Source organism: Eptesicus fuscus, chromosome 1 (genome assembly GCF_027574615.1).
Source record: "Eptesicus fuscus isolate TK198812 chromosome 1, DD_ASM_mEF_20220401, whole genome shotgun sequence".
Lineage (NCBI taxonomy): Eukaryota > Metazoa > Chordata > Mammalia > Chiroptera > Vespertilionidae > Eptesicus > Eptesicus fuscus.
Window position 1 is genome coordinate 61255809 of NC_072473.1, and position 72089 is coordinate 61327897.

General features: G+C 41.7%; 2 pseudogenes; both read right to left on the bottom strand.

The window, feature by feature from the left end:
* Nucleotides 1-26250: 26250 nt before the first annotated feature.
* LOC103300428 (monocyte to macrophage differentiation factor-like) lies at nucleotides 26251-27087 on the bottom strand (annotated as a pseudogene).
* Nucleotides 27088-55953: 28866 nt separating this feature from the next.
* On the bottom strand, nucleotides 55954-58079 carry LOC103300430 (tastin-like; annotated as a pseudogene).
* Nucleotides 58080-72089: the final 14010 nt, after the last annotated feature.

Consider the following 72089-nt stretch of genomic DNA (forward strand, 5'->3'; position numbering starts at 1 on the left):
AAGGGGCCCATGAGTGGACTTACTCGGACTTACACCCTCTGAGCTCCAGCACTGGGGTAGTAGATTGAAAGAACCCAGGGACATATAAAGAGGAACTAAATTTTCTGGCATCTAGATAAGAACTCATGAGCAGCTTTCTCCCAGACAAAAGTGCTGGGATCACCCCCCCACCCCCCCCCCCCACCACACACACACAGAGCTGACTGGCAGGCACCATATCTGAGTCTCCATCAACCTGACCCATACAGTTCATCCTGACCTGGTGATTCTCTAAGATCCAGCCCCAAACAATTTATAGCCCCATCCAAGCTGTTTGCAGTGTCTTTTCCTTATGAATGGCCTGACTCAGGTTTCAACTTTCCTAAAATCTCTAGAACAAGCAGCAGCTGGACTCAGTGAGCCCCATACAACTCAATAAGTGGCCCCAGGCCCAGCACTAGCAGTGGCTTGCAAAGGTTCACAGCTTGTCCTCTCCTGGACACCTCTAAGCCCAACACAAGTAGCAGCCATCTACAAATTGCTCTGTAGCTTGTGCTAGGTAGCTCCAGGTAGAGCGCAGTCAGTGGCCAATTTTGCATCTCCTGGGAGTCCCCAGAGCCAGTGCACCCAGTGGACAGCTTCAGATAATCCATATTACAACTCTACCATATCCATGAGTGACACACTCAAAGGGCAGACTTAGCAAGTAACAAAGCCCCAATGAAGCAAATCCTGCTCAAGTGGGGTATCTCCTGCACAGTAGCCCTTCCACTGTAGTTGCAGCTGGTCCTTACAATTGCCCTGGGGGTCAATTCCTCCCAGTGGTGCCAACAGCAATCAAGGCTCTGCTACAGTAGGACAGTGTACACAGTTTACACAGGGGTGCATCTAGAGTGCCCAACTTAGGTGACTGGGGAGGCTGTGCCTCCAGGCCCTACAGGACACCTGCTACACAAGGCCACTCTACCAATTCCAGGAGACATAGCAGCTCTACCTAATACATAGAAACAAACACAGGGAAGCAGCCAAAATGCAGAGACAAACAAACATGTCACAAATAAAAGAATATAGGAAATGTCCAGAAAAAAGAACTAAATGAAATGGAAGCAAACAACCAAGTAGATACAGAGTTCAAAACAATTGTTATAAGGATGCTTAAGAAACTTAATGAGAACTTCAAGGAACTTAGAAATAATTTCAAGGAAATTAGTGAGAACATCAAAGACATGCAAAAGGACCAGTCATAAATGAAGGATACACTAACTGAAATGAAGAATAATTTACAGGGAATCAACAGTAGAGCAGAGAATGCCAAGAATCAAACCAAAAATTTGGAATATAAGGCAGCAAAAAACACTAAATTAGAAGAGCAAAAAGAAAAAGTAATAAAAAATGTGAAGATAGTGTAAGGAGCCTCTGGGACAAGTTCAAGTGTGCCAACATTCACATCATGGGGTGCCAGAAGAAGAGAGCAAGCAAGATATTGGAAGCCTATTTGAATAAATAATGACAGGAAACTTCCCCTACCTGGTGAAAGAATTAGACTTACAAATCCAGGAAGCACAGAGTCTCAAGTAAGATGATCCCAAAGAGGCCCACACCAAGACACATTATAATTAAAAGCCAAAGGTTAAAGATGGAAAGAGAAGCTTAAAAGCAACAAGAAAAAAACAATTAGTTCACCCAAGGGAGTGGTCATACTACTGTCAGCTGATTTCTCAACAGAAACTTTGCAGGCCAGAAGGGAGTGGCAAGAACTATTCAAAGTGATGAAAAGCAAGGACCTACAGCCAAGATTACTCTACCCAGCCAAGATATCATTTAGAATTAAAGATCAGATAGCTTCACAGACAAGAAAAACTTAAAGGAGTTCATCACCAGCAAATCAGTATCACATGAAATGTTGAAAGATCAAGAAGAAGAAGAAGGAGGAGGAGGAGGAGGAAGAGGAGGAGGAGGAGGAGGAGGAGGAGGAGGAGGAGGAGGAGGAGGAGGAGGAGGAGAAGGAGGAGGAGGAGGAGAAGGAGGAGAAAAAGATTATGAACAATAAAATTGCAATAAATACATAACTATCAACAATTGAATATAAAAATCAAAATAAATGAGCAAGGAATCTAATGAACAAAATAAACTGGTGAATAAAACAGAACCAGAGGCATGGAAACATGGAGCAACTGACGAATCTCAGAGGAAAGTGGGGGCATGGGAAGAGATTAACCAAAGAACTTATATGTATATATGTGTTATCCATGGACACAGACAATAAAGAGGTGAAGGCCTGGGGCTAGATGGGATCCAGGTGGAGAAGGAAAATGGGGCAGGAGGGGAGACATCAGTAATACTGTCAACAATAAAGATAAAAAATAAGATAAAATAAAATACCTATTATGAATGTGTTTGAGAGTTAAAGGAAAATTTAAAGATAATGAGAGCCCAATAGGAAATCTCAATGGAGAAATTAAAATTATAAATAGTAACAAATGAAAATTCCAGGGCTAAAATATTCAATATCTGACTAGACAAAATAACTGGGTAAACTTAATAATAGATTTTATGTAACAGAAGAAACATAAATAAGACAATAGAAACTATCTAAACTAATGACTAATAAAATTTTATCTGCAAAATACCCAAGCACTTAGATATTAAGCCACAAACTACTAAATATGGCATAGTTCAATGAAGATATTAAAAGAATTTGGAAACTAATTCAGGAATGAGAAGAAACAATCCACCAATATCTTCTCCCTAAAACACAATAATCTTTTCTCAATCCTCCTAGCCAATCTCATTTATGATATCCAGTATCCCCCAATTACATTTATTAATTGCACTCAATAAATAAAGCATCAAAAGGAGCTCATTCTATGTGCAGGTGCTCTTACAGTAGTGGTAGAGAAGTTTTCTTGACTAAAATTTAAGTATACCTAAGAATAGACCATTAGTATCAGAAGCCTAGAAAAGAGTTATCAGCTACTTATTCCCTTTTGTTACAGTGTCAGATTTAAAGGTCCAAGAGTGAGATTTAGTCTACAAAGAGCTATATGTTCCCATCACATAGATATCCAGCATGTTTGTCCTATATTATTTCTGTCAACTTTCATTTTTCCTCAACTGGTTGCAGCATAGTGCTAAGAAGACCAAAGTTGCAATTCAGAACTCTTAAATTCTAATTGGTTTCCAACAGGAAAACCTTTCTTCATGAAAACATTTTACATTCTTAAGCCAAGCCAAGTATTTTATGTTGATCCCACAGGCAACTTGGAAAAGCACATGAGAAAGGCTTAACATAAACCCATCATCTTTTTAAAAACAAAAGTTCAAGTTAATTTTACTTGTTTTGTATTTAGATGAAGCATCTATCCGGTGTTTGTACTTCTGATTGACTAGAATTACATCTTGGATTCATTTTATGTGTGTCACTTGCACAGGGAAGTCTAAGGGTAGAAGCTTTTCTCAGCAGCAACAGCTTGTGAGAGATAAATAGGTAGACTAGTTAATTTAACTTTGAAGTGTGCTTAATTATGGCCCTTACTATTTAGATACATTTGCTCATATAATTTTCTCGCTACCTTGTGAAGAAGCTACTGTTATCTCTTTTCTTCACAGCTGAGCAAACAGTGACCCGGAAATGCTAAATGACTTCCCCTAATGTTATTGGCAGCAAGTGTTACAGCCTGCTGTTGAGCCAAAGTCTGCTACCATTAAGTTTATTGCTCTTTTCTACTGCATTTCACATATTTTATTTTTTGTCTCAATAAAATAAAAAAATCTAGTGTCTAGCCCACCTGGCATGGTCCAGTGGTTGAGCATTGAGCTATGAACCAGGAGGTTATGGTTCCATTTCCAGTCAGGGCACAAGCCCAGGTTACGGGTTCAATCCTCAGTGGGAGTTGTGCAGGATGCAGCCAATCAACGATTCTCTCGTCACTTATGTTTCTTGCTCTCTCTCCTTCTCCCTTCCCCTCTGAAATAAATAAAATAAAAACAGTGTCTATTTTGAAATTCTTTATATTCTAGAAAAATGTGGATCCTAAAAATGAAATTTATGTGCCATGTTCAACATTAAACAAAGTATTAACCAGTTATTTGAAGCCTACCTTCACATTCCAAAAACTCTTTTATCTAACCTCTCAACCTATTTATACCCAACTTCTCTTTTAAGACTTCATCTTTATTAACTATCTTTCTGTAACAACTTAGGTCCACAATGAGCTCTTCTTTTTAAGTCCTAGATTATATGCACGTTTTATTTTTCAGTTAGCATTTACTCATAAATTATCTTGTAATGTTTTGTAACCTTTTCATGCACATGTTTTATACCCCAAGACTGTAAGCTCCCTGAGGATGGTGGGACCAGTCCTTCTCCAATAAAGGTGATAAGGAAGTGCATTTTCTATAAAAAGTTAAAAATTACATGACAATGAAGTCAATTAATTCTTTTCATTGATCCCAAAAGATGAATTTCTCTGTGCATATCATGTCATACCAATTATGCCTATATTCTGAGGCATATCTATACTAATAAAAGGGTAACGTGCTAATTAGAGTGTATGTCTTCCAGACGACCGTCCAGATGTTCTTCCTGACAAAGCCGGGCCTGGGCACCTGTGGCTGTGGCTGGGCCCAGGAGAAGCCACCCGTGGTCCTGGAGCGAAGAGGCCACCCCGCCCATGGTCCCAAGGTGAAGTGTCTGCCCTGCCCACAGTCCAGGGCACCAGCTTAGCAAAATATTAAAGGAGGAGAAATCTGTCTGGGTTTCCCTAAATTCCCTCAGCCTCTACTCACCCCTCTGTAAAGGCGCAGAACAAGTGAGGCCCCTTAAATAAAAATCAGAGGTCTCCAGCAACGGTGGGCCTCTCTCATCACAGTCATTTGGACTGGATGGCATTTGAATATTTATCTAGGCACCATGACAGAGAAACACAAGCTCAAGTCATGATCTCTGCCCTTAAATAATTCACAATCTTATTACAGCGAATGGATGATAAAAGCTCAGTAATGACATCAGAATGTAAGGCAACAATACAGAGAGGAACAGAGGCAATTGCTAGGGTGATTTTCCAACAATTAATACAAAGAGTATGTGCTATGAATTAAATTAAAAATATATGTGTGGAAGTAGCTGCTTCATGAGTATGGCATCCCTTCCTATTTTAAAGGAAACTGAGTTCCATGTGAACTGTGTACTATGCCATGATATTTGCAGCACAGAACAAGGGAGGCCCTAAGTGTACTATGCTTTGATATTTGAGACATTCTTTATTGTTCAATGTGATTTATTTCCGTATGTCTCAGTTTTGTAATAGTTAAATTACTAGAATAATACATCTTGCTATAAAATATTACTAGAAGATCAAATGATCTGGTGACATTTATTGTTATTTTCTATAAATGAACACAGTCTCTGGTATGCTAAATTGATAGGTATTATAGAAATATTCAGATAGGGAGACTTACAGGCTTGATTACAAGTGAGGTTTACTATCACAACCCAAATTTATTGCTTTAAAAAAAAGCAGGGAGTCAACTAGAAACTGAACCAAATATAAGCCTTTGAAGGACAAATGTAAATTGGATAAGCTTTGCTATTACAAGAGCAACAAGAAAGAATTCAGAGGCAAGAATGAGAAGCAGATTGCATCCACTCCAAGTTGCTGCTAAAGAAAAAGAATGGTATACTATGAAAATACTTAATACAGATTTTAAAGATACTTGTTCAAAGAAGATTTCCTAGAGTAGGTGGTATTTCAGTTAATTTTTTTTTTTTTTAATGTGAAGAGGTTAGCTAGATTAAAAAAAGGTTTAGAGGTCCCGGATTGGAGAGGGTGCAGGCTGGGCTGAGGGACTCCCCAACCCCCATGCACAAATTTTGTGCACTAGGCCTCTAGTATCACTTATAACAGATCACTGTTCAGGAAGAAGGTAGAGTTTGATCCAGGCCAAAATAATGAATTTTTTCAAACATAGTGGTCAATTTACATTATAATGTTCACTTCCTAGTCATATTATTGGTTATATGTTTTCTTAAATTTAATTTTTAATAAGACTGGGTATCACCCTCACCCCTTTTCTCACACACTTACTACTTAGGGTTGCTCAAGCTAACATAATAATGAATTAATGTTATTATTATTGTTGTCATCATTATACTTATTACTAGAGGCCCAGTGCACAAAATTCTTGCATGGGGAGCAGAGGTCCCTCAGCCTGGCCTGCACCCTCTTGCAATCTTGGAGCCCTCAGGGGATATCCGCCTGCTGGCAGTCAGACATCCTTCTTGCAGTCTGGGGATCCCACACGGGGAGTGCACTGACCACCAGGGGGCAGCTCTTGCATTGAGCATCTGTCTCCTGGTGGTCAGTGCTTGTCATAGCAACCTGTCATTCACTGTTCGGTCAATTTGCATATTAGGGTTTTATTATATAGGACTAGAGGCCCAGTGCTCTAAATTGGCAGTCAGACATCCCTCTTGCAATCCAGGACGCAGCATTCACCAGTGATCATACTTTTCATACATGTGAAAGGCATCTTGTTGTTGTATGGGCAGCTACATTATTTTGCTCTTATTATAAAAAGTAGTACATAATATGATCCTTCTGAGACAGTAGTACCATTTTCCCCATCATATGGGTGGAAAAACTGAAGCAGAGAGAAGTTAAGTAATTGGCTTTGTCACACAGCTATGTGTCAGAATCAGGGCTGATCACAAAATGTGCAAGCCAGAGTCTATGCATGTCATCGCTACATCATCCTGTTTTTTCAGTGTTAGAGTAGCCTTGCCAGGTTTTAATTTTTAAATCTAAGAGACTGTTCCCAATATATAGGGTAGGGTCCCTAAGCCTGGCCAGTGATCAGGGCAGAACTGTGGGGTGACCAGCAGGGCGATTGGGGGGCCCCCACTGGCACTGGCCTTGACTAGTGGCCTGGAACCGCCTGCTCGCCAGCCCCGATCAGGGGCAGCTCCTGCTTTGAGCGTCTGTCCCCTGGTGGTCAGTGCACATCATAGTGACCAGTCGTTCCGCTGTTTGGTCTATTTGTATATTAGGGTTTTATTATGTAGGATAGCTAGCATTATTGAGTTCTTTTTCTGTGTCATGCAATTTATCTGATACTAGAGGCCTGGTGCACAAATTCGTGCATGGGTGGGGTCCCTTGGGGTGGCCTGCAAGGATTGGGCTGAAACCAGCAGTCCAATGCTGCCTGCCAATCCTGCCTGTCACTCCCACTCATCACGGCCACTACACCTGCCATAGGCTTGTGCCCAGTCAGTCCCAATCTGGAGAGGCTGGTGCTGCCGCAGCGGCACTTGCCAGCCATAAGCCCTGCACCTGGTGGCTGTCCTGAGGGGAATGGGGAGGGCTGGGATGTAATTGGCCCTCTGGACAGATGGTGGGATGCCCTTGCCAGAACGGGATCAGGATCCATCCTGCCGATATTCACACTGGTTGTCAGTAGCCACCTGGCAGCCCCTTTTATATTATTTCTTCCTTGTGGAGCATCTAGGGAGGGGAAGCGGCTGTGGTGCTGTCGGAATTGTGTCAGTGGTGCCGGTCCATTGGTGTCTGGCCTGTTCTCTGGAGATCGGACCTGCAGGACTACTGAGGGAGTAAGTGGCTGCCACCGGGCTGGTGGGCCGGCAGACCATGTTGTCACCTTAGCGGTGCTCCCACTATGGGAGTGCACTGACCACCAGGGGGCAGCTCCCGTGCTGAGGGTCTTCCCCTGCTTGTCAGTGCGCATCATAGCAACCGGTTGTTCGGTCATTCAGTGCTTAGGCTTTTATATATGTAGATAAGCTTTGCAATAATCCAATGAAGAGCTACTACCATTATTCCTATATTAAAAATTAGAAAACTAAGGCTCAAGAGAGGTTAAGTAATATATCCAAGACAACAGCCAGTAAAGTTTGGAGCCAGAATTTGAGCCCAAGAAATCTGAGGCAAGGACCTATGAGTTAGCCTCTACATTATACTGCTTCCCTTTCATTGCACCTGCTCTTTCACCATTGAGTTCATCTACTATTTTTACTTCAAACATTTGTAGTTCAGGCCAGTGCGCTTTATGCTCTTGCAATAATAAATAGGTTTATTATGTCTTTTTTCATTCTTATATTTATCACTGTCTTACACTCTCATATTTTCCAGTTTAAGACAGCCTATGCAACATCTACTCTTGTTTTACTTGCACTTGTAATTACAATGATCTTAAGATTAAAGTTATGTTGTATGAGTCAGGATTTGATCAGAGAAACTAAACTACCACCAGGTAGTGACTATATAGATATACTTTATATTTATACATATATTTATATATATGTTTGACCCTTTGCAAAATGTTTGGTCATGTCCAAAACATTCATGGAGATATTTAGTCCACACCTAAAGGTCCTTGAAACTTGATCTGTCTAAAACATCTGTGGACACATTTGATCCTCATTGACCTATCTACCTAACCACATGTGTCATTGCCAGCTAGAATACCAAGACAAGAAAGGTTCCTTTTGGCAATACAGTCACAAAAGAATTATTGGACCAAAAGCATAATAGCTTTTTTAATGTATTAATTGTATAACCCAAAAGTAGAAATAAAAGTTATGGGCTGTTTGAAATCAGAAATGTTTTCTAAGTATGGACTTTTGAAAAGGACCAAGTATCTAGGACCATTTGGCACGGACCAAATATACACATGGATATCTGGGACAAAACTAAATGTCTACTAATTGTTCACTAATTATGTAGACAAAACTAAATGTCTACTAATTATGCATATGCATTTGTGGAACCTTATTAGATAGTCCATTTATATCTTTTGATTTTGCATCTGATGCTGGAGTTTGAAATCTGCAATGAAGTCACCTGGAAAGGGAATAAATGTGAAGTGGGAGACAGCAAGGTCACACTGAAATCTATGAAGATGAACTGGATTTCATGTTGGCCTCTCACTGTTTCTAATTTCAATGATGTGGGTATTACACAGAAGAAGCTGGTGCCCTTCATCAAAGAGCAAAAAACTCATCTGACCCAACAGTCAGAGAACCTTGAGGACCCAAGGGGAGGAGAAACAACTGAAGGCCCATCCCTGCCCTCTGCCAAAATGATTAGTCAATAGATAAATGACAACATGTGTTAATTGCAACAGCACCCATTGCCCTGGCATCAATCTTCCAAGTATAAAAGTAATTTGGCTGCTACTTTATTTCTACCTTCCAAATGACTTGTGACCCTTGCTAACTCAGACCTACACAGGGAAGGAAATTCTGGGAAGCACCCTTCTAGATTAGCTAAATTGACACAATATAATACCTTACAACTGCTATCCATAACACAACAAAAAACGAGAGAGAAACTAGGTTTCGGATGCCAACACTGAGCATGTCCTGAAATACTTCTTAACTGAAACTCTGGTTATGAGAGTCAGAAAGTTACCCTATTATTTAAGTTGGATTATATTTTTTTGTTATTAAATGCATCCTGATACACTAATCATCATGTCATCAGAGAATAACATCCAATGTCACATAGTAGAATGTAAGACAAATGAACATAGAGAAAGGAGCTTTTCATAAAAGATAATGGAACACAGAAAAAAATAATTAGGGGAAAGTCCAGAAAATGGAGACTTTTTGAAAGCTCTAAAATATTAATAGATATCCTCGGAAGGCATTAAGGATAAGTTACCTACTTCCTGCTTTGGCAGGAGGTCAGCCCAGATGGCAAAGAAGAAATGTTTTTGTTTCCCTCATATGCATTTGTTTCAGAGCAAATATTCTTTGCAATATACTGTTTTTGATTTTACAAACTTATTTCATTCACTAGCTCACACTGGAGAACTAGAAAAGCAACACCAAAAATGCCTTTTATGAATGGCTCCCAAGGGAAGAGTACATACAACACTGGAATCCACTTTAGTGCAGTCACACAAGCTGAAATGTTTTACTGAATTAAAAGAAAAATGAGGGTCTTTGTTTTTCCCTAAATGTACCAGAGTACAAGACAATCTTCTTTACTACATAAACTTGTCTCTAATATCCAGTCTCCCTTTGGGCTCCCAGTGACCTAATTATTCAAATCTGTACAATAGCACATTCTGTGAGATGAGTTTAGAATATAGCAAAGAAAATATATGCACCAAATTATATTTTGGAGATTGTAAGCCTAGAGGAACTGTTTGTATAACTTAATTGTGTTTTTGAAACCATAGTCATAGTATTATCTTATTTTCCTATTATCTAAATGTATAATTACAACATTTTCATTCTAGATATATGGGTATATTTTGAAAAGAATACCAAGATGAATACTAATCCCACAAATACATAGTTGATAAGATTTTAAACTATCAGAAGAGCTCATTTAAGCTCTTTTCCACAAACTAATGGCAATAATTCTGGATAAATGGCTTTTTTTTTCTGTTGTTAAAGTGGCTATGAGAGTGGTACTTGTCTTCTAAGGCACATCCAATAGTCTTCAAGGCAAAGAAAGAATTTTAGATTCATTTTTCCATAAATTGGTTCAAAACCACTTACTCTAAAGAAAAATTTTGATCTGAAACTTTTTAAAAAAAGAAATATATGAAAGTTTGTGTTATGAATTCACCTCTGGTTCTTTATAGCCAGCAATTTTTAAGTCCCATGGGTTGATTGTAAAGTGACAAGCAGCACTGTATTGGAGGGTAGTTTGTATTGAGCAATCATGAATGATGACTGACTGCCTCTAAATGCTGTTACTTAACTTCTTTAGGTACCTTTGAGCATTACATTTATTAAAAGTTTTATAAGTTTAGAAGTATGTGGAAATTGGGTAAGGTGTAAATGTGGGGAAGTGGGGGATCAGTAAATGGGAGTCTTTAATAAAAGATGAAGGAAGGTTAAGTTTGAACCTACAGTCCACATATGGTCACTATATATCCCTGGGTTATGCTTCAAGATATATTTGTAATTTTAGAGTAAAATGAAAATATAAAAGCAACTCCAGTCCTGAATTGCTTGCCTGGACATTCAATAAGCCATAGGTATTTCATATTCTTTAAATTATTCATTTAAAACATTGAATAAGCCTTAGTAAACAGTCACTTTTGAATATGAGTCTGCTTTTCTGTCACTGCTAGAGCCACCTTCAGGTTTGAAACTCAACTTGCTATGCCCAAGAGCAAATCAATACTTTAACCAAAACAACAGAATCTTGGCTGCACTTTGAAGGAAAAACATAAGAGTGTTACACTCTGTAAAAGCCTCACTGTAAAATCAGGTACACTGAAGTATTAAAATGAAAATATGGAGTATTCCTTTGTCTATTTAGTTCCACAACTAGTCAAACTATTTTTCTGTTTTGTTTAAAAACTAAACTCCAAAATCCCTAACAAGACTTTCTGAAACGTGACCCAGACTCTCTCTTTTTTTATTGTTGACACTATTACAGACATCCCTCATTCCCCCCACAGACTCCCTTTTAAGTATCTCTCAAACTCACCTTTTTTCATCATTCTATTCCCCTTGAAGACTGGAACATGGCCTTCGGCAGAGGATATATATCCCTTCTTCACATAGGAATGACCAGCCTAGATACTGCCTTCTCTATGAAGAGGTTCTGTCTTATTACCACCTCTCCCCCAAAAATCAATCCTAATCTCTCCTTCATCTATAATTTCATAGCACTTTGGACCTACCTTTGTTTTAGCACTTAAATTTTAATTGGTTGTTTATGTGTTTCTCTTGTTAAACTATGATCTAATCTATTTGAAATTAATCTTCTTGACAAGTATTTACTGAACTCTCAAGATTCAAAAATAAATATAATAATGTATAAGAAGGCATAAGGTCTCATGGAAATCCTAAAGATATAAACATTATCATTGGTTTTCATCTAGAAGAATGAGAACAGTCTAAAATATACACAGATTTTAAAGAATAAATGGGCATTCCTCACTCAGACAGAGAAAAGGAGGCAAAAGAAATAGAACTGGCAAACCATAATATTCACCCTTATTTTCCTAACATCTTACACAATAACTGGCACAAGTTAGCATCTCAATAGATTTCTTTTAAATAAATGAACAAAGCAACAAAGAAAATCCCACTAAATCCCCAAAAGTAAAATTTCTTACAGATCACATTCTCTGAACAACACCCAGTAAAACTAGAAGATACACAAAATTATAGCATCTGGGAGGAGACAAAATGGCGGCAGAATAGACGGACATGTCCTGAGCCTTGTCCTGGAGCAAATAGAGGGAGCAGCTGAAGTGAGTGAAATCCAGCCCGAATTGGCGAAGGAGACGCAGCTGGTGAGACAGTTTTCAGCCAGGAAGGGCAGAGATCCCCCAGATAAAGGTAAAATCAAAGATCTAGGCAGTAGAACTTGCTGGACCTCTGTGCCCAGAAGGTCAGGAAGAAACTACACAGTGCCAAGCTGCTTCCCTGAGGACAGGCAAAGCATCTGAATGAAAAAAAAAAAAAGGGGGTCCACGGGACTGCTGGAGGTAGTGGATTTTAGACCTTGGAGTCTGGATTTGGGATCTAAGCTCAAAGGAAGCCCTCAAGAGCTGCTGGACCGTGCAGTGCCAGCAAGAGTGGAGCTTGCAGAGTCGCATTCCCTCATCGAACTGGGGCCTGCGCCTTTCTCCACTAAACCTAGTGCATAGGACTTTTCAGATACAGACACTTACCTGTAGCTGAGGTGAAGGAGAAGGGGTGGAGTTGTGGAATCTGGGGAGAGTAGGTAGTGGACGGTCCCGGAGAAATGGTAGCGAGCCTGGTGCTGAGTCATATCTAAGCCCCGGTCGACATTTTCTCCTGAGAGATAGCCTCTCCCACCAGTCTCTAGTCAACCAATATAGCCACACCCAGATTCCACCCTGATTAACACCATGGAATCTGAATAATCCCTGAGGCCATAGGAACTGCAAAATTGGGATACTCCCCTCCACAGCTGCTAACACCTAGACACCACAGTTGTACTTCACAAGCTCGCAGGCCTACATCAAGAGAACCCAAATAGGTCAAGTATGGAGCTACACTAGATTACCAAGCCCAGGAGAACTGAAAGATTACACCAGTAGCACCATAACCATAAGAACCTGGGTAGCAAAGCAATTGGATCTACAATTAAAACACACAGGAAAACATGGGGAGACAAAAAAGCAATCCCCAAAGGAAATAAAAAGAGGAATCACCAGAAAGGGAGTTAAATGAAATTGAGGCTAGCAGCTTAACAGAAAAAGAAATCAGAGTAATGGTTATAAGGACGTTTAAATGGCTGGATGACAAATACACACAACTCAATGAGAACTATAAGGAGCTGAATGAAAATGTCACCAACATGAAAAGAAACCAAGAGGAGATAAAGAATGACATAGCTACAATAAAGAACATATCGGAAGGCTTAAACAGTAGACTAGAAGAGGCTGAGGACCACATCAGCGAATTAGAAGACAAGAGAGGAAAAACACTCAAACACAGCAAAAACTGGAAAGAAGACTTAAAAAGCAGGAGGAAAGCCTAAGGGAGCTTTGGAACAACACAAAAGGAAAAAACATTTACATAATACGGGTACCAGAAGGAGAGGAAGAGAAGCTAGGAATAGAAAACATGTTTGAAGAAATAATGACAGAAAACTTCCCTGATAATTGGCAAGAAAAAAACTATGCAAGTCCAAGAAGTACATAGAGTTCCAAACAAGTTGAACCCCAAAGGAATGACACCAAGACACATCATAATTAAACTGGGGAACACCAACGACAAAGTGAGAATCTTAAAGGCTGCCAGAGAGAGACAGAAAGGTACCTACAAGGGATCTCCTATTAGAATATCAACTGGTTTCTCAACAGAAACACACCAGGCCAGAAGGGAATGGAATGAAATATACAAAGTGATGCAAACCAAGGGACTGAATCCAAGAATACTATACCCAGCAAGGCTATCATTCAAAATTGAAGGTGGAATCAGGAGCTTCACAGACAAAAATGGGCTAAGAGAGTTTATCACTACCAAGCCAGCAATGTAAGAAATGCTAAAGGGACTGTTGTAACAAGAAGAAAGAGAAAGGCAAAAAGAAACACAAACACTAAGGAAAAATATGACAACAAACATGTACTTGTCAATAATAACATTAAACGTAAATGGATTAAATGCACCAATCAAAAGACATAGGGTAGCTGAATGGATAAGAAAACATGACCCATATATTTGCTGTCTACAAGAGACCCACCTCAGAGCAAAGGATTCACAGGAACTGAGAGTAAAGGGATGGAAAAACATTTTTCAGGCAAATGGAAATGAGAAAAAAGCTGGGGTTGTGATACTTATATCTGATAAATTAGACCTCAAAGTGAAGGCCATAACAAGAGATAAGGAAGGCCACTACATAATACTAAAGGGAGTAATTCAACAAGAAGTTATAACTCTGGTAAACATATATGCACCCAATGCAGGAGCACCCAATACATAAAAAACATCCTGCAAGATATCAAGGGAGAGATCAATAACAATACAATAATAGTACAGACTTTAATACACCACTGACAACACTGGATAAATCCTCTAGACAAAAAATCAGCAAGGAAGCAGCAATTCTAAATGACTCACTAGATCAAATGGACCTAATTGACATCTTCAGAGCATTTCACCCCAAAGCCATGGGATATATGTTCTTCTCAAGTGCACATGGGACATTTTCAAAAATAGACCACATATTGGGTCACAAGCAAAGTCTCCCCAAATTCAAAAAGATTGAAATCATATCAAGCATTTTCTCAGACCACAATGACATAATATTAGAAATAAACTACAATAAAAACATTCCAAAAAATGAAAATACTTGGAAACTGAATAGCATGATATTAAACAATGATTGGGTGATCAATGAGATCAAAGAAGAAATTAAAAACATCCTGGAGACTAATGACAATAAAAACACAACAATGCAAAATGCTATACAACACAATGAAAACAGTCCTGAGAGAGAAGTTTATAGCTATACAGGCCTACATCAAAAAAAAAAATAAATAAATAAAGAAAGAAAGAAAGAAAAAAGAAAAAATGGTAATAAATCATCTAACTCAACAACTCAAAGAATTAGAAAGAGAGCAACAAGAAAAGCCCACAGTGAGCAGAAGGAAGGAGATTATAAAGATCAGAGCAGAAATGAATGGCATAGAGACCAAAAAAAAAAAAAAAATACAAAAGATCAACAAAACCAAGAGCTGGTTCTTCGAAAGGATAAACAATTTTTGAAACTCTAGCCAAACTCACCAAGAAGCAAAGAGAGAGGACCCAAGTAAACAAAATAAAAAATGAAAGTGGTGAAATACCAACAGACCCACAGAAATGCAAAGGATTGTTTAAAAATACTATGAACAACTCTATTCTATCACACTACACAACCTGGAGGAAATGGAAACATTCCTAGAAAAATACAACGTTCCACTTTCCACAACTCACTCAGGAAGATTCTAAAAATCTCAATAGCCTTATAACTAGGGAAGAAATTGAAGCAGTCATCAAAAAGCTTCCAGCAAACAAAAGCCCGGGGCCAGGCGGCTTCACAGGGGAGTTTTACCAAACATTCAAGGAAGAACTAAAACCTATCCTCCTCAGACTATTCCAGAAAATTCAAGAGGAAGGAACACTTCCAAGCTTCTTCTATGAAGCCAACATCACCCTAATACCAAAACCAGATAAAGATAACACAATGAAAGAGAATTACAGGACAATAGCCCTCATGAACATAGATGCAAAAATCCTCCACAAAATTCTAGCAAATCAGATCCAGCAGTACCTCAGAAAGATCATACACCATGACCAAGTACGATTTATCCTGGGGATGCAAGGATGGTACAATATTCGCAAATCAATAAATGTGATACATCACATAAACAATTTGAGAGATAAAAACCACATAGTCATATCAATTGATGCAGAAAAAAACATTTGACAAAATCCAACACCCTTTCCTGATAAAAACTCTCAGCAAGGTGGGAATAGAAGGATCATACCTCAACATAATAAAAGCCATATATCACAAACCCACAGCCAACATCATACTCAATGGGTAAAAACTAAATCCATTTCCCCTAAGAACAGGAACAAGACAGGGATGCCCACTCTCACCACTCCTGTTCAATATAGTGCTGGAAGTACTAGCCATTGCAATCAGACAAGAAGAAGAAATAAAAGGCATCCAAATTGGAAAAGAAGTAAAGCTGTCTTTATTCACAGATGACATGATACTGTACATAGAAAACCCTAAAGACTGCATCAAAAAATTGCTAGACTTAATAAATGAATTCGGCAATGTAGCAGGATACAAAATTAACACCAAGAAATCTATGGCATTTCTATACACCAATAATGAAGTTACAGAAAGAGAGACTAAAAATGCAATCCCATTTACCATTGCATCAAAAAATATTAAGATACCTGGGAATAAACTTAACTAAGGAGGTAAAAGACCTATATGTGGAAAACTACACAACACTGAAAAAAGAGATAGAGAAAGACGTAAACAGATGGAAGAACATACCATGTTCATGGATTGGTAGAATCAACATCATCAAAATGTCCATACTACACAAAGCAATCTATAAATTCAATGCACTTCCCATTAAAATGCCAATGACATATTTCACAGACCTAGAACGAACTTTCCAAAAATTCATCTGGAATGAAAAAAGACCCCGAATAACCACAGCAATCCTGAGAAAGAAGAACAAAATAGGTGGGATTTCAATACCAGATATCAAGCTTTATTACAAAGTCACTCTCCTTAAAACAACCTGGTACTGGCACAAGAACAGACATATAGATCAATGGAATAGAATAGAGAACCCAGAAATTGACCCAAATCACTATGCTCAATTAATATTTGATAAAGGAGGCACGAACATACAATGTTGTCAAGACAGTCTCTTCAACAAATGGTGTTGGGAAAATTGGACAGATACAGGAAAAAAAATGAAGCTAGATCACCAACTTACACCATACACAAAAATAAACTCAAATCGGATAAAGGACTTAAACATAAGACGGGAAACCATGAAAATACTAGAGGAATCCACAGGCAGCAAAATCTCAGACATATTCCAAAAGAACTTATTCACTGATACTACTCCTAGGGCAAGGGAAGCTAAAGAGAAAATAAACAAATGGGACTACATCAAAATAAAAAGCTTTTGCACATCAATGAAAACCATCAATAAAACAACAAGAAAGCCCACTGCATGGGAGAACATATTTGCAAATGATATCAATGATAAGGGTTTAATCTCCAACATATACAGAGAACTCATACAACTTTACAAAAGAAAGATAAACAACCCAATCAAAAAATGGGCAACTGATCTAAATAGATACTTTTCGAAAGAAGACAAAAGGCAGGCCAAGAGACACATGAAAACCTGCTCAAAGTCACTAATTATCAGAGAGATGCAAATCAAAACACCAATGCGGTACCATCTCACACCTGTCAGAATGGCTATCATCAACAAACGACAAGTGTTGGTGAGGATGTGGAGAAAAAGGAACTCTTTTGCACTGCTGGTGGGAATGCAGACTGGTGCAGCCACTGCGGAGAATAGTATGGAGTTTCCTCAAAAAACTAAAACTGGAACTCCCATTTGACCCAGTGATCCCACTTATAGGAATATATCCCAATAAACTAGAAACACGAATCAGAAAGGATATATGCACCCCTATGTTCATAGCAGCACAATTAACCATAGCTAATATTTGGAAACAGCCTAAGTGCTCATCAGCAGATGAATGGATTAAAAAACTGTGGTACATCTACACAATGGAATACTACCCTGCGGTAAAAAAGAAAGAGTTCCTACCATTTGCAACAACATGGATGGAGATAGAGAGCATTATGCTAAGTGAAATAAGCCAGGCAGAGAAAGATAAATAACATATGATCTCACTCATTTGTGGAATATTAAACAGCATAGATTGATGAACAAGAACAGATATGGAGACTGAGAAACGTTGATCAGAATGTCATACCTCAGGGAAGGTAGGGGAGGGTGGGGGTAAGGTGGAGAGATCAACCAAGGGACTTGTGTGCATGCATATGAGCCTAATCAATAGACACAGACAACAAGGTGGTGGGGCATAAGTGAGGGGTGGGGGGTTATGGGAGAATAAGGACACATATGTAAAAAAATAATTTAAAAAATTATAAAAAAATAATAATAAAATATTAAATCGAATCCATACTAGTGGTCACCATAACCTTAAGAGAAATTGTTGCATGTGACAAAGATTTTTAAATGAAACTCTCTGAAGCCTGAAAATTATTTTGGAAGGAAACAAAGAGAAGTTTCCTTCAAAAGTCTTAAGGATTGTAATTGAAAGTCAATATATTTGGCCTCTCAAACTAAAGTAAGTAATTTGTGTTTTTGCCTCCCTGACAAAGTCTATATAAAGTTACAAAAAGAAATTGACAGCCAGTTTTAAATTGAATTGCCATGGCCTAGAGCAAAGAATATCCTTGCATGATATTTTTCTACAATGTCATTAAAATTTTAGATATTTTACAACAGCATATTGTACAATTATCCCAAACAAACTTACAAACTAATTCTTTGAATGTTAGGAAGCAATTTAAAAAAGGACATGAAAGGATTTAATCCCTTTCAGAAGGAATTAAGGCACTGGGAAGGCACTTGAGCATTCAGAGGGACCCTCTTCTCACAATCCAATTGCCCTCAGTTGTTGCCTGAGCTTTCTGTTCATACTAAGCTTGAAGCCTCATGGTGGCTGGTACCATGGATCTGTCTCTTGCCCAATCATGTGAGCAGGGCCCTCCCTGGAGAAGAAACCTGAGTTCACCGAGATATGTGATCAGTACTGGGGCCCTGCCAGCAGGCGAGGGGATCCCAAGGCAGGTGCTGGGCGTGGAGGCCACGGGGACATAGGCTACCAAGGAGACAGAACTGAACCTCACATCACCCTGCTTGGCCCCAGAGGATGACTGGTTAGCCAGAGATGGGTAAGATTCCTCAGGGAAGGAACAAACTAAGACAGGCACAGTCTCAGAGGGGCCATCAGGAGAGAACTCGGGGGTCAACAGAGGTGGGGCACAGGCCCTCACCCCCCCTACCTTGCAGGGGCCTGAACCCTCACCCCTTCTGAGGAAGGTCTCCTGCCCCCATGGCTGCTTTGCTTCCCATGCCCAGCTCAGATTAGGACACAGGTATAACAGACAGAGATTTGGCCGACAACAGCTGCCCTATATCTAAATCCAGCCTAGCACCAGGAATGCTCAGGGCCTACTCACGAATGCAAATAATCCTTTCCACTAATATTTACAGGGTAAATTAAGAGTGTTGGTAGAGTATTAAATTTGACAGTAAAATAGTAATCAACTTTTCAGATTAATTTAAATAGGCTAATTGAAATAAGTGAATATTCAAGAAAATTTAATTGTACTGGACAAAAAGCTGTTCCTAAAGTGGTAACTAAAATTTCTATTGGTAGTTAATCTCATGGTAAAATTCCTGAACATGCAATGAACCTAAATCAGTCATACTTTTGTGCAAAAAATTAAAATTTAAAGTTATCAAGACTGCATTATAAAATTTACAAAAGCTTCCATTAATAAAAAAAAAAGGGAGGATAGTAGGGTAATATCATGTAAGGAAAAATATCCTATAAGTAAATTACATCTAGAAAATTTTTAATTTAAAAAATTAATTTTCATTTGTAATGTTAACAGCAAGACACCCATGATAAACACACATGGTGTCTAAATAAGACAAAGGAAAATCATTTGGGCAAAAATAAAAAGGATCCCAAATCAATTATATAGAAAAGATTCTATTCACTTTTGGTCTAGAATATGTTTGTATAGTTTCAGAAAACAACTCCAAGACCATGTGGATTCCTGCAACAGAGAGGTATTGACAGGTCTGCTCCAACCACGAAGACTAGAGGAGAAACAGTCCAGAGATGGAAGACGCTGACAGTAAGCAGCTGTGCGTCGCTGCAGGTTGCCTAGGACCAAACCAGAGAGGGTCGGACCTGCATTGCCACCATGTGCCCACCATCCAGATATCATTGCTGACATGTACACATAAGGAACTGTATGACATTGAAACGGGGACTCAGAACTGTTGGACATTGAAATTGGGACTCAAACATTTTTTATTATTATATGTTTATTTCTAGTCTGCAGAGGCAAGATTTTTTAAAGGAAAGAAATGGGGAAAAAATAGATACAGAGGCAAAGAAGCATTGAACAGACTGTCAAACTACAGCGGGAAGGCAGGAGAGTTTGGGGCGGGGGGCTGTAAAAGATCAACTGAAGGACTTGTACGCATGCATATAAGCATAACCAATGGATACAAGACACTGGGGGGGGCGGGGGGAGCAGGTGAGGTCATGTACTGGGGGGTAGGGGAGGCTGGGGGGAGGTCAATGGGGGAAAAAAGGAGACATATGTACTACTATTTGTAATACTTCAAACAATAAAAAAATATATAGCATCTGAATGACTAAAAAATTACATTTCACACACACACAGGAAATTAAAAATAATTATTTTAAATTGTTCTTGGTTAAATAAGCAACCAAAGAGGATATTGAAGACAACAAGAAGAAAGAGAAAAAAAATGAGTTGGCTCAATACAATGTTAACATCAGAAAATAGCAATAAACCAATTAAAAATCAGTGCAACAGAAGATACTATTTGCATAGAAATAAAACTTATTCTGATAATTGCTGCTGGACTTATTTCCACTTTCTACCAGAGAACACTTAACAGAAGTGCCTTTTTAAGTGGTTTAGTGCCTCAACCTTAACTCCTGCTAAGCCTGCTGTATTGCAACCACCATTTTGAAACTCAATTTGTGGTACAGACACAATTGGCTTTTTCAACCATTCACAATTTCAAATCCTAAGACTCTTTGGAAACTTCCATCATGCACTTCAGCAAGAGTTCCCTCTTTAGCAGAGATTCTCTCTCAACAGAAATACTAGGGTGGCTAGCTCTAGTGTAAGTTTAACTTTAAACAGTAGAGGGCTTTGCTGAAAGTGATAAGAAAGAGCCTGAAATATTCAAATCACAAGTTTTTGTTTGTTTGTTTGTTTTTGTTTTTTACTAGTGCTATCTCTTCTAATCCTACAGTCTCAACTGGCACTCAGTCTACTTCCCAAAGAAAAGCAGGCAACTGATTAACCAAATGCTTTGTCATTGCCTTACAGGGCTTTCCAGTTTATCATCCTGCTATATCTAATTTTTTTAATAGACAGCTCCACATTTCTTTTATTGAATAAATTCTATACTTAGGATCTGCTACTTGCAGCATTCCACTTACAAATGCTGAAATCTGTATTAGATAGATTTTGTTCATGTATATAAAACAAAAATCTAAAGTAACAGAGACTTAAATAAAATGATTATCTCTCAATTAAGAGTTCATACATAGGCTACCTTTGGCTGATATGAAGGCTTTAAAATTAATTATCTGGGAATCACATTCCTGCTATCATTATATTCTACTCGCCATAACTCTAGCATTGATTCTTAAGAATGTTTCATATTCCCAGAGGGCTCTGGGAAATACAGCCTTCATATGGGCATTTAAGGCAGGAAGAAGGAAGTATAAGAGGAAGGCAAACCATGCACATGTAAGCTAAATCAACACCCTTTAAGGAGCTTTAAAGGAAGCCCCATCCAACAACTTTCACTTATATACCATTTGCATTCCTAGCTGCAAGGGAGACTAGATAAGACATTCCTTTACTACAACATTTTATTCTCATATATAATCAAATTTCTACATATTTAGAAGGAAACAATGGATATTTGGTAGCCCCAATCTAGTGGTCCCTGACACAATCATCCAGAACAAATAAATATTAATTGCAGATAGAATAAAGATCAAAACTTTATTTAAAAACCTACAAAGTTTTTAAAACTATATTTAGAAAAAAATCTTTGTAATCTTCTGATAGGAATGGAATTCTTAAGCAAAATTCAAAACAAAGGATATATAAAAGGGGTGAGGGGCAAGGTTGACTACATAAAATTAAAGGAAAACAAAATAATCTGTATGTCAAAATAAATTAAAAGTTAAGTATGAGACTGAAAGAAAATATTTGCAACATATATAACAGATACAAGATTTGTATTAAAAATACACTGAGTGGCCAGATTATTATGATCTTTGAATGCATAATAATCTGGCCACTCAGTATATATACACACACATACATATTAGAGGCCCGGTGCATGAATTTGTGCATGGGTGGGGTCCAACCAGCCTGGTCAGGGGGAGGGGACATGGGCGGTTGGCCGGCCTGCCTGCTGGTCGAACTCCTGGTTGAGGGGACAATTTGCATATTAGCCTTTTATTATATAGGATATACACTGAGTGGCCATATTATTATGCATTCAGAGATCATAATAATCTGGCCACTCAGTGTACATAGGAATTCTAACAAAACACCCTTAAAATTATCTAAAAGTCAACAGGTATTTTAGAGAAAATAAATTATAAATGGCCACTGAACTTGAACAATGCTTAACCATATAGGATGAGGGAAATGCAAATAAAGACAGATCCATTCTTTAGTAACAATTAAGGTTTTTAATATCAAATTTCAGTATAGTGTGTACAAATATGCAACCTTTTTTTCAAATTTAATTTTCCTTTTTATTAAATGTTTTAGTGACCCAGTGCGTGAAATCACGTGAGACCTGAGACCCCAAACCCCAGACCCCGCCGTGCTGCGGGACTCCCCCGAGTCCTGAGTTGCCATGAGACCCAGAGTCAAGTCCCGCAGCACTGCAGGACCCGGAGTCTAGTCCTGCCACCCCATGGGACCCAGAGTCAAGTCCCCGCCCACCCACTCGGGCCTTGCTGCACATGCAGCCTCCTGATGACCGGTCTTTGGTCATTACGGCTTTATGACCACTGGGTTTTTATTGTATAGATTGGGGTAACATTAGTTAATAGAATTATGTAGCTTTTGAGTGCATAATTTTTGGTTTTTAATTTTTCAATTGCAGTTTACATTCAATATTATTTTGTCTTAGTTTCAGGTGTATAGCATAGTGGTTAAACTATCATACTTTACAAAATGTTTCCCCTGGTATCCAACTGGCACCACACATAGTAAATATAATATTATAGACTATATTTTCTATTCTGTACTTTACATCTCCATGCCTACTATGTAACTACCAATCTATTATTCTAATTCCCTTCACCTTTTCTACCCAGTTTCCCAACCTCCCTCCTCTCTGACAACCATCGTTCTATTCTATGTATCCATGAGTCAAGTGCACAATTCTATTATATATGACCTGTAAGTTGTGTTGTGTGTCCACTACCCAAAGTTAAATATCCTTTGTCACCATATATTTGACCAATTTTACCCTTTACTACCAGCACTCCACAAATATGCACACTTTTTTGGAGGACAATTTGGCAGTATCAATTAGAAATTTAAGTGCACACACTCTTTTGGCAAGCAATTTCAATCCTGGTTAATCTTTGGCAGAGATATACTTGGGTATATATGAAAATGTATCCATATAAGGAGGGGTCAAAACAACATTTTTATTCCAATGAAAGTGTGAAAACTCCATATTGTTTTCCATAGTGGCTGTACCAGTTTATATTCCCACAATTAAATAAGGCTTCCTTTTTCTCCACAACCTCTATCAGGTTGATAATAGTCATCCGAACAAGTGCAAGGTGGTATCTCATTGAAGATTTGATTTGAATTTCCCTAATAGCCAATGAAGTTGAGCATCTTTTCATATATCTGTTGGCCATTTGTGTATCTTCTTGGGAAAAGTGTCTGTTCAGATCCTCTGCCTATTTTTTAAATTAGATTATTTGTTTGTTTGGTGTTGAGTTGTATGTATTCTTTATATATTTTGGATATTAACTCTATGTCAAAGATGCTGTGTGCAAAAAAAAAAAAAGATGTTGTGTGCAAATATCTTCTCTGATTCAGTTGGTTGCCTTTTTGGTTCATTGGCATTTTTTTCTGTTGTTGTGAAGAACCTTTTTAATTTGATATAGTTTCATTCATTTATTTTGCTTTTACTTCCCTTGCTTTTGGTGTCAAATTCATGAAATCTTCTCTAGGACCAAGGTCCATAAGTTTATTATCTATGTTTTCTTCCATGTAATGTATTGGTTCAGGTATTATATTTAGGTCTTTGATCCATTTTGAATTAATTTTTGTTTATAGGGACAAACAGTAGTCAAACAGCAGTCTCATTTTATTCTTTTGCATGTGGGTTTCCAATTTACCAGAAGCATTTATTAAAGAAGTTTTCTTTTCCCTGTTGTGTGTTTTTGGCTCTAATATTAAAAATTATTTGTCCATATACATTTGAGTTTATTTCTTGGCTCTCAATTCTCTTCTATTAGTGTGTGTGTCTGTTTTTCTGTCAATACTATGATGTTTTGATTATTATAGCTTTGTAGCATAATTTGAAGTCTAGGAGTGTGATGCCTCTGTCTTCATTCTTTTTTCTCAGGATTGTTTTGGCTATATGGGGTCTTTTGTGGTTCCATACAAATCTGATGGGATGCTTTTTTCTCTATTTCTTTTACAAATGTCATTGCAATTTTGATGGGGATTTCATTAAATCTGTATACTGCTTGAGTAACATGGACATTTTAACTATGTTGATTCTTCTAATCCATGAACACAGAATATCTTTCCAGTTTTTGGAGTCATTTTTTTTCCCCAAGTAACAATTTTATTCTGGTCTACAGCACACATTTTTACATACATTTTAGTGGTTTTGACAGTGTTACAGTTGGGCAAACTTTAAATGAATCCACAGAAGTTAATATGATAAAAATAAAATATACACATAAAACAGTAGGCATCCGGATGTTGAGACTCATGCAGGTTGTGTGATGACGGAGGACCTCACCTATTTAAGAGTCGCCAGCGAATATCAGTTCTTCTGTCCCTCACCCCCCTATAATTCACCGAAATCGGATAATTCTTAACACACACACACACACACACACACATACACACACACACACACACACACACACACACACACACAACTCTCTTTGAAAGCCATGTCAGTACAAAAATTCAATAGAAGCCTAAATGTCTCATCCAACCAACAGTTCCACTGATCAAACCTGTTACTAGGAAACAGCCACTGTCGGCACCTGATCTAAAGGCAAGGTTGTCTCATTCATTAAAACACCAAAAGGAGATTAATCAACGAAGCAGCTAATGTGTTAATCTTAATATAAGACACTGAGGGAAAACCAAAGGTAATATATTAAATACCACTCCACTAAGGCAGTACATAACCCATGGACTACAGATCCATGATTTCAATATTTTTCTACCTGAAAGGGAAAAAAGTGTATGGGGAGATAGAGAAGAAAGGTAGAAACGTGAATTTATGCATCTAATTCCACAGTTTAAAAATGAGCATCAAACTGATAACATAGAGCTAGGTGACAATGACTTAACCATCGGGCACCAAAGAGGCAACGCCACTGTGGATGGTAATGCCTAGCTCTTTGGGAGTTTGGCGGATGGCCAACCACTAACATGAGAGCACAGGCTGAGGAGGACCCTGAAGAGAACAGGACAAAGGCGCAGAGAAAAAGGTGCCTCTTTTGGAAAAGTTAATGGATATCAAAATACTTCTTCATCATTAATAAATCAAACTAGGTCAAGGATGTGGCAAAGCAGCCCGGAACTCGGGAGTCAGCGGTTGGCAGAAAATGTCTGGAAAAGTGCGGTTTTTAAAAGTTGGCAATTCCTCAGGCCCCGTGAAACCATCAGAAAAGGTACAATGTTGGTTCTCCTGTGGAATGTGGACAGCTTGCTTCCAGAATACACATGGATGAGGACCCGCAGAGATGAGTGTCCATGGAACGTTTTTTAAAAAATGTACACAAAAACAAAGTTACTGTTTAAAAAAGAACCATGCTGTGTCAGGATGAAACATGGTGAAAGTAGTGTAAGTTCTGCCCATGATTCTGTACACAGCTGATGGGAAAGGGATAGAAACACGTTTCTCTTCAAAAGGAAGCTTTGCTGTTGCACTGCCTTCGACAACCTGACCTAGTGATTTAGAAAAACCCATGTAGTAAAGTCTGTAAAATCAAAATACAAAATTCTGGTTTGTAAACATCAGTTGGCCAAGTCTATCCAGAGTCTTGCATGACAGTGGAATGGAATGAATAATTAATTCACTACCTTAACGGATTCATTCTGGAACATTCCAGAACACAGCATTGATACTTTCACAGTAATTATAGTCAGACTACATAAAGAAAATCAATGCAGTTGTCTTTTTCCTCCTCTTGTGCAATATGCAGCTCTTGCGCCTCTCCCAAGTGCCATCGCTGAAATAATAGCAGTGCGGACACCTGGTGCAGACCAGTTGTAAATGGCGCACGAAGTCTGTGGGGTTTTGGTAAAGATACTTCCTGATGGCATAGTAATGCACGGCGGCTGCCGTGGCCACAAACAGGTGCCAAATGGCATGGGCGAACGGGATGATGCTGTCGCTCTTGAAGGAGACCACTCCCAGGCAGTAAATCAGGCCCCCACAGGCGAGTTTGTGAAGTCCCTAGGTGTTGTTCATTGATGTCACCACCAAGGCTAGAGAGAAGCCCATTGTGAGATAGAAAAAGAGCTCAACCACCTTCTAGTTTTCACGGTAGAGAAATACATAAATGGTTCCTCCAGCTGCCATGAGCCAGATAAACCAATGCATATGAGATGCCAGGGGTCCAAGTTCACGGAGATTTAACCATGGCGCATAAGACGCAACAATGAAGAAATAGATAACCATTCTATCACACATGTGGAAACATTGCTCCACTGTCCTTAGGTGGCTCTTTTTCCATGACACCATGTGAAATAATGTGGAGACGATGAAGAGGACACAGAGGCCCATGCCATAAATCCACGCTGTTATTTTCTCCCAGCAGTCTTCAGACAACCGATGAAGGAGGGCGCTGCCCACGATGGCCGGGACAGTGAGGAATGCATGTGTGTAACAGTTAGCAGCATGTTCATAGCAAGTTGGTTTGTAGCGGCCATTGGCTGGGGCCTGGTGGTTCATGAACCACTGGAATCGATTCTGGAACCGCATTGATCCTCCCCTCCTCTTCGCGGGCTGGGAGCTCTGTCAGATCAGCGGCAGCGGCCCAGCGTGGGGCACTCATGGGCTTGGGTTGTTCCAGAGGCCACCCGGGTACACCATGGACCACTCTGCGGGGCAGGGCCGGAGTGGGTCAGGCCGGGGGTCGGGACAGAACCTGGGCCAGACCGGGCCGCTGGGGGCGGGAGGGAGGACGCTTAAACTGGCCAGGCACCTCCTGCCTCCTGCCTCTCAGCTTCTCCGCCCCTGAGCCTCTGCGCCCCGCCCCGGAGTCCTCATTTTTAATCTCTTTTAATAATGTGTTGTATTTCCCAATACATAGGTCATTCACATCCTTTGTTAAATTTATTCCTAGGTATTTTCTTCTTTTTTATTTTTTGCAATTTGCAAAATAATTTTTTTCCACTTCTTTTTCTGAAATGTCAATTAGGATATAGGAATGCAGTGGATTTTTGTACATTGATTTTGTATCCTGCAACTTTACTGTATTTGATAATTGTTTCTAATGTTTTTTTTGGTGGAGTCTTTAGGGTTTTCTATATAAAAAATCAAGTCATCTGCAAAAAGTGACAAATTTACTTCTTCATTCCCAATTTAGATGCATTTTATTTATTTATCTTGCCTGATTGCTCTGGCTAGGACTTCCAGTACTATGTTGAATAAGAGTAGTGAGAGTGGGCATCCTTGTCTTGTTCCTGATTTTAGAGGAAAAGCTTTCAGTTTCCACCACTGAGTATGATATTATCTGAGGTTTTGTCATATATGGACTTTATTATGTTGAGGTACTTTCCTTCTATACTCATTTTATTGAGTACTTTAATCATAAATGGATGTTGTACCTTATCAAATGCTTTTTCTAAATTTATTAATATGATCATATGTTTTCTCTTTTATTATTTTAATGTGGTGTATTACATTTATTGATTTGTGTATATTGAACCATCCTTGTGCCCCTGGAATGAACCCCAGTTGGTCAGCACAGAGTACCTCAAAAAATTAACAACAGAGTTACCATGTAACTCAGCAACTCCTCTTCTGAGTAAGAAAGAAATTGAAAATTTTTATTCACAAATATATATGCACTCCTATGTTTATTGCAGCATTATTCATGATGGTCAAGACAGGAAAACAACAAAACTGTCCTTCGGTAGAAGATTGGATAAAGAAGATGTGAAATACTACTTAGCCATAAGAAAAGTGAAATCCTGCCATTTGCAAAAACATGGATGGATCTTGAGAATCATACTAAGTGAAATAAATCAGACATAAAAAAAAGTCAATAAGCATACAATTTCACTCATATATGGGATAAAAAGCTGAAAGCAATAAATGAACAAACAAGAAACACAACAAACAAATTCATATAGACTACAGTATGGTGGTTACAAGAGGGACAGGCGGTGGAAGGCTAGTAAATGCTAACAGGAGTCAAATATATGGTGACAGATTTGACTTTGGGTGGTGGGCACATAATGCAATATACAGATGATGTGTCATTGAGTTGTACACTTGAAACTTATATAATTTTATGAACCAATGTTACCCCAATAAATTTAATTTTTTAAAAATCTAAAAACTCATATGTTTATCAATAGAAAAGAAAATGCTCTGTAAATGATAGTAACTAGTACTAAAGAATACTATACAATTCTTAAAACAATCGAAATAATTTATATATAGCAAGTGGCTATAATTTGTAGAGAAAGTTTATCTTTACTTATGTAAGTTCTCTTATTCATAAACAGAGCATGTTTCTTCATATATTTAGATCTTATTTAATTTTATTAATCACAATTTTATAATTTTTACCATGCAGATCCTTTACATTTTATTCAGTGTATACCCAAGTATTTATTCTTTGGAGAGATTGTAAATGGCATTATGTTTTAAGTTTCAGCTTGCTCAAGTTTATTGTTACTATATAAGTATAGAATTTATTTTTTTTGTGTTGATCTTGTATCCTATAAATTTGAGGAACTCCCATTAGTTCTGGAGGATATTTCATATTTTTTTTGTTGTGGTTTATTGGGGTTTGCTAGTAAATAATCATTTTCTCAGCAAATATAAACAATTTTATCTCTCTCTTTTGATCCATATAAATTTTCTATATTTTTCTTGCATTTTTGTAGTAGCTAAAACTTCTAGTACTATGCTAAATAAGAGTAGTGAGATGGACATCCTTGCTTTCTTTCTGATTTTTAAGGGGAAAGCATTTAATATGGCACCATAAGCATGATTTTAGCCTTAGTTAAACATATGTGTGTGTGTGTATACATATATATATGTGTATATATATATATATATATATATATATATATATATCCTACCTAATAATAGACAAATATACAAATTGACCATACCTCCGACACACCCACAAGCCACGCCCACAAGCCAAGCCCACCATCCAGAGTGAGCATGCAAATTAACCCAAACCAAGATCGCTACAGCCACAGAGAGCAAGGTTTCCTAGGTAACAGAGGAAGCCAAGCTTTCCGCCTGCCCTTGCCAGGCCTAAGCCTCCACTCAAGCTACAAAGTTTCAATTATAGAAAGTAAACAAATTCAAAGAAATGGCGGCAGAATGGAGCTTGAGAGAGCAGGCCAGGGTTGCCGCCGGCAACAGGGGAAGCAAAGTTTTCCACACACCCTGGCTGGGCCCACCCGCTTAAGGCAACAAAGTTTCAATTATAACCCCAACAGAAATGGCTGCTGGCCTCGGAGGGAGTCGCAGGCTTGGCTCCGCTCCAGGCTACAAAGTTTCAATTGTAGAAGGAAAATAAATACCAGATACCAGGGCCTCCGCTTGGGTTGCCAGGGGCCATGGTCAGCCTGCAAACCACCACAGGCCCCTCCCTCAGGCCACCCCATGCCCCAAGGGAACCCCCACCCGATCTGGGACACCCTTTAGGGAAAACCAGCTGACCCCCACCCCTGTACCAGGCCTCTATCCTATCTAATAAAAGAGTAATATACAGATTGATCATCACTGCAACACACAAAATAGCTGCCCCCATGTGGTCAAAGATCCCGCCCCCATGAGGACACAAGATGGCCACCACAAGATGGCCAGCAGGAAAGGGCAGTTGGGAGGCACCTGGCCTGCAAGGGAGGGCAGTTGAGAAGGACCAGGCCTGCAAGTGAGGGCAGTTGGAGGTGATCAACCCTGCAGAAGAGGGCAGTTAGGGGTGACCAGGCCAGCAGAGGAGGGAACTTGGGGGCAAACAGGCTGGCAGCGGAGTGGTTAGGGGGTGATCAGGCTGGCAGGCAGAAGCGGTTAGGGGCAATCAGGAAGGCAGGCAGGCAAGCAGTTGGGAGCCAGCAGTCCTGGATTGTGAGAGGGATGTCCGACTGCCCGTTTAGGCCCGATCTTGGTGGGATCGGGCCTAAATGGGCAGTCGGACATTCCTCAAGGGGTCCCATATTGGAGAGGGTGCAGGCTGGGCTGAGGGACAACCCCCCTCCATGCACAAATTTCATGCACCGGGCCTCTAGTGTATATCTTACCTTATAATAGACAAATATGCAAATTGACCGCACCTTCGCTACGCCCAAGCCACGCCCACCAACCAAGCCACGCCCATCAACCACGCCCACCAGGAAACCTTTACAGGGACGCTGGGGCCGGTGGCTTTCCGGGCACCTGCTCCAATCGCAGGGACCGGCTGGGGTGCGGTGCGGCGGAGCCCAAGGACCGGAAAGCCGCCCGGGGCTTTCCGGGCCTTGGGCGCCAGCCGGGTGCCTGCTGCGATCGGAGCAGGGACCCGGCTGGGGTGCGGTGCGGCCGAGCCCAAGGACCGGAAAGCCGCCCGGGGCTTTCCGGGCCTTGGGCGCTAGCCGGGTGCGTGCTCCGATCGGAGCAGGGACCCGGCTGTGGTGCGGTGCGGCCGAGCCCAAGGACCGGAAAGCCGCCCGGGGCTTTCTGGGCCTTGGGCGCCAGCCGGGTGCCTGCTGCGATCGGAGCAGGGACCCGGCTGGGGTGCGGTGCGGCCGAGCCCAAGGACCGGAAAGCCGCCCGGGGCTTTCCGGGCCTTGGGCGCCAGCCAGGTGCCTGCTGCGATCGGAGCAGGGACCCGGCTGGGGTGCGGTGCAGCCGAGCCCTGGGGGTCTGCTCCTGCAATCGGGTCGCAGGGACGCTGGGTGCAGCTGAGCCCAAGGCCACCGCCCAGGGCCAAGCCCGGACCCTGAAAGAAGGTAGAGGGCAGTGGCCACAGCCAAGGCCTGGGTCCCCGGCGCCGGCAGAAAACTGGTGCAGGCAGCCAGGTGAATGAAGGTCTATTGCACGAATCTTCGTGCAAACGGGCTACTAGTATATATATAACTCTATGCTTTATCTAGATATATAAAAGCCAAAGTGACCATCTGACCATTTAATCATTCAACCATTTGACTAGTAGCTATGATGTGCACTGACAACCAGGGGGCAGATGCTCAACGCACAGGCATGGAAACATGGAACAGACCAGGCGTCCTCAAACTACAGCCCGTGGGCCACATGTGGGTATTTTTGCAGCTTTGTTTTTTTACTTCAAAATAAGATATGTTCAGTGTGCATAGGAATTTGTTCATAGTTTTTTTTTTTTTTAAACTATAGTCCGGCCCTCCAACAGTCTGAGGGACAGTGAACTAGCACCCTGTTTAAAAAGTTTGAGGACCCCTGGAACAGACTGATGAATCTTAGAGGGAAGTGGAAGAAGAGGGCGGTAAGAGATTAACCAAAGATCTCATATGCATACTAGAGGCCATGCATGGATTCATGCACCTGTGGGGTCCCTCAGCCTAGCCTGAGGAGATCAGGTTGAAACCAGAAGTCCAACATCCCCAGAGGGGTTCTTGATATCAATTACAATGAGAGCCTTGAATACTTAAACTCCACTTGGTCACAATGTCTAAATTGTCTTATATCTGACTAAATTCAGTTTATTGTTACTTTGTTGAGGAATTTTGAAATACTTTAATGAAAAATATTGGTCTATTGTTTTATTTTATTGTAATGCCTTTGTCTGATTTGATATTCTGTGTAATGTACACTTAAAATGAGTAGGGAAGTGTCCCATCCTATTAAATTTTCTGCAAGAAACTCTGTAGTGCTGAAATTAATTCTACTTTAATGTTTAGTAGAATTGACCAGTAAAACTATCTGAGGCTGGAAATCAGTTTTTTTTTTTTGGGGGGGGGGCGCTTTATAATTACTAATTTCATTTTAAAATGTTATATAGTTACTAGAGGCCCGGTGCACGAAATTCGTGCACTGGGGAGGGTGTCCCTCAGCCCAGCTTGCACCCTCTCTAATATGGGACCCCTCGGGGGATGTCCAAGGAATCAGGCCTAATCCTGAAGTTGGACATCCCTCTCACAATCCGGGACTGCTGGCTCCTAACCGCTCACCTACCTGCCTGATTGCCCCCTAACTGCTTCCTTGCTGGCCTGATTGCCCCCAAATACCCTCCACTGCTGGCCTGATCAACCCAAGGCTTTTATTAGTATAGATATGACCCTGCACAGAAAATTTTACTAACCCTGCTTTACAATAAGGGCTTGATGATTGAATCATTAGGACCAGACACCAAGATTTCCTTTCTTTGAATAGTGGAGGGAATATTTATCTTGTCTTTAAGTTGCCCGGAAATTAAAATGAGATAATGACTTAGAAAAGTATAAAAGCACCATAGAAAGACAACTGTCTTTTTAATGAAGTGGCAAAATGAAAAACACTTTTTATTCTCCCCTTCCTTCCTTTACAGCTTTTATTTAAACTTTGAAATTTATAAAAAATTCACTCCAATTTTCATTTCTTTACATTCAACATTATTTTGTATTGGTTTCAGGTTTTATATTAGTTACAGAATAGTGGTTAGACAATCATATACTTTACAAAGTGTTCCCCGATATTTCTAGTACACACCTGGCATCATACCATCATTACAACACTACTGACTATATTCCCTATTTAAGTGACAATGGGTTCAGTCTTTCTTTTGTGTTTCTTGTCCTTCCTTTTCTTTCTCACTTCTTCCCTCATTTTCTTTATATAGTATCTCAATTGGCCATCAAAGCTCAGTGAAGGCACTGGGACACGCTTCATCCATTTTACAGACCAGGAAACTGAGGCCAATTCCAGTTGGATGTGGAACTTGACTCAGCACACAGGAAGCCCTCAGAGCCATGCTCTTTGCGCTTCCTAAGGGGCAGCGGCCCAGCAAACAGCACAAACCTTCCAGTCAGGCTTCCCAGCCTCTTTCTCAAGCACCTCTTCATTGCAGATGCTCCACATTCTTTCCTCTCCCCCCATTCTTTACTGCTCCCCCCTTCTCCGAAGCAGGTGGAAGGCTTCCCACTCACTGCCTAGGCATGCTCTGCCATGGGGCAGGGTGTCGCGAGCTTGCTTTTGGGTCAAGGCAGGAGCAGGAGTCACTGCCTCTGAAGTGTGAAGGCCGCCTGAGCGAGGCCCATTAGCACTGGGAGCTTCTCTGAATCATGTCAGTCAGTCCAGTACCCTGCAGTGCAGCACCCCTTCACTGAGGTGGCTCCACCCGTCAACCCCCGCCTCAGGGGTGAGGATCCTTGCCCCTCTGCCAGGAGTCCTTCCATGCCCCTTGATCCCTGGCTGGGCCCACCCACGTCTTGGGGGCACTGCAGAACCTCTGTCTCTCTGCAGATGAGGCAAATCCCTGCCCTAGGTCTCCGCAAAGCTATGAATCTGTGGCCAGAGGCCTGGTCTGGGTCTCAGCAACCACATGCCTGCAATGTTCCCAGGGACCCTGGGAGCAGCTGGGCGAGTCCTGCCTCACCTCCCCAGGGTGCCGATCTCCCCAGGGACCCCCGGGAGTGGCTGGGCGAATCCCGCCACGCCCCCCCCAGGGTGGCGATCGCCCCCGGGACTCCCGGGGAGCGGCTGGCTGGGCCTGGCCATGCCCCCCCAGGGTGGGTGGCGATCGCCCCCGGGACCCCCGGGATGCGGCTGGCTGGGCCCGGCCATGCCCCCCCATGTCCCAGGGTGGGTGGCGATCGCCCCCGGGACTCCCGGGGAGCGGCTGGCTGGGCCCGGCCATGCCCCCCCAGGGTGGGTGGCGATCGCCCCCGGGACCCCCGGGATGTGGCTGGCTGGGCCCAGTCACGCCCCCCCAGGGAGGCGATCGTCCCCGGGACTCCCGGAAGTAAGAGGATTGGGCGCCGCCATCTTGGTCTTCTCAAAGGCCGGATAGGCCACCCGGAGTCCCGCCCCCAGCCTCTCGCAGGCCCAGTTATGGGCATAGCGGAGGTGCGGTCAATTTGTATGTTTCTCTATTATAAGGTAGGATTCATGTTATCTGTTTTATCTTGCTTGAGTTCTGGCTGTTTGTAGTTTTTCAGAAAGATATAATCTATTTCTCTTGGGATATTAAATTTGTTACTATGAAATTTTCATATCTTCTTTTTTTATCCTTTTAATAATTGCAGAATCTCTATTAAAAATGCATATTACACTGATGATATTAGTGATTTGTGACTTGTCTCATTGATTTTGTCAATTTTGCCAGACATTCATCGATTTTATTGATTTTTTGCAAAGGCTCACCTTTTCATTTCATTGATTTTTTTTTACTACTCTTCTTTTTGGCAAATACATTGATAATTGTGCTTATCTTTAATATAGCCATCTCCCTACTTGATCTGATTATATTTTACTCTTAAATAGGAACTCATTAGCACTATCTAACATATCATAAATGTATTTTCAACAATTACATTTAATGTAAGTGGACTTAACATTTCAACCAAAGTGCAATAAATGGAAAGATGGATAAAATACAGAGAACAGATAGACAATTGTCAGGGGAGAAGGGGATTGGGGCCTGGGTAAAAATAGTGTAGTGATTAACAAAGAAAAAAAACCTCATAGGCACAAACAATATTATGGTGATTACAAGAGGGAAATGGAAGTGGGTGAGGTAAAAGAGGGGAAAGAAGAGATAAATGGTGATGATAGGACACCTGACTTGGAGTAGTGAACACACAATACAATATGCAAATGATGTATAATAGAATTGTATACCTGAAACCTGTATAATTTTATTAACCAACTAGAGGCTCAGTGCATGAAATTCATGCACTTGTCGAGGGGGGTCCCTCAGCCCGGCCTGTGCTCTCTCACAGTCGGGGAGCCCTGTGATCCATCGCACCAAAGAGGTAGGCCCTGCCCACCTGGCTGGGGCTCCTCGATGGATTGCCCCAAAGAGGTAGGCCCTGCCCACCCAGCCACGGCTCCACAATGGATTGCCCTGCAGAGGGAGGCCCCACCCAACCACCACAGTCAGCTGGTCAGTGGCCTGGGCCTCCCTCTTTGGGGTGATCATGGAGCCCCCTGATTGATTGCCCTGTCAGCTGGTGACCTGGGCCTCCCTCTGCAGGGAGATCATGGGGTGATGGCCAGGCCCCTGACCAATTTCATTGCACCTGCCTTGGCTGGCCTGGTGCCAGTGGGTGTCATAGTTTGGTCAATTTGTATATTATGCTTTTATTATTATAGATGTCACCCCACTATCTACACTAATAAAAGAGAAACATGCAAATTGACCGTACCTCCACTATGCCCAAAAGCCACGCCCACCAACCAATCCGGAGTGAATATGCAAATTAACCCAACCAAGATGGTGGCAGCCATGGAGCTGGAGTGAGCAGGAGGCTTGGGTTGCCCCGGTGATGGAGGAAGCCATGCTTCCCACCTGCCCTGGCCGGCCCTGGCCTCCGCTCAAGGCTACAAAGTTTCAATTATAGAAGATAAATAAATCCCAGATATTTGCTTCCAGCCAGCCCTGGCCTCCGCTCAAGGAGGTGCTAAGAAAAAAAGAAAAGAAAAGAAAAGAAAAGAAAAGAAAAGAAAAGAAAAGAAAAGAAAAGAAAAGAAAAGAAAAGAAAAGAAAAGAAAAGAAAAGAAAAAAAGGAGGGGCTGGGTGCTTGGGTCGCCAGGGGGTGATCAGGCCAGGATGGGATGGCAATTGTGGGTGATCAGGCTGGTGGGGAGCTGGGCTGTTGGGGGTAAGCAGACCAGCAGGAGGGCTAGTTGGGGGTGAGCAGGCCATCAGTGGGGGTCAGTTGGTGGTGATCAGGACAGTGGGGGGGCAGTTTGGAGTGAGCAGGCCAGCAAGGGGCCAGTTGGGGTCAAGCAGGCCAGTGGGGAGTGGAGGTGGGAGTGAGGAGGCAAGCAAGGGGGGGCAGTTGGGGTGAGCAGGCTGGCATGAGGGGTAGTTGGGGGTGATCAGGCTGGCGAAAGGGGCATTTGGGGGTGAGTAGGCTGGCAGTGGGGGGCAGTTGGGGGAGAGCAGGCTGTCAGGCAGAGTGGTTAGGGGCAATCAGGCAGGCAGGCAAGCAGGTGAGCAGCTGGAGCCAGCAGTCCCGGATAGTGAGAGGGATGTCCGACTGCCGGTTTAGGCCCAATCCCTGTAAACCAGCAGTAGGACTTCCTTCCAGGGGTCACAAATTGGAGAGGGTGCAGGCCAGGCTGAGGAACACCCCCCCATGCACCAATTTCATGCACCGGGCCACTAGTATTCAATTAAAAAGCCATTGATAAAGATTACAGTTTCAGAATGAGATCTTAAAATAAATGGATTCAATTAACATTAAAAAATGATCCAACTATATCCTGTGTGCAAAAACACATTAGTAGCAAGAATAAAAATACCTTTAGTATAAAAGGACCAAAAGAGATATACTATACAAACAATAAGCCAAAAAGAGCTGTAGTAGCTAAACTAATATCTGACAAAATCAACTTTAAGAAGAAAATTTTACTAGAGAAAATAGACACTTTATATTGCTAAAAAAAAAAAAAAAATAGATCAACTGAACAGGAAAATAAAGCAGTCGTAACTATATATGCACCTAACAACAGAGGCCCAAAATACATGAAACAAAAATGGAGATAACTGAGTGAAGAAAAAGGTAACTTAAAAATAATAATTGGATGCCCTAACCAGTTTGGCTCGGTGGATAGAGTGTCGGCCTGCAGACTCAAGGGTCCAGGTTTGATTCCTGTCAAGGGCATGTACCTTGGTTGCAGGCATATCCCCAGTGGGGGGTGTGCAAGAGGCAGATGATTGATGTTTCTCTCTCATCGGTGTTTCTAATTCTCTATCCTTTTCCCTTCCTCTCTGTAAAAAAATCAATGAAGTATATTTAAAAATCCTACATTATAATAGAGAAACATGCAAATTGACCGCACCTCCGCTATGCCCATGATTGGGCCTGCCAGAAGCTGGGGGCGGGACTCTGGGTGGCCTAACTGGCCGTTGAGAAAACCAAGATGGCGGTGCCAAATCCTCTTAGTTCCGGGGGTCCTGGTGAGTGATAGCAACCCTAGAGGGGCATGGTATGCACAGCCAGAAGCCTCCCGGGGGTCCCGGGCTGGATCGCGACCCCGGGGGGCGTGGCCGGGCACAGCCAGCAGCCTCCCGGGGGTTCCAGGTTCAATCTTGACCCGGGAGGGCGTGGCCGGCCACGGCCAGCAGCCTCCTCGGGGTCCCGGGACCCATCGCAACCCGGGGGGGTGTGGCCGGGCACGGCCAGCAGCCTCCGCGGGGTCCTGGGACCCATCGCGATCTGGGGGGGCGTGGCCGGGCACGGCCAGCAGCCTCCCGGGGGTCCCGGGACCCATCGCGACCTGGGGGGGCGTGGCCGGCACAGCCAGCAGCCTCCGCGGGGTCCCGGGACCCATCATGACCCGGGGGGGGCGTGGCCTGGCACAGCAAGCAGCCTCCCGGGGTCCCGGGACCCATCGCGACCCGGGGGGGCATGGCCGGGCACGGCCAGCAGCCTCCCGGGGGTCCCGGGACCCATGGCGACCCGGGGGGGCGTGGCCGGCACAGCCAGCAGCCTCCGCGGGGTCCCGGGACCCATCATGACCCGGGGGGGCATGGCCGGGCAAGGCCAGCAGCCTCCCGGGGGTCCCGGGACCCATCGCGACCCGGGGGGGCGTGGCCGGGCACGGCCAGCAGCCTCCATGGGGTCCCGGGACCCATGGCGACCCCGGGGGCGTGGCCGGGCACAGCCAGTAGCCTCCCGGGGGTCCGGGGACCCATCGCGACCCCGGGGGCGTGGCCGTGCCCAGCTTGCCGCTCCCGGGGTGAGGTCCCCGGGCGATCGCCACCCTCGCCTAAATGGCTGGTGCTGAGAAGGATCAATGGGGCCAGTGGAAGGAGCAGGTGGTAGTTGACCACCGAGGCCATCTGCAGCAGCCGGATGCAGAGCTGGGGTCCACGTTCTCCAGGTTGGCCTCCGTGGGGCCCGTGTCGCACCCATAGTAGCCGAGTGGGCATGCTGGCATAGTAGCCCCAGCATGAGGCCAGCTTCCCAAGCCAGGCTGCGGAGGGAGGGAGGGCCTCTGGGCTGGGAGCACTCGCCCACCCCAGTGGACAGGGCACAGAGAGCAAGCAGCAGAGAGCTACTAGAGGTGGTGGGTGTGGTGGCCTGGCTTCCAAGAGGCTGGCTTCAGCTGCTGTGGCCTGCGCTGAGGTGGCTGGTGGTGGGGGCAACTGCATGGGCGCATCCGAGGCTGGGGCACTGGGAGACGTGGGACTGCAGCCCAGAAAGCGAGGCTCCGGAGGACCTGGTCACCGACCCCCGGCATTGAAGCCGCCTCCTACAAGATGTATCCTAGCCTAGGTGTGTGGGAAGCAGATTCAGGAACCTCTCCCTTTGCAGCGCCAGAGCCCAGGCCTGCCAGCACCCCAGAGGAGACCCCCACCAGGATCGGGGGCGTGACCAGTCTATAAACCAGGGTGGCCATTAGCCTAGGCCTGCCAGCACCCCAGAGAAGACCCCCACCAGGATCGGGGGCATGACCGGCCTCCAAACCGCCCGCAGCCCTAGCCCAGGCCTGCCAGCACCCCAGAGGAGACCCCTGCCAGGATTGGGATCATGGCCAGCCTTCAAACTGTGGCGGCCCCTAGCCCAAGGAGGCCTCCTGGCCGAGGACGCCTGAGTCTGTTCTTGACCTAGGGCCGGACTCTCCCCACAAGGGACTCAGAAGCCACCAGAGTCTAACTGCCAGTCTCTGGGAGTGCATCCACTGTCCACCAAAAAGTAGGGCCATCAAACCATTCAGTCTCAGTGCAGGCACAGGTCTGTGGCTGACGGGGTGGAGGCCAGACCAAAACAAAACAGCAGAAACACCCTGCCCACCTGGGCGGGTACTGCTGTAGTCCACGTGGCCTGGGCAGTGGAGAAAGCGCTACCTTCTCCCAGGTCCTGTGCTGGCACCGCCACCTCGCTGACCCTCAAGCCCCCCTGAGTCCTGACAGCAAAGTGTGTGGGGCATTCTGCAGGAGTTGTGCCGTTCTGGGTGCTTTTGCCCAAAGACACACTTTGGGATGAATTCAGAGCCACATCTCATTTCCCATGACACTGGAAAAACCATGTAAAAGGATTTTGACAAAAGCTTTCCACATCTCTGTTTATTCTTTTGAATCCATAAAACGACCTTAAAAAAAGCATCCGGGCCACCTAAGAAAGAATGCACTTTCTGGCCAGAGCACGCAGGATTCTTTTGCCCAACAGGTTAAAGGGAGCAGAGCTGGCACAGTGGGAATGGCCCTGGTGCCCTATGAGGAGACCGGGGGAATGGGGTTGCCGAAATTCCATAAGCCTCTTGCCACCTTCTCCTTTGCAAACCACACCATCCAGATCCACCAGGACTGGAGGCAACTGGGAATCACAGCCGTGATTTGGGACATGGTGAGCAAATCTTGAGGGGCCTCTGTAAACATCTGCAATTGATTATAAGACTGGTCTTTATTTAAAAAGAAATAAAAGAACAGCTTTGTTGAGAAATATCCATATACTGTACATGTCACCTAAAGTGTACAATGAACTGGTTTTTTAAAGTAAATTCAGAGTGGTACAACCATCACCATGCTCAATTTTTAAATATCTTCATGACCCATCCCCTCCAAAAAAAACTTCTACCCATTGGAATCACTTTCCTGATCATCTTCCCCAAAATAGATTGCACTTTAAAGGTGGGTAAAGGAAAGTTGAGGGAAGTTAAAACACTGCACAAAGGATATTGTAAGATGACAAAGCCCAAAGTGAAGATGATGTGTTTTCTTTAAAAAATATATATTTTTAAAATGTCAGAAAGGGAGAGGGAGAGAGAGATAGAAACATCAATGATAAGAATCACTGATCAGCCGAAACCGGTTTGGCTCAGTGGATAGAGCGTCGGTCTGCGGACTGGAAGGTCCCAGGTTCGATTCCGGTTAAGGGCATGTACATTGGTTGCTGGCACATATCCTGGTGAGGGGTGTGCAGGAAGCAGCTGGTCGATGTTTCTCTCTCATCGATGTTTCTAGCTCTCTATCCCTCTCCCTTCCTCTCTGTGAAAAATCAATAAAATATATTAAAAAAAAAAAAAGAATCACTGATCAGCTGCCGCCCACAGGCCCCCTACTGGGGATTGAGCCCAAAACCCAGGCATGTTTGCCCCTGATCAGAATCAAACCTGGACTCTTCAGTCCACAGGCCGATGCTCTCTCCATTAAGCCAAACTGACCAGGGCCATGTGTTTTCTTCAAGTTCTGTGTGGTTGTAATGGTCCCCAAATCTATACTAATAAAAGGGTAATATGCTAATTAGAGTGGTTGTCTTCCGGACATCTTTCCAGACAAAGCCGCAGTGGCTACAAAGGCCAAGGTTCAGGCAGCCATAACCAGCTGCAGTGGCAGCAGCATTGGGGTTATAGGGGTGGTGCCTCCAGAGGGAGGCCAGACTGGGGGCCAAGGCACAGGCAGTTTGGGGTGATCAGGCTGATAGGGGAGGGCAAGGTAGGGGCAATCAGGCTGGCAGGAGATCAAGGTAGGGGCGAGCAGGCAGGCAGGCAGTGGGGTTAGGGACAATCACGCAGGCAGGCAGGTGAGTGGTTAGGAGCCAGCGGTTCCGGATTGTGAGAGGGATGTCCGACTGCTGGAAGTTGGACATCCCCTGAGGGGTCCCAGATTGCAGAGGGCACAACCCCCCCACCCCCAGTGCACGAATTTCGTGCACCGGGCCTCTAGTATTTTATAAACACACAATTCAATAGTGGGCCAAGTTGCCAAAGACAGCTTGGAACTGGAGCAGGACAAATTCACTTGAGTGTGACAAATCAAAGTTGGGAGGAAAATAATAAACAGAAATCTCACTTAAATTGGAGTTAAGAAGTCCGGTAGGGGGAGCGCTCACACCCTACCACTGGTCAATTACCCCAAACAGGAAGACATGAACTTTCCACCTCCAATAGAAAGATGTTTTTCTACTCTATTACTCCATCAGTAAGGATGAGCTTCCCCTCATCCAGGAACCATTCAGCCAATGACTGACTGTTACAATTCAGTCAATGAAAAACTACTACATTTCAAATTATCTTCCCCTTTCCTCTATAAAAGAACTTTCTCCTTTGTTTTCTGGTTTTCCATTAGATCACATATGTCAAATTGCAATCTTTGTTGTTCCCAAATAAAACCATTTTGCTGAAGAAATATCTGGCTATCTGTTTAAGGCCAACCAAGTCAAACTTCAAAGCAGAAAAAATGGTAGAGCAGCAGTTGAAGCAGGAACTGATGGTGAAACAAAGTGACCTCAGAGAAAGCAGAGCAGCTAAAAGGAGTTATTAAGTAATTAGTCAGAAAGCTGAGGTTCAGCCCAGTTGGTGTGGCTCAGTGGTTGAACATCCACCTATGAACCAGGAGGTCATGGTTTCATTCATGGTTAGGGCACATGGCAGTGGTGTGCATGCAGGAGGCAACCAAACAATATTTATCTCTTAACCTTATCTTTGACTAGAGGTCTGGTAAACGAAATTTGTGCACTCGGGGGGCGGGGCAGTCCCTCAGCCTGGCCTGCGCACTCTCGCATTCCGGGAGCCCTCAGGGGATGTCCAATTGATGGCTTAGGCCCGCTCACCATGGGGAGTGGGCCTAAGCTGGTAGTCAGACAACCTTAGCGCTTCCGCAGAGGTGGGAGAGGCTCCCGCCACTGCCTCTATGCTCTCCAGCCATGAGCCCTGCTACTGGCTGAGTGGCGCTCCCCTTATGGGAGCACATTGACCACCAGGGGGCAGCTCCTACATTGAGCATCTACGCCTTGGCAGTCAGTGTGCATCATAGCGACCAGTCTTTCTGCTGTTGGGCTGAAACCAGCTCTTCGACATCCCCCAAGGGGTCATGGATTGCAAGAGGGCCCAGGCCAGGCCGAGAGACCCCACTGGTGCATGATCATGGTCGGGGAGGGACGCGGGAGGTTGGCCAGCCAGGGAAGGACTGCGGGAGGGTTCCAGGGCACTTCTGGCCCATCTTGCTCAGACTTGATTGGCTGGACCCCAGCAGCAAGCTAACCTACTGGTGAGAGCATCTGCCCCTTGGTGGTCAGTGCACATCATAGTGAGCGGTTGAGCAGCCTTAGGATATTATTAGCATACTAGAGGTCCAGTGCACGAAATTCATGCACAGAGGGGTGTCCCTCAGCCCAGCCTGCACCCTCTCTAATCTGGGACCCCTGGAGGGATGTCCGACTGCCCTTTTAGGCCCTATACCACTGGGATTGGGCCTAAACAGGCTGTCGGACATCCCTCTCACAATCCAGCACTGCTGGCTCCCAACTGCTCGCCTGCCTGCCTGCCTGATTGCCACTAACCGCTTCTGCCTGCCAGCCTGATCACCCCCTAACCACAACCCTGCCGGCCTGATTGATGCCTAACTGCACCCCTGCCAGCCTGTTTGCCCCTAACTTCCCTCCCCTGCAGGCCTGGTCACCCCTAACTGCCCTCCCCTGCAGGCCTGGGCACCCTTAACTGCCCTCCCCTGCCGGTCTAGTCCCCCCCACCTGCTCTCCCCTGCAGGCCTGGGTCCCCACCAACTGCCCTTCCCTGCAGGCCTGGTCACCCCCAACTTCCTTCCTCTGCCAGCCTGGCCACCCCTAATTGCTCTCTCCTGCAGACTTGATCACCCCCAATTGCCCTCCCTTGCAGGCCTGGTCCCTCCCACTGCCCTTCCCTGCTGGTCATCTTGTGGTGGCCATCTTGTGTCAACATGGGGGCAGGATCTTTGACCACATGGGGCAGCCATCTTGCGTGTTGGAGTGATGGTCAATCTGCATATTACTCTTTTATTAGAGAGGATAGAGGCCTGGTGCATGGGTGGGGGCCAGCTGGTTTGCACTGAAGGATGTCCCGGATCAGGGTGGGGGTTCCCTTGGGGCATGGAGTGGCCTGGGTGAGGGGCTTGTGGTGGATTGCAGGCTGGCCACCCCCCACCCCCGGCGACCCAAGTGGAGGCCCTGATATCTGGAATTTATTTATCTTCTACAATTGAAACTTTGTAGCCTAGAGTGGAGCCAAACCTCCTGCTCACTCCGTGGCGGCAGCCATTTCTGTTGGAATTTATTTATCCTCTATAATTGAGACTTTGTAGCCTTAAGCAGAGGCCAAGACAGGTCAGGGCTGCAAAAGCTTGGACTCCTCCATTGCTGGGGGCAACCCTAGCCTCCTGCTCTCTTCAGCTCCATGGCTGCCGCCATTTTTGTTGGGATTTATTTATCTTCTATAATTGAAACTTTGTAGCCTTAATTGGAGGCCTGGGCCCGCCAGGGTGTGTGGAAAGCTTAGCTTCCTCCATCGCCAGGGAAAGCCAAGCCTCCCTCCTGCTCGGTCTGTGGCCACAGCCATCTTGTTTGGGATTAATTTGCATGCTTGCTCCTGATTGGCTGGTGGGCGTGGCTGGTGGGCGTGGTGGAGTGATGGTTAATTTGCATATTACTCTTTTATTAGATAATATTATGCTTTGGTTGGTTGAATGGCTGACCAGACAACCGGACACTTAGCACAGGCGTTTATTATATAGTATGTTTCTATCTTTCTCTTTCTCTTTCTTCCTCTCTGAAATCAATAATATATATATTTAGTGGCCCAGTGCACAAAATTTGTGCATGGGGGGGTGTCCCTCAGCCCTGCTTGCACCCTCTCCAATCTGGGACCCCTCAAAGGATGTCCTACTGCCGGTTTACAGTGATCGGGCCAAAACTGGCAGTCGGAGATCTCTCTCGCAATCCGGGACTGCTGGCTCCTAACTATTCACCTGCCTGCCTGCCTGCCTGATTGCCCCTAACCACTCTGCCTGCTGGACTGCTCACTACCAACTGACCTCCTCTGCCGGCCTGCTCGCTGCCAAATAACCCCCTGCCAGCCTAATCACCCCCAACAGCCCCCCCCCATGCCAGTGTGCCCACCCTCACCCTCAACTGCAGACCCTGCTAGCCTGCTTGCCACCACCTTCCCTCCCCACTGGCCTGCTCACCCCCAACTGCCTCCTGCTGGCCTGCTCACTCCAAAGTGCCCCCCTTCTGTGCTAATCACCCCCAACTCACCCCCACTGATGGCCTGCTTGCCCCCAACTGGCACCCTGCTGGTCTGCTCAACCCAACTGCCCCCCCTGCCAGCATGATCACCCCCAATGCCCCCCCCGACCTGATCAACCACAACTGCCTTCCCCTCTTGGCCTCTAACCGCCTCTACCTTGGCCCCACCATCATGGCTTTGTCTAGAAGAACATCCGGAAGGTCTCCTGGAAGGTGTCCCAGTCTAATTAGCATATTACCCTTTTATTAGTATAGAGGCCTGGTGTACAGGTGGAGGCCAGCTGGTTTGCCTTGAAGGGTGTCCCAGATCAGGGTGGGGGTTCCCTTGGGGTGTGGGGCAGCCTGGGTGAGGGACCTGTGGTAGTTTTCAGGCCGGCCATGCCTCCATGGAGTAAGGGTCCCTGCTTTGAGGGCATGGCCAGCCTGGGTGAGGGGCTGATGGCTGTTTTCAGGTTGGCCACACCCCCTTCAGGGTTGGGGGTCCCCACTGGGGTGCCTGTCAAGCCTTGGTGAGGGTCTGATGGCTGTTTGCAGGCTGGCCACACCCCACAGTGGGGACTCTTACTCCATGGGGGCGTGGCCAGCCTGGGTAAGGGGCTGAGGGCCATTTTCAGGATGGCCATGCCCCCCAGCGACCCAGGCCCCCAGCCATTCCATGAACAGAGGCCAGGGCACGTGGGAAGTTTGGCTTCCTCTGTCGCTGGGGGCAACCCAAGCCTCCTGCTCGCTCCAGCTCCATGGCCGCCGCCATATTTGTTGGGTTACTTTGTATACTCACTCCTGATTGGCTTGTGGGTGTAGCAGAGGGATGGTCAATTTGCATATTTCTATTTTATTAGTGTAAATGTATGTATATCAATACTATAAAAACTGAAGATCAGTGCATAACACAATACAGTTTTAGTAATCAGCTACAGTTATACTAGAGAGTTGAGTTCTTCAGAAAGGCTTGCCAGCTATACTACCCTTTTCAACAAAGATAACTGTGAGCAGCTATTCTTAGTAGTGGCCTCTCTTATTTATTTAAGAAGTCCAAGTTCTCTCTACGGCAGTGGTTCTCAACCTTTCTAATGCCATGACCATTTAATAAAGTTCCTAATGTTGTGGTGACCCCCACACATAAAATTATTTTCATTGCTACTTCATAACTGTAATTTTGCTACTGTTATGAATTGTAATGTAAATATCTGTGTTTTCTGATGGTATTAGGCTCTACAGCAGTGGTTCTCTGCTAGCAGAGTCGCCTAAGACCATCGGAAAACACAGATATTTACATTATGATTCATAACAGTAGCAAAATTACAGTTATGAAGTAGCAACGAAAATAATTTTATGTTTGGGGGTCACCACATGAGGAACTGTATTAAAGGGTAGCGGCATTAGAAAGGTTGAGAACCACTGCTCTACAGCCTGGGTTCTAATAATCATTCAATTTTTCTTGATCATTTTCAGTGATGTGAAAAAGGAAACTAAGAGAATTTAGCACATACTACTTGCAAAAAACAGTAGCAGGAGATAGCTGAATAAATATTTTATTCAAACTTTACCAACAATTTAATATAATGATTAAGTACCATTACTAATTACATTTTTTAGATAAGAAACTCAAAGAAGTAAATTACCCAATTTCACATAACTAATTTGTAGTGGAGTCAGGTATTGAATTTAGAGTTTTTTTATCCTCCTTGACCTCTTTTATGCTTTTTATAGATTTCTCAAGCTCCTCTTAGTATGTGTGGCTTCAAACGATGTTCTAATTAGTTTAAAATTTAATAAAATTTAACTATTGTCAGTTTTATACAACTAAGTTATTGATTTCAGGAGATCTCTTTAAAATGCATGAAACGTAGGAGGATGTTAATTAATACAGCCAACATACTATTTTTTATCAAATAAATCATGTGAGAATAGAATCCTGTTGAAACAGAATTAAGGCAGGTCCAGATTGGGGACAATAGAGGAGATAATGAGAGGAATTAGGAAAGAATGAGGGAAAAGAAATAAGAACATTGAGGTCGATGTTTAGAAATAACAAGATAAGGCATATAAGAACAATTTCTAATATAGGCAATCTTTATTATACTGTACATTTTTTCTTTTCTTTACTGGTCACAAGAAACTTTCAGCTAAAATATTGCCCCACTATCCAGTTTTGATAGGGTCACAATAGGCTGAGTTTTTGCTGGATTTTTGAAAAAGTGCCCTATGGTTATTAAGAGGTGATTGTGAGAGACTTCTTTGAATGACAGTTTTCAACTGACAATGAGCCATGATCAATGAGTAATAAAGCTATAATTCAGTCTTTGATCAAAATCAGCAAACACCTTGGGTTGGCCCAGGAGCTCATAAATGATTGTTTCATTAACATACTCACAGGAGTCTCACAAATTTTTTATGTTATTTTGTAGTAAAATAATCATTCTGCAATTCACCCAGTATAATTCAAAGTGCTGTGTTAAGAGTCTATAATTAACTGAATTTGATTGCAGAGTTAACCCTAAGCAATACTTTCTTTAGCTAACAGTAGGATTTTGCACTTGAACTTGTCATTAAAGACTTCTTTTGTTTAAATTTTGAAAAGCGATAGAGTTGTAATCCTTGTAAAGATTTTTCAGGAGGTAGGAGACATATCTGATAAAGTTATTTTTCATAGTATTATACTGAGAATTGCCTTGGTTGAAATTGCTCTACAGTTCATCAGTTTTGTTTTGTTTTGTTTGCTTGCTTTGGTTTGTTTTGTGGTTTATTTTTATAAACAACTAGAGGCATGGTGCATAAAATTCATGCACGGGAGGGTGTTCCTCAGCCCAGTCTGCACCCTCTCCAATCTGGGACCCCTTGAGGGATGTGCGACTGCCCATTTAGGCCCGATCCCTGGCAGTGAGACATCCCTCTCACAATCCAGGATTGCTGGCTCCCAACTGCTCGCCTGCCTGCCTTCCTGATTGCCTCTAACCGCTTCTGCCTGCCAGCCTGATCACCACCTAACTACTCTCCTGCCTGCTTGATTGATACCTAACTGCTCCCCTGCCATCCTGTTTGCCCCTAACTGCCCTCCCCTGCAGGCCTAGTTAACCCTAACTGCCCTTCCCTGCAGGATAGTCACCCCCAACTTCCCTCCTCTGCCGGCCTGGTCACCCCTAACTGCCCTCACCTGCAAGCTTGATCGCTTCCAACTGTCCTCCCTTGCAGGCCTGGTTTCTCCCACTGCCCTCCCCTGCTGGCCTGATCACCCACAACAGCCCTCCCTTGCAGACCTTGTCCCTCCCCTGCCGGCTATCTTGTGTCCACATGGGGACAGCCATCATGTGTGTTGGAGTGACTGTCAATTTGCATATTACTCTTTTATTAGATAGGATAGAGGCCTGGTGTATGGGTGGAGGCTGGCTGGTTTGTCCTGAAGGGTGTACCAGATCAGGGTGGGGATTCCCTTGGGACATGGGGTGGCCTGGGCAAGGGGCCTGTAGTGGTTTTCAGGCTGACCACACCCCCCAGCTACCAAGCGGAGGCCCTGGTATCTGGGATTTATTTATCTTCTATAATTGAAACTTTGTAGCCTTGAGTGGAGGCCTGGGATGGCCAGGAAGTTTGGCTTCCTCCATTGCCGGGGAAACCCTAGCCTCCTGCTCACTCCATGGCCACAGCCATCTTGGTTGGGTTAATTTGCATACTTGCTCCTGATTGGCTGGTGGGCGTGGCTTGTGGGTGTAGTGGAGTTATGGTCAATTTGCATGTTACTCTTTTATTAGATAGGATTCTATTAATGTATGATTAACATATAAAAGGCTGTACACATTTAATATATGCAAATTGACAACTTTGGAGATAAGTTGTATCTGTAAAACCATTACCACAATCAATGCCATAAACATGTTCAGTACCTTTGGATAACTGTACATCAATGACATTATTCCTGGCTGGGTGGATAAGTTGGTTGGGTGTTGTCCCATATGCCAAATAGTTGCAGATTTGATCCCCAGTCAGGGCACATGTGATTGATCTTTTTCTCTCACATTGATGCTTCTATCTCTCTCTCTATTTTCCTCTCTCACTAAAAATCAATAAAAACATATCCTCGGGTGAATTAAAAAAAAGAAAACCAATTGCATTATAATTATTAAATAAATTGTATCTTAGGAGTGTTTTAACATGCCTCACAGCAAAGCATTCAGAGAATTGTGTCATAATCATGTCTAGATTTTATTATTTATGTAAAGCAAAAATTGTTGACAAGCATTTAATATTTTTTTATTTTTAATTTTTTAATAAAAAGTGTTTATTATGAGAACACTAGAGGCCCAGTGCACGAAATTCATACAGGAGGGGTGTCCTTCAGCCCGGCCTGCAACGTCTCCAATCTGGGACCCCTTGGGGAATGTCCAACTGCCAGTTTAGGCCTGATCCCGGGGAACGAGCCTCTAGTGCTATAATAATTACATTGTGTCTCAGTCTGTTTTTCTGGGGGTGACCTATGGGGATCCAGCTGAAACCCACAGTCCAATGACGCCTTCAGCTCCTACACGCTGCTCCTGCTCATCCCGGCCCCACTTCGTTCCCAATCAGTCCTGATCAGGAGAGTCTAGTGCCACCTCAGCAGCACATGCTAGCCATGAGCCCTGTATCTGGTGCCCTCCTGAGAGTAGTGGCCTGTGGGATTGGGGTGAAACTGGCTCTCTGACATCCCCCGAGGTGTCTCAGATTGTGAGAAGGTGCAGGTCAGGGCGAGGGACCCCACTGGTGCACGATCGGGGCCAGGGAGGGGCCACGGGAGGGCTCCAGGGTGTATCCAGCCCATCTTGCTCAGTGCCAATTGGCTGGACCCCAGCAGCAAGCTAACCTACTGGTCAGAGCGTCTGCCCCCTGGTGGTCAGTGAACCTCATAGTGAGCAGTTGAGCAGCCTTAGCATATCATTAGCATATTACGCTTTGATTGGTTGAATAGTCTACAGGCCACTGGATGACTGGACACTTAGCATATTAGGCTTTTATTATATAGAAGATATAAATATATACACACATATATGCATATATACATATATATTAGAGGCCCGAAGCATGAAATTCATGTAAGGGGCTCGGCTCTTGCTGCCGTGGTGGCTGCCTTGGTCCCTGCCACCGTGGCTTTGTCCAGAAGGTAATTGTCTGGAAGGATGTCCTGTCTAATTAGCATATTATGCTTTTATTATTATAGATATATATGTATACTAGGTGTACCAGTTAATAATGCGGATTTTGTAATCAAAGAAAACATGATAATTTCAAGAGAAACAAAAGTGCTTTATTCAAAGTAATGTCCATCTCTAGCTACACATTTTCCCCATCTTTAGGCAATTTATGGGTACTGTCCCAATAGAACTTTTCTTGTTTTGAGGCAAACCATTCAAAGACCTAATTTTCCACTTTTTCGTATGTTTTGAAGTGCTACTAAGAAATTGTGTGTGCCATTGATCAGAACAAGTGGTAATCTGAAGGAGCAAGGTCTGGTGAATACGGTGGGTAGGTTATACTTCCCAGGCAATATCTTTTAACATGTCTTTAACTGGTTTTAAAGTGTGTGATGGTGTGTTATCATGAAGCAAAATTACTTTGCTATGTCTTCTGGCCCATTCTGATCATTTTAGGATCAAAGCATGGTTCAAATTATTTGTTGTCAGTAGCGATTAGTATTAACAGTTTCACCTGGTTTTAGAAGCTCATAATAAATACACCACACCTTCCTGATCCCACCAAATGCAGAGCATTATCTTCTTTCCGAAGTGATTTGGCCTTGCAGTCAATGTTGATGGTTGACCTGGATCAATCCATGATTTTTTGAATTTGGGAATCTCAAATGAAATCCACTTTTCATCACCAGACACAATCGATGCAAAAAAAGACTTTTTTTCATGCCATTGAAGCCACATTTTGCTGATTATTTTTTAATTTTCCATTTGTCTTTCGTTCAGTTGATGTGGCACCCATTTTCCTTCCTTTAAAATCTTTCCCATTGATTATAAACAATCAGAAATTGTTTGCTGAGCAACGTTTAAACTTTCTGCAAGTTGTTTTTGAGTTTGACATGCATCTTCATCTAATAATGCTTGTAACTGTTGGTCTTCAAACTTTTTCGGTTGACCTGGATGTTCTTTGTTTTTCACATTGAAATCATCACTTTTAAAGCATTTAAACCAGTGTTCACAAGTATATTGAGATGGAGCACGTTCACCATAAGCTTCCCGAAGTATACGATAACTTTTTCTTCAAAATAAAGTAATGAATTAAAACTTCCTGCAAATGCTCTTTTTTTGGCATGACATTTGACATTTTTAAGCGTAAAAATATTTATGATGTTAATACCTTCAGCATATTTGACATATGAAGTTTTGAAGCTTGCTGTCAATACAACAAAATAGCATACATATCAAATCCCATATATATCAAAAAATGTGTAACTCCATCTATTGAAAAAATATCTGCATTATTAACTGGTACACATAGTATATATATGAATTGCTGAGCTATCTTATAACAATTCTATTTTTATATTACTGAGGATCTACAAATTGTTCCACAGTGGCTGAATCATTTTACATTATCACTAGTGATGCACAGGTTTTCAAGTTCCCCACTTTCTCACCATTACCTGTCATTTTATGTTTCTCTTTTTAATTACAGATATCTTAGTGAGTGTGAAAGGATATCACATTGTGGTTTGAATTTGCATCTCCCTCCTAACTAATAATCTAGAACATCTTTTTATGTGCCTATTTGTTATATTTCTTTCTTACTTGGAGAAATGCCTAGTTTTCTTTATTGAGTTGATTTTTATTATTGAGTTATAAGAGCTCTCCATATATTCTCAATACAAGTCCCTTATCAGATATATTATTTGCAAATATTTTCTTCCATATTGTGGGTTATCTTTTTACTTTTATGTTAATGTCCTTTGATGCACAAATATTGGGGTGGTGAACACACAATAAAATATACAGATGATGTATTATAGAATTGTATACCCAAAACCTATATAATTTTATTAACCAATATCACTCCAAATAAAAAATTTTAATTTTGATCAAGTCCAATTTATTTTTTTCTTTGGTTGTTTGTGATTTAGGTGTCATATATAAGAAACTATTGCCTAATCCAAAAATATGTAATTTTACTTCTATATTTTCTTCTAAAAATTTTATACATTTAGCCCATACATTAGTGTCTGTGATCCATTTTGAGTTCATTTTTTAATATGGCATGAGATGAGGGGTCCAACTTCATTCTTTGTCATGTGGATGTCCAATTATCCAATTTCCATTTGCCAAGAAGACTGTTATTTTTCCATTGAACTGTCTTGCCACCCTTGCTGAAAATCAGTTGACTATAAATGTAAGGATTTATTTCTGGACTCTCAATTCTATTCCATTGATCTATATATCCATTCTTATGCTGATACCACACTGCCATGATTATTTTTTCTTTGCCTTAGGTTCTAAATATATAAGTATTTTCAGTCCTCAAATGTTATTTTTCCTTTTCTGGATAGTTTTGGATTTTATGGACTTCCTTTAAGTCCCTATGAATTTTAGGATTAGCTTGGCAATTTGTACACATTGAGCCATTTTAGATTCCGTTAGGGAAGCATTAACTCTATTGATCTATTGGGGAGGATTACAATATTAACAATATTAAGTCTTAACAATAATAAGTCTTCTTATCAATGGCCTTCGAATAACTTTCCACTTATTTGATCTCTAAATTATTTTAAGGAAATTTTTTACCTTTCATGATACAAATTTGCACTTCTATTAAAATTATTCTTATGTATTGTATTGTAAATACAATTGTTTCTTAATTTCATTGTCAGTTTGTTCATTGATAGTATATAGCAATACAATTGATTTTTCTATCTATATCTTGAAAATTTTCTGAATTCAGTTATTAGTTCTAATATTTTAATTGGATTCCCTGAAATATTTATGTACAAATCATGTTATTTACAAACAAAGATAGTTTTACTTTTTCCTTTCCAATCTGTATGCCTTTTATGTCTTTTTTCTTGACTAACTGCCCCAATGAGAATCTCTAGGACAATGGAAGTATTAAGAGCACACATTCTTGACTTATTCTTGTTCCTGTGGGATTTGGATGCAGTCTTTCACCATAAAGTATGATATTTTTTATAGATACATTTTGTCAAGCTGTGAGATTCTCTTTTTATTCTTTGTTCAGTGCTTTTGTCATGAAATAGTGTTAGGTTTCATCAATTGTGGTTTTTTAAAATTCTGTGGAAAATCATATGTTTCTGTTTTGTAAACTATTAGTTTGGTGTATTAAATTGAGTGAATATTTGGATGATAAATCTACATTGAATTCCTGGGATAAATCCCAGATGAACATGGTGTATAATTCATTTAATATGCTGCTGGATTCACTTGGTTAGTACTTTTTTGAGGCTTTTTAATATCTGATATTTATCTATAGATATTTTTCTTTATTTTATACCTTTGGTTTTATATTAGAATAACACTGAAAAGCAAAATAAGTCAGACAGAAAAAGTTAAAACCACATAATTTCACTCATTTGTGGGATATAAAACTGAAAGCAACAAAGGAAAAACCAAGAAAAACAAACAAAAACTTATAGACACATTAAAGAGGGGGGGAGGGAGACATTTGCGATACATTCAACAATAAAGTTTTTTAAAAATGCAAAAAAAAAAACCCTCAGACATAGAGGATAGTATGGTGGTTACCACAGGGAAGGGTTGTGGGGGTAGTAAATGAAATGTGGTAAAATATATGGTAACAGAACGTCTGATTTTGGGTGGTGTGCAGACCATGCAATATACAGATGATGTATTATAGAATTGTGTACTTGAAACATATATAATCTTATTAATCAACATTACCCCACTAAATTTAAATTTAAAAAATAAAAATAAAATGTAAGCAAAAAAAAGAGAAAGAGCTGTGAATTGTTCCGTTTTATTGTTTTTGGAAGAGTTTGTGAAAATTTCTATCAATTCTTTAAAATGTTTGCTAGACTACACAGTAAAACCATTTAGCTAGAACTTTGCTTTGTGAGTATATCACTGATTATTAATGCAATTTCTGGATAAGACTATTTTTTCTATTCAAATCGGCTACTTTTTCTCTTGTCACTTTCAGTAGTTTGTGCCTATCTAGGAATATTTCCATTTTATTTAAATTACGAAATTTGTTGGCATGCAATTATTTATAGTATCTTTTAATAATTACTTCTTTAAATTTATGAGTGTTTTGTAGTCCCTTTATATATTTATGATCTTGGTAATATAATCTTTTTTTTTTTATTCCTGGTTAATCTACCTCAAAGTTTTAAATTTTCGCTGAACTGTTCAAAGAACCCACTTTTTGTTCTGTTGTTTTTTCTGTTTGTTTTTTCACTCTCTATTTCATTAACATTCAGTACAGTCTGTATTAATTCCTTCCATTTGCTTGCTTTATGTTTAATTTGAGCTTCTTTTTTCCATTTTCATCTTTTTTTTGTTTTAGGTTTTATTATTTTTAATTGAATTTAGTATTGGGGTGACATTGATTTGCAATACCATACAGGTTTCAAGTATATCTATATCTATCTATCTATCTATCTATCTATCTATCTATCTATCATCTATCTATCTATATACTAGAGGCCCGGTGCATGAAAATTCATGCACTGGAACAGGGGGTCCCTCAGCCCGGCCTGCCCCCTCTCACAGTCCGGGAGCCCTCAGGGGTGAGAGGTGACCCAGCGATCAGGGGAAGGTGCTGCCCCCATCACACCTCTGCTGCTGCCACTGCCAGCAGTGCAAGCCTCGGCTGGGCCTGGTTGCCTGAGCCTCAGGCGGCCCTGGGCAGCTGGGGGGCTGAAGGGACTGGGCGCCTCCATATTGTGGTTATGGGCACTGCCATCTTTGAAGGTGTGGTAGTCAATTAGCATATTCATATTCCCTCCTTATTGGCTTTGGGCACCACCATCTTTAAGGGCGGGGCAGTTCAATTAACATATTCCCTACTTTTTGGCTGTGGGTGCCGCCATCTTTGTGATGATGTGAGGGTCAATTAGCATATTCCCTCTTTATTAGATAGGATATATATATATATATATATATAAGATATATATATGTATATATATATATATATATATATATATATATATATATATATAAGCCTAAGTGACCATTATGTATGACCAGTCGACTGAATAACCAGTCGACTGCTAGCTATGACATGCACTGACCACCAGGGGGCAGAAGACACTCAATGCAGGAGCTGCCCCCTGTTGGTCAGTGTGCTCCCACAGCCAACCTCCAGCGGCTGGCCAATCTCCTGTGGTCTCTCCCTCCAGCCAGCCGGCTGTCCCCAATAGGCCCCACTGGGACTGGGCAAGGCAGCCCAGATCAGCCCCAATTGTCAGCCAGGCCGAGGAACCCCACCCATGCACAAATTTGTGCACCAGGCTTCTAGTGACTCAATAAAACATCATCTGCACCCATTGCCCCAAGCAAGATCCCTTTCTGACCCCATTTTCCCCCATTAGCCCACCTCTATCAACACCCACCCTCCTTTCCCTCTGGATATCACCACACTGTTATCTGTATCTGTTTTATATATAAGTGTTTTTTTTTTTTTTATAATCCCCTCACTTTCTTTTTTCCAGATCCCAATTCCACTCCCTTCTGATAGCTGTTAGTCTGTTTCATGTATCCATGCCTCTGTTTCTATTTTGTTCCTGTTTATTTTGCTCTTTAGAACCCACACATAAGTGATATCATATGGTGTTTGCCTTTATCTGTCTAGCATATTTCACTTAGCTAATAATCTCCAGGCCTATCCATGCTGTCACAAAAGATAAAATTTCCTTTTTTTTTTACAACTGTATAGTATTCCATTGTGTAAATGTACCATGGAACACCACTCATCTACTGATGAGCACTTGGGTTGTTTCCAAATCTTGGCTATTGTAAATAATGTTCCTATGCATATAGGGGTGCATATATTCTTTCAAATTAGTGTTTCAACGTCTTTAGGATATAGTCCCAAAAGTGGGATTGCTGAGCCAAAAGGCAGTTCAATTTTTAATTTTTTGAGGAAATCCCATACTGTTTTCCACTGGCTGCTCCAGTCTGCATTCCCACCAACAGTGCACTAGGGCTCCCTTTTCTCCATATTCTCATCAGCACTTGTTTGTTGATTTATTAATGCTAGCCATTCTGACAGGTGTAAGGTGATATCTTATTGTGGTTTTAATGTGCATTTCTCTGATGATTAGTGATGATGAGTATTTTTTGATATGTCTATTGCCTATCTATATGTCCTCTTTGGAGAAGTGTCTATTCAGATCCTTTGTTCATTTTTTCCCCGAGACACTTTAGAAACTTTATTGAAGGATAAAAAGGTGTTGAATCCCAGATTCCCAATCCCATGGTGTGGACCAAAAATATAAGGGCTAAAAGGAAGGATCAAGACAGGGCACGAGCGGGTGGAAGTGGGTGCCTCATGTCGGAGAGTCCGGAGTGGCTGCAGAACCAATTGGAATAAAACACAGGGCATCCTGTCAGTCCAATAACTTGGCAACAGGATTGGTGCAGACCCGAGAGGGGTCTGAAGGAGGGTCTCGGCTGGTGTAGAAGGCACACTCATCATCCAGGTGTGCCTCATGGAAGCAGCAGATGGTGGTCAGACATGCTTTGAGGCACTGCCTCAGGGCCAGGGTTCGAGAAGCCAGAATGCTGCGGCCTGCCTGGCCTGCTGGGGGCCTCAGAGACTGGAGTCAGCAGATAAGGGGGCTGGTACAAAGTGCGTGTTCAGAGGAGAAGATCACACTGGTGGTCGCTGGATCCCACTGACCACAGCAGGACTGTGGACTAGACTCTGTACTCCTAGGCTCTAGACAGCAGGCCTCTGATGTCTCAGGCTCTACCCCAGGGGAGGGCTCTGGAAGTCGAGTCTGCCTCTGGGAGCAGGCCTGAATTGATCCAGGTTCTATGGGAGGGCAGGCCTCAGATACCTCAGACTGTTTCTGGGTGGTAGGCTCTGGTATCTCAGGCTCCCTCCTATGGCATGGCTCTGGGGGCCCTGGCTCTGCTGGAGGGCAGGGCTGAGCTGCCTCAGACTCTGCTCCAGGGCAGAGCTGTGGTTCCCCACACACTTCTAGAAAGCAGGGCTTTGGCAGTCCAGAGTGCTGTAACAGTTCAGGAAGGCGAAAAGCCCCAGAATTATGCTCTGGGGCATTCAGGGTCCTAGGAATTCTGCCAGCAGGGACTGAAGTTCAACCATATCCAGAGAGGAGCTTCCATTAAGGGGGGCACACTTACTCCCTGCCAGCCGCTCTACCTTCTGTTGCAAAAGCTGCTTCAAGGTACAATGCGCTGCATCTTCAGCTCTTAGATGTTGGGGGTTCTACTAGGGTGGGTCCATGAGGAGTTGCCATGGCGGTTTCTCAGATCTCTCCTGGTGAAATAACTGGACTGCAATCTGTTCCCAGAGCAGGGCAGGCTTTTCAGTGCAAGACTGAGGACAGAGGCCACTCAAACATTGGGCCGGCTGAGCTTTTAGGACTGATGGGATGGGGATGTGAACTAGGTTTGGGGGTGAATGGCAAGATGCTGTAACAATGAATATGAGGGAGGAGCTGAGGAGCCAGGGGAGGGAATACGCTGAGCCAATCCAAGGGGGGATGGACAGGGAATGGATGGTAGCAGCACATGGCCAGGGGAGAGCATCAGGTGGCAGTCACGGCTGTCCTTGGTGTGGGTTAGCTTCCGGCATTCTCTTAATGAAACCCACTAGGCCAGACCGAGAGCGCTCCTTCCTCCTTCATCTGAGTGAGTGACTACTTCATGTTCTCCTTCCGGGAGAGAGGAAGCAGGCTGGACTGGGGTCTCCAGGTGCAATCCTGAGGCCTGGCTCACTACAATCCCCCTGCTAACACCTGTCTCTCTTTTTAGCTCTTGGAAGGTGGGGCGAGCAGAGGGGTGAAAGGAAGTTCCTGAAGGTGGAATCACAGCCTCTAGCTTCTGGGTGCACAAGGTCTAGCTGCAGGGTCCTGGTCCTTGAAAAGCAGGAAGCCCTGGAAGGGTCCAGTTGGTTTTAGGGGGTTCTCGGACCAAAATATGTAGAGCTGCAGGTACCCTGGCCCTTCCGGATGGTGCCTCCCTGGCTCCCTCGAACCAGTACTCTCTGAGCCAGTCTGGGCTGGTGCCCCAGATGACCGCTCTTCAGCCCCTCACCTGACAGTATGGTAGCCAGGGCCTTAGGGTCAGCCACAAACTCTATGACCTCTGGAATCTCTTTCTGGGGAGGGCACCCAGGCCCTATATTTTGTTCCTTAGGGCTAAGACTGAGCTCCTCCAATAGAATACGGAGCAGAGTGCTCCCCACCAATCTCTCTGACTTCTATGTTTCACGTTTGGCTTTTGGTCTGGGGCCTGCTGAGTCAAAAAAGGGACATTGAGTACCGAACTTCTGCTCCAATTTCTTTGGATCTTGGTTCTCTTGATCCAGGTCTCAGGGCTTGACTGTGGGGAGAGTCGGGTGTCACTTTGAGTGAACCGGAATCTTGCTAGGGGTGGGTGATACTCCCCGGATGAGAGGATCCATCTTGGTTGGGAAGGTGGTCATGATGGCTACAACTTCCCTGGAGCCCCTCAGGGTCGCCCCCACTTATTCATTTATCCCCCCTGATTTGGCTTATGGGGCAACTCCTGCTCCCTTTTGTCATTTTTTAAATTGGATTCTTTGTCTTCCTGGTGTTATATAAGTTCTATATATATTTTAGAAATTAACCCCTTAAGCAATGTGTCATTGGAAAATATGTTCTCCCATTCAGCGGGTTCCCTTTTCATTTTGTTGATGGTTTCTTTTGCCGTGCAAAGCTTTTTAATTTAATGTAGTGCCATTTGCTTATTTTTTCCCCCTTTGTTTCCCTTGCCCTAGGAGATGTATCGGTGAAAATACTGATATGTGAGATGTCTGAGATTTTATTGCCTATGTTTTCTTCTAGAATATTTTATGGTTTCATGACTTGCATTGAAATCTTTTATCCATTCTGAGTGCATTCTTGTGTATTCTTGTATAAGCTGGTGGTCTGTTTTCTTTTTTTAAAAATTCTTTATTGTTGAATGTATTGCATATATCTCCTGTTTCCCTCATTGACCTCTCCAAGCACACTCCTGCCCCCCATCACAGGCTCTCATCCCCCTACTATCTGTGCCTATTGGTTATGCTTATATGCATGCATAAAAGTGCTTTGGTTTATCTCTTACCCCCCACCCCCACACACACATTCCCCTGCCTTCCCTCTGAGGTTTGACGGTCTGTTCAATGCTTCTATGTCTCTAGCTCTATTTTTCATCAGTTTATGTTATTCATTAAATTCCAAAAATGAGTGAGATCATATGATATTTATCTTTATCTTACTGGATTATTTCTCTTAGCATAATGCTCTTCAGGTCCATCCATGCTGTTGCAAATGATAAGAGTTCTTACTTTTTTGCTGCAGCATAGTGTTCCATTGTATAGATGTACCACAGGTTTTTAATCCACTCATCTGCTGATGGGCACTTAGGCTGTTTCCAAATCTTAGCTATGGTGAATTGTGCCGCTATGAACATAGGGGTGCATATATCCTTTCTGATTGGTGTTTCTAGTTTCTTGGGATATATTCCTAGAAGTAGGATTACTGGGTCAAATGGGAGTTCCATTTTTAACTTTTTGAGGAAACTGCATACTGTTTGCCGCAATAGTTGCACCAGTCTGCATTCCCACCAGCAGTGTACGAGGCTTCCTTTTTCTCCACATCCTCACCAGCACTTGTAAATTTGTTGATTTGTTGATGATAACCATTCTGACAGGTGTGAAGTGGTACCTCATTGTCATTTTGATTTGCATCTCTTGGATGATTAATGACTAAGCATTTTTCATATGCCTCTTGGCCTTTTGTAGGTCCTTTGCCCATTTTTTATTGGATTGTTTATCTTCCTTTTTTAAGTTGTATGAATTCCCTATACATTTTGGAGATTAAACCTTATCAGATGTAACATTGGCAAATATGTTCTCCATACAGTGGGCTCTCTTGTTGTTTTGTTCATGGTTTCTTTTGCTGTGCAGAAGCTTTTTATTTTGATGTAGTCCCATTTGTTTATTTCCTAGTTAGTTTCCATTGTCCTAGGAGATGTATCAGTAAAGATAATGCTATGAGATATATCTGATATTTTGCTGCCTATGGATTCTTCTAAGATTTTTATGGTTTCCTGTCTTACGTTAAATTTTTTTATTGATTTCAGAAAGGAAGGGAGAGGAAAAGAGAGATAGAAACATCAATGGTGAGAGAGAATCAATGATTGGCTGACTCCTGCATGTCCCCTCCTGCATGAGCCCGCAACCCGGGCATGTGCCCTTGACCGGAATCGAACCCAGGACCTTTCAGTCCACAGGCTGACACTCTATCCACTGAGCCATACCAGCTAGGCCTACGTTAAAGTCTTTTATCCATTTTTAGTTTACATTTGTGTATGATGTGAGTTGATGGTCTAGTTTCATTTTTGTTGTATATACCTGTCCAATTTTCCCAACACCATCTATTGAAGAGACTGTCTTTATTCCATTGTATGCTCTTGCCTCCTTTGTCAAATATTAATTGATCATAGAGGTGTTTGTTTATTTCTGGGCTCTCTGTTCTGTTCCATTGATCTATATTTCTGTTCTTATGCCAGTATCATGCTGTTTTGATTACAATGGCCTTGTATTATAGCTTGATATCAGGTATTGCTATTCCTCCTACTTTGGTCTTCCTTGTCAAGATTGCTGAGGCTATTCTGGGTCTTTTTTTGGTTCCATATAAATTTTTGGAGCATTTTTTCTAGGTCTGTGAAATATGCCATTGGTATCTTGATGGGAATTGTATGAATGTATAGATTGTTTTATATAGTATGGACAGTTTAAGGAAGTTAAATCTTCTAAAATGTATCTTTTTATTTGACTTCCTAAAATTTAAATATTATATGCCTAGGTGTAGTTGTTTGGCATTTATACTGCTTGGTATATTCTGACATTACTGGCGGTGTGGTTTGGAGTCTGACATTATTCTTGAAAAATTCTCATTCTTACTTCTTACATTTCTTGTTTTTCTTTCTTCTCTTTATATTCCCAATACAAGTATGTTACACATTTTACAGTTGTTATACAGGCCTTATATATTTTACTCTGTTGTTTCAGCAATTTTTCTCATTGATATTCAGTTTTATAAGTTTTTATTGCCATATCCTAAGAGATTCTCCCCCATCCATGTCCAGTCTAGTAATTAAAAGGACACATATGTAATGACTTAATCAATAAAGAAATAAAAAAGGCATTCTTCATTTCTGTTACAGTGATTTTTATCTCTAGCATTTATTTATGATTCATTCTTAGAACTTTCATCTCTCTGTTTACATAATCCATTTACTCCTGCATGCTGTCTACTGTTTTCCATTAAAATCCTTGGTGTATTATTTATACACTAGAGGCCCGGTGCACGAATTCATGCATGGGTGGGTCTGGCCAGTCTGCCCCATCAGGGCTGATGGGGAGGGCTGGCCAGGGGGAGGGGTCATGGGTGGTTGGCTAGCCAGCCCCGTCCCCAACTGGGGAGGGGGAGCCAATCAGGGGTGGTGCCGACTGGGTGGAGGGGCTGCGAGTGGTTGGCTGGCCAGCCTCATCCCCTAGTCGAACTCCTGGTTGAATTCCCGGTCGATGAGACAATTTGCATATTAGCCTTTTATTATACACTGAGTGGCCAGGTTATTATGATCTCTGAACGCATAATAATCTGGCCACTCAGTGTATATCCTATATAATAAAAGGCTAATATGCAAATTGTCTCCTCAACCAGGAGTTCAACAAGCAGGTAGGCCTGCCAACGGCCCATGTCCCCTCCCCCTGGCCAGGCTGGGTGGAGATCATAATAATCTGGCCACTCAGTGTATAGGATTTTTAAAATTTCTGGTCTGATAATTCCAACATTCCTTACATATATGCCTCTGGGTCTGATGCTTTCTCAGTGACTTCAAACTGTGTTGTGGTTTTGTGTGTGTGTGTTTTTATTTTGTTTTTGCCTTTAATATGCCTTTTAATTTTTTGTTGAAAGATGGACATATGATGAAAGAACTGTTATAAAGAGGCATTTAGTAATGTAGTAGTAATGTGTGGTGCTAACAGGAGAATTCTATAGTCCTGTGATTAAGAATTTATTTTGTTGATCTTGTGCCCCTGAACTGTGAACTTCAAAAATGCTTCTTGGTTTATTTTTCCCCTCTTATATGGGACTGGATGTCTTAAGGGGACTGAAGTTGAGTATTTCTCTTTCCTCAAATGAAAGTCTAGAGGGAACTGGAATTGAGTATTTCTTTTCCCCTTGTTAGTTTAGCTTCTGATAAATCCATAGCAAGTTAGGTTCTGGTAAAATAGTTATGTGTTTTTGTTTGTTTGTTTGTTTTCTGAGGGCAGGCCATCTTTAGAATAACAGAATACTCTGACATATTTCAAAATGGTTGTTTCTCTACTCTCACTGCCAAAGTCATATGAGGGATATTTATCAAATATTAACCATGAAGACTTGGTAGAGCTCTTAGTGGTAAAACTCACATAAGCATGGGGGCCGCCACATAAGACTGGGTTCCCTTGGAACTTTAATTTCTCAGAGTTTTCTACATTGAGCCCACACGGATTTATCAATTCAGTTCAGGTTTTCATTTTCCAGTACTTGTTCCTGTGGAGCTTTCTGCTTGTGGCTTTCTGCTCTCATAAATTGTGATTCTCTTTACCATCTTTCTGTCTCTCCAATTTTGGAGAAGCAATTTGCCCTGTAACCTTACTTCTCTGATAGATATAAAAATAGTTGTTCGTTTGTTTAGTTTTTTAGTTGTTAGATTGGAGTGCCAAGTTCTAAGCTCCTGACATGCTGGACTGGAAACTCATCTCTGACAATCTTGAAGAGAGAATGTTTACCATATGATCAGAAATGAAAATTGTGTATTGAATATAAACATTTCTTTTTTAAAAAAATATATTTTATTGATTTTTTACAGAGAGGAAGGGAGAGGATAGAGAGTTAGAAACATTGATGAGAGAGAAACATCGATCAGCTTCCTCCTGCACACTCCCCTACTGGGGATGTGCCCGCAACCAAGGTACATGCCCTTGCCCGGAATGGAACCTGGGATGCTTCAGTCCGCAGGCCAATGCTTTATCCACTTAGCCAGACCAGCTAGGACTTGAATATAAACATTTCAAATAGCAACAGACCAGAATATTGTTTCTTGTAACCTGAAAGAAAATTGCAAGTAAGGATTTGTTTTTGTGGAAATCCCAATTTAGAATGTCTATAATATACCTTGGTTATAGCCTTCCTTATACAGGACATAACAATACTAATAATAATAATAATAATCCTCTTCATATCTATAAAACTCATATTTACATTTTTTATCTGTTGATTACCATATAAAAATAGAAATCTTGTGTGTCTGTTTTGCCCAATCCAAGAAAATAATGACAATGTGAATTAAACAGTGTAGTAAATTGAGCATTTTTTGGATTAAAAAAAATATATAAAACTCCGGGTGAGGTCATGCGCCCCTGGGTCCGGGTGAGGCCACGCACCCCTGGGTCCAGGTGAAGCTGGATCCCGGGTCCGGGTGAGGCTGTGTGCCCCTGGATCCGGGTGAGGCTGGTTCCCGGGCCCAGGTGAGGCCACACGCCCCTGGGTCCAGGTGAAGCTGGATCCTGGGTCCGGGTGAGGCCGTGCGCCCCTGGATCCGGGAGAGGCCACGCGCCCCTGGGTCTGGGAGAGGCCACGCGCCCCTGGGTCCGGGTGAAGCTGAATCCTGGGTCCGGGAGAGGCCATGTGCCCCTGTATTCGGGTGAGGCTGGGTCCCGGGTCCGGGTGAGGCCGTGTGCCCCTGAATCCGGGTGAGGCTGGGTCCCGGGTCTGGGTGAGGCCGCGCGCCCCTGGGTCCAGGTGAGGCCACGCGCCCCCTGGGTCTGGGTGAGGCCACGTGCCCCTGAGTCCAGGTGAAACCGTGCCCCTGGGTCCGGCCGAGACCAAACCAGAGGGAGTCGGACCAGCATTACCACCATTTGTCCACCATCCAGAGCTGAGGGGTCAGTGCCGACATGTACACATAAGGAACTGGTGGACATTGATATTGGGTCTCAAAAGAACTGTTGGTCCAGAAAGAAACTCACTACAGACTGATTCATTTGCCTGTCAGCATAACTATTATTGCTCGTCTCACATTCAGTTCTTATAAGTATATCTCTAGTGACACATGATCTCGCTCATCTAGGGGAAATGATGAACAACATAGACTGATGAACAAGAACAGAACCAGAAACAAGGAGGCATCAATCGGACTATCGGGCCTCAGAGGGAGGATAGGGGAGGGTGGGGGGAGGGGGGAGAGATCAACCAAATGACTTGTGTGCATGCATATGAGCCTAACCAATGGTCAAGTTCAACAGGGGGTTGGGCATCCATGGGGAGGGTTTTGGGATGGGAATGGGGGGATGAGGACAAATATGTGACACCTTAATCAATAAAGAAATTAAAAAAAAAATATATATATATATATATATATATATATATAAAACAGAACCAAAAATATAACTTTTACAAAAGAGCCAAAAGAAATTGAAAGCAAGTTCTTATATTCTGGAAAAAAATTATATTTTTATGGAGTGTGGAACAAAAAGTTTTATTTATCCCTCAGGACAGAAAAAAAAAATTAAATTAACAACTCCCCTTATGTGCCTCCTGAGTTCTCACATCTCACCCAATAAGTGGAAAAAATAAATCTCAGTCAGTCCATTAAACTGCTTGAGTTTTTTCTAATTTTCATTTAAGCTGGTATCAAAAGGAAACAATAAGCAATAGATAATATTATTTTTAAAAATTAAAATTCATTGCAGTACCTTTGTGTTTTTAAAGAAGGTTTTAATAGTTAAAAAAGAATAAAGGTAATTTGAAAAGATGTTTTTAATTAAAAAGGAGAAAGATAAATGTAGTCTGATAAAATAAACTGATGCAAGAAAAAAACAAACATAGTGATAAATAATTGTTTTTTTCCAAAGAATGCATAATAAAAAGGAATTCAGAATAGTGATTACCCTGGTTTCAGGAGGAGAGCAAGTATCAGGAATTTGAGGGGAGAACAGAAGGGCTTTCAACTTTATTTTTGGTAATTTATTTTATAAGGTAATCAGTGGAGGTACATTTAATAATTATTTATACTTTTTTGAATATATTAAATAATTCATAATACATCTTTTAAATTATGCCTAAAGCAGTGGGATCAGAAATTACTTGAATTGTCTAACCACTAAACTATACACCTGAAACTAATACAAAATAATATTGAATTTAAACTTTAAAATAATAATAATAATAAAGAGAAATGAATTGAAAGATTATCTCTCTTTATCCCCTCTTACTCTAGGCAACATCAAACCAAAACCATACTGCAAAAGCCAATGAGATTCTTACACATTTTTGTGAAAATCAGACACAGCATATTTTGTCATATTAGTGGCCATCAATTCATATGTACAGTGGAGCTTATAAAAAATTAAATGAATGTTCTCTACTCTTAAGACTTGTACTTTTTCCTAATTGTTTCAAAGCCTTGTTTTTCTATGACAATTGCTCTTTTGAGGTAAGAACATGATAAAATACAAAGGTTTTCTGAAAAAAAAGCTATATAAAGATATGATTTTTAATTTAAAATATTTTAGAATTATGGAAGGGATCATTATTTGCTAGTATGTCTCAGACTAGGAATGCCTGCCAAAACCATGTTTTTTCCTTTGATGTAAGCTTCATATCTCTAGCTAAGAGATTCCTTTTATCCCCTTATATAGGAAAACCAATATAATTATTCCCTTATAATTTAATCAATTTGTAGACTGTTAATTGGAGAATCCAAGGTGGAGGGGGACAGTGGGGGGAAAGGGGGTGTCTGTAATACTTTTAATAATACAGATAAATAAAAAATAATAATAAATAATTAAGATGTCGATTTTGGGGCCATGTGCATTGATGAGCAGAAAGAATATCTGCATAGAAAAACAGGAGAAACAATCAGATGTCAAAGAGAAATTGAGATAAAAGATCAGGTGGCCCAAGAGAGGGATAATAGCTAGATTTGTTCTTTATAAATATCTAGATCATGCAAAGACCATTTTAAATACCTATTATTCTGAGTAATATTGCATGCAATTTAAGGGTTTTCCACAAGGAATTTATATGGTTAGGTCTAAAGTTTTAAAATATTATCGGCAAACTCATTAGTCAACAGAGCCAGATATCAACAGTACAACGATTGAAATTACTTTTGATAGCCAAATTTTTTAAACTTAAACTTCTTCTAATGCCATTTCTTCAAAATCGACTCACCCAGGCCGTGGTATTTTGTGGAAGAGCCACACTCAAGGGGCCAAAGAGCCGCATGTGGCTCATGAGCAACAGTTTACCGACCACGGTACTAAGGAGAAAAGTGTATAGGGGGGTTGAGGCATATAGAGAGGCCAATGATGAGTCTATTGTAATTATCCAAATAAGAATTTATGGTTGCTTGGACTAGAGTGGAGTTGGTAAGAAGTGGACAGATTGTACATATAGTTTGAAGGTAGAGCAAAAAAGAGTTCCTGATGAATTTCATATGATATACTAGTATAAATCAAAAGGAGTTGTCAAAGATAATTCTGTAATTTCAGATGAGCAACTAAAGGAGTTAGCTATGACTGTCAAATATGTGCTGCCTTAAGGTGAGGAACAGACTCTCATACATTACTAGAGAGAGCATAAATTGAGACATCGGTGGAAACAAACTTGGCAAGTTATAACTGCATTTAACCTTATACCCAACAATATCCTTCAAAGAATTTATTCTATATAGTTATACATGTATGAAATGCCTAATATAAAAAGGTTATGTGTTGCTGTCATCAAGAGAGTACGGGTTAAATAAATTATCATATATCTGCATAATGGAATATTGTACAACCATAAAATAGAATAAAGGGAGTACTTTATATGTGGATCTGGCTAGATCTTCAAAATATAGTAAGTAGAAAAACTGGGTACAGAATAGTGTGATTAGTATATTGCCACTTGTTTAAAAAATATGAGGAATATATGAGGTTAACATATGGAAGAATGAACTCGCTTTTATTTGAAGTAAATATTACTGGAATGACATAAAACAAATGACAATAATATTTGTATCATATGAAGGGAGGGTAAGTGTAACTGATATTAGAAGCAGAAAATTATCATTATATCACTTTTCACTTTTGAATTTTGAAACATGTGAATGTGCTATTTATATAAAAAATAAAATTAGCTATGTGGGTTTACCATAGCTATATAGGTATTGTAAATTCATAGCAACTTGGAAAATGTGAAAGAAAAAAAACAAAACTAAAAACCTAGAATGATGATCTTGAATTAAGAAAACAATTATGATACTATAAAAAGGATTAGCTCTCTCCGGTTTGGCTCAGTGGATGGAGTGTCAGCCTGCAAACTAAAAGTCCCAGGTTCAATTCTGGTCAGGGGCACATGCCCAGGTTGTGGGCTCGGTCCCCAGTAGGGGGTGTGCAGGAGGCAGCCTATCTGTGATTCTCTCCCATCATTGATGTTTATATCTCTCCCTATTCCTCCCTCTCTGAAATCAATAAAAATATATTTAGAAAAAAAAGGATTAAATGAAAATGTACTTTTCTGTTACCATTGCTGCAAGTTAATATGGTTACAGCTTTGTTTATGATAAAATTTTTTTGAAAGGTTAACATATGCATCACTTTAAAATTTTGCCTTGTGAATATTTCTAATATTTTGTCATGAGTGTTTTGATTTTTATTTGTAAAACACAGTTACATATTTTGTAACTAAAGATTTTTATTGTTAATCTAGGCAAATGTTTAATTTTATTCACTATTGCTTATCTATAATAATAAAAAGCATAATATGCTAATTAGACTGGAGGTCCTTCTGGATGTCCTTCCGGACGACCTTCTGGATGAAGCTGCAGTGGTGGGGGCCAAGCCCCTTGCACGATTTTGTGCATCGGGCCTCTAGTATAAAAACAATTGTGTTTACAAAGGACCCATTTGATATAGTAATGTTAATTTTGGCCATTTATATCATTAGAAAAATTTTGTGGCAATGCAAATTTAACAGTTTAATATACATGGTGGGGCAAAACTAGGTTTGCAGTTGTTTTTATGAAAAGTAAAATAATAATAAAGAAATAATAATAATATGAGAATAAACTCTGTTTTGCATGCTCACAAGTCTAAACCTACTTTTGCCCAACACTGTAGTTATGTGAAGTAAATACTAATTTCCTAGTAATTGACATAATTATGTTGTTATGCTTCTTGAATTCCTGGAAAGTATTAAATAGAACATTTTTTTTCTTAATAAAACCTTCAGTAATTAATGCAGAGTAAAGAATGTCTAGATGTAGTTTGATCTACTGATCAATTATCTTAATATAATCCTATTCGTTTCACTCAAATGTGAAAGAAGTTGTGTGTTTGCACACACATGTGTTTATCAAATATTGTAGCCCTTGTTTTAATAAGTGCATATAAAGAACTATTATTAATGGTGTGTGAATTAATTTAGACCTCAATTTTGTTGGAAGCAATACTAAAAAGAGTAAAAGATCTAAGTTTTCATTGTAAAAGATACAGTAAACAAATACAACTGGCATTAAAAGCAAAAGAAAAAAAAAGGAAAGAAAGAAAGAAATAATAGAGCCTTATAATACACTTTAACTTAAGTATGATGACAAAACATTATAAATAACCCTAGATAGGTAGGGGATAAAATCAGAATCAATTTAAGGATTGCAATAGTGGTTATGTGTTTAAGATCCTCCCCACTCCTCCCAGTGCACCCACATCCTGCCAGTGAGATTAAATAGATTCAAAGATAATGTGGTGCAATAAAAGGAGCATGAATTTAGGCTTTGGAGTCCATTTGATCTGAGTTAGAATATTATTTCCACCACTTACTGACTGTGTGCTCTTAGATGAGATACATTCTAAGCCTTAGTTTCCTCACCTATTAAATAAAAAAATAGAAATGAATAGGTGATCAGTAAGTGTTAATTTTCATGCCCCAATGCCCCTATCACTGTGAGGTTGTTGTAGAAGAAAAATAATTTTTAATTGAATGTATTAGGGTGACATCTTACCTAATAAAGAGGGAATATGTTAATTGACACTCATGCCCTCACAAAGATGGAGGTGCCCACAGCCAATAAGGAGGGAATATGCTAATTGACTGCCACACCCTCTAAGATGGCGGCACCCACAGCCGCAAGATGGCAGCACCAACAGACACAAGATGGCAGCACCCAGTCCCCTCAGCCCCACCGGGGTGCCTGCCTCCAGAGTCCCCCAGTCCCCTCAGCCCCCCAGCTGCACAGGGCTGGCCCGAGGCGCAGGCAAGCCTTGGATGGCAGCTACCCAGCCGTCTAGGGCCGCCCGAGGGTCAGGTAACCAGGGCCAGCCAAGGCTTGCGCTGCCGGCAATGGCAGCAGCAGAGGTGTGATGGGGCGTTGCCTTCCCCTGATCGCCAGGTCACCTCCCACCTCTGAGGGCTCCTGGACTGTGAGAGGGGGCAGGCCGGGCTGAGGGACCCCTCCCTCCAGTGCATGAATTTTCATGCACCAGCCTCTAGTTGCTTAATAAAATTATACAGGTTTCTGGAGTACAATTTTATAACACACCATCTATATATTGTGTCAAGTTTCCCTCTATCACCATTTACCCTGCTTTTACCTTCTTCTACCTCCCCCAACTCCCCTTCCTCTCTGGTAATCACCATGCCGATGTCTATGTCTATGAGGTTTTTTGTTTGTTTGCTTTTTACTTAATCCCTTCATCTTTTTTATGCATCCCCACCCCCTCTCCTCTGACAGCTGTCAGTCTATTCTCTGTATTTATGAATCTGTTTCCATTCTGTTTGTTACTTTATTTTCTTCATTAGATTCCACGTATTTCTAAAGTAATATATTTTGGGTTGAACATGGTTGCAGATTTTAGTTAATGTTCTGGATATGTTTTATAAAAAAACAAATTTGGAAAATCTTAGATATGAGGTAAGGAAATGGGAGGGGAAAAGCTAGAGAACCCAGCTTAGCTGCAACATATCTTTTTTTCTGCACAGCAGGAGATAAATGCAGTCAGAAAAGCAAAAAAAAAAAATATTTTCTTAGCATTTTGCTAACTAAGCTCAAAATAGTCTTTAAAAAAATGAAAACCACATACATCCTTTTAATTAACTAGCTTGAAAAAGAAAGATTATTAATTGGTTTAAAAATAAGTACAGTCTATATCTGACATTTTCAAGACTGTGATGGATGATATTGAGAATGATTATATGTTGACATGTTTAAATTTCACTTCTTTTGACAACAAAGCACATTTGTAGAGATGAGCTTTTCTCTTTTCATTCAAAATAATCATAGGATCTATCTTGAAAACATTGCTTAAGCTATATTCATGGTATACCTTAAAATACAGTGTTATGTTACTCTCTTGGCAGTGTGCATTTAGTCAAATAAAGATGCTAATAACAGACTGCCCTTCTTATTTAGTTTGTAGGATACCCTGAAATTGTTTCTGAAATATTAGAAAGGTTTCAATGAATTTATTGGTTTAAGAAGACTGTAGAAAAAAAACAAGCTGTTTTCTATCTTTTCCTCTCACCCCCTGGAATATTAGAGTCAATTTTCTTTCCATCCTATGCCTGATTGAGATAATCACTCAGAAAGTTAGAGCTAATGATGCAAGTTTAAACCAGGTGCTGCCTCTCTTTAAATCACTTTTTTCCAAGCATGTGAAAACAGATATTGGAAAGTGTACATGCTCTAAGTGTGACAGATGACTTGTCTGAAATTATGCTTTAGCTATGTGCACTCTAGAGTTTTGGTGTTGGGTCAAAAAGAACAGTGCCATTACTTCTCTTAAAAAATGACCTTTTCCAGATTATAGCCCATTTTGATTTTTCTCTGAGTGCAAAAATAAAAAATAAAATAAAAAACACAAAGCACAAAAAACAAAAAATTCAAATATTCAAATGAACACCAAACCTTAAACCTCTGGGATAAACTCAAGATGAAGAACAATAATAGTAAGATGGACAAAGTCATTTTATTGATCTTTTGGAACTGAATAACATACGGCAGATGTCACTTAAGGATATTCAAGATGTGGAAACAATGGTTGGTGTTAGGTTTTGCTTCAATGTTATTGCTTCTGTGTTTGAAAGATAAAGTTTATAATGTAGGTAAATTATTGATTGTCTAAGTAATTATCTAAGCATCTTTATATACTTGTACAGACTTTACCTATATTTTTTCCACTTTACTTATCATATTAGTATCTTCACTAGAAAGCAGATTGGAATGGGAAGAAGTGATTAACATTAAGTAGAACAATTTCAGGTGTAGTTTCTTGAGTCCTTTGGAATTCAAAGGTTCTCAGCCTTGGCTGCACATTATAATTGACTGGGGAGCTTTTAAAGACCCTAATTTCCAAGTATCTCCCAGACCAATGAAATCAATTTGTACAAGTGAAACCCAGACATCAGTAAATTTTAAAAATTTCCATGTGACTCACATATGGCAGCCAACTGAGAACCACTGCTCTAACTCCTTTGAAGTAGTAATAAGAGCTTTGATCAGTTGTATCTCTAACAGCAAACTCTGCTTTTTGCTTGTATTTTTACACAGTTTCTCATTTCTCATTTATGACTGTGGCTAGTTTGATAACTTTAATTGAACTTTTACTTATTTTATAATTTGATCAAATGTAGTCTTTTCAGAAAGGCTATTCCTGACCAACCTAAGATAGTCACCATCACTTTTATCATTCTCTATCTTTTGCCCAATTTTATTTTTAATCATAGCATTCATTACTATCTGAAATTTTACTAGAGATTAATCTCTTTATAGTTAGTCTCTGCCATCTTCATTAGAATTTAAACTCCATGAATGTAAGGCCTTTGTTTTGTTCAACACTACATCCCAAGTACCTAGAGCAGTTCCAATTCATTTTTCTGCCACCAGGTCTTTGCCCTTACAGTTCCCTCTGCCTAGAATATTTTTCTGCAAGCTGTATGCCAAACTTGCTCATTCTCATCATTTAAATTTTAGTGCAAATGGCACCTCTTAAAAAGGCTTTCTCTATCTTCCCTGAAAATAGCATCCTTCTGTTACTGTATCATCATCAGATTTTTTTCCTTCATAGTTCCCATCACAATTTGTAACTGTCTTATATATTTTATATCTAGGCTATTACAATAGTTTTATGATATAGTTGATTTCCATTTGCCTCTCTCAAAGTCATTCTTTACTTTTCTGAGCCCTGTTTATTATACTAGGGGACTGACTTATATGAATGCCATTACCTGGGCTCTCTTTCTCCTGAGCTTCAAGTTGGATTCAGCCAATGGGAGATATTAGCAAAAGATTGTATGGTAGAAAGGGAGAGAACTCAGAATATACATGACTTGAAATCCTTTCCTACTATTCCAAGGATTCATCAGTGGCTATATTCCTCTAGGATCACAGCTCC